Here is a 72,089-nt window from a genome sequence, read left to right on the forward strand (position 1 = left end):
CCAGTCCATTCTAAAAGAGATCAGCCCTGGGATTTCTTTGGAAGGACTGATGCTGAAGGTGAAACTCCAATACTTTGGCCATCTCATGCGAAGAGGTGACTCATTGGAAAAGACTCTGATGCTGAGAGGGATTGGGGGCAGGAAGAAAATGGAACGACAGAGGATGAGATGGCCGGAATGGCATCACTGACTCGATGGACATAAGTTTGGGTCAACTCCAGGGGTTGGTGATGGACAGAGAGGCCTGGCATGCTGCAATTCATGGGGTCACAAAGAGTTGGACATGACTGAGTGACTGAACTGAACTGAACTGAGGAGTATAATATACACCATGGTGAATACATATCACTTTGCTGTATGATAAAAATGAAAGCTGCTAACAGAGTAAATCCTAAGATTTCTTATTACAATTTCTTTCTTTATTTTTTTTAAACTTTTCTTCATGAAATGTACTTTATGAGATGATGAATGCTTATTAAATTTATAGTGGTAATCATTTCACAATATAAGTCAAACCATTATGCAGTATACCCTAAACACAATATAGCAATACATGTCAATTATATCTTAATAAAGTTGAAAAAAATAAAAAGTATAAGCTAAAATATCAGTATCTTTAAAAAACAATAGCAATGCTTTTTTAAACTACTGAGGTGTCCATTAACAATACTTTGAAATATGCATTGTATTATCTTTTCAGCAAAGTCCTAAACTTTTGTAGTCTTCTTAATATTTTCATCCTAATGGAATATTTCTTAATGTCTACCACATATATTCAGTGTTATTAGACCATACATTTAACATTCATTGAAATCAGTAAGCTAAATGAAGACTGCTTATATAGCCACCATTTGCACCAAATTTTTCAGGACAGATGCAATTCCCTGAATATAGAAGCAAATTAGATTTAATCTGTATAACATCTGAGGCTCTGTCAAATAAACACACGACAAATTAGGAAAAATTGTGTGAATGGATTTTAAACCACACATCTTAATTTTGGGTTTAAAATGTATAACCACTGAAAGAACTTCTCATGTTAGTGAGACTTTCAATCTCAATGAAAATTCTTATGTTCTATAGCATATTCTGTCCCTTTGTATATAATACCTGCGTGCATGCTCAGTCACTCCAGTCGTGTCAGACTCTTTGCCACCCTATGGACTGTAGCCTGTCAGGCTTTTTTGTCAAGGCAAGAATACTGGAGTGGGTTGCCATTTTCTCCAGGGGATCCTCCCGACCCAGGGATCAAACCTATGTCTCATATGTCTCTTGTATAAGCAGGCATAGTTCCTTACCACCAGTGCTACCTGGGAAGTCTGTGTATATAATACATTTTATTGTATTTTATATTACAAAAATATTCATTTACATGTAGAAAATCTAGAAAAATACAGATAAGCTCCCAATAAAAGAAAAATAAGAAGCAAGTACAATTTCACCATTCACAGCATGTTTAGGCTTTGCTCGGTTTCTTTAACATTTAAGCACTTAATTTTGACCTGCTTTTCATTTCCTCAGTACCTAGATTTCAAACTGTCTTCATTCTACTGCTTTTATCTAACAATGTGATTTTTGTCATTTAGGTCTATTTTTTAAAATTTCTCCTGCTCTCACCTTCTTGAACTATTCTTTAAAAGGCAATGTAGCTTTCCTTTCTTTCAGAAAGGCTGGAAATCTTTCACTTGTCTAAGCCTCTTTCCCACAAAAAGCAGAGGAAACTTGTGTCAAGGCCAATTGCAGTAGATTTTCCTGGAAGCCATTCTGCTTACACTCCACTTGGGTAGAAATGATCTTCAAAAATCTTGAGGAGACAGTCTCATTTCACTCTCAGTGTGCATCTTAGCTTTGATGGTGGAGACGTGGACTCCACTTGAGGGCAGAGACTTCTCACTGCCACAAACATTAAGTAATTTTCACTCCTTCCTGAGATTAATCTCAGCATTATCTTGGCAAGTGGTCATGCTATTCTTGGGTCTCTGAATAGCACTTTTTCTTAAGGGGCCCTTGCTGGTTCCCTGTGTGAACTTTCTGGCAAAGTACAATGTTATGATTGGCTTGTACTATATGAAGGTTTAAATGGCACCTTTAAATAACCCATGTTGGAAATAAATGACACAAAACCAGAAAAAAAAAAACTTATATACAGTTCAAAAACATTTGTGTGTGTGTGTGCATGTGCTGCTCACCAGCGTATCTTGGAGATAACATAGGTTCAGTTCCAGACCACCGTAAATAAAGTGAATATTGCAAAAAAGTGGGTCACACAGATTTTTTAGTTTCCCAGTGAATGTAAAGTTTATATTTACACTATACAGTAGTCTTCTAAGTGTGTCATAGCATTATGTCTAATAAGATATGTACAAACCTTAATTAAAAATAGTTTATTGCTGCTGCTGCTGCTAAGTCACTTCAGTCGTGTCCGACTCTGTGTGATCCCATAGACGGCAGCCCACCAGGCTTCTCCATCCCTGGGGTTCTCCAGGCAAGAACACTAGAGTGGGTTGCCATTTCCTTCTCCAATGCATGAAAGTGAAAAGTGAAAGTGAAGTCGCTCAGTCGTGTCCGACCCTCAGCGACCCAATGGACTGCAGCCTTCCAGGCTCCTCTGTCCATGGGATTTTCCAGGCAAGAGTACTGGAGTGGGGGCCATTGCCTTCTCCAGTTTATTGCTAAAAAATATTAACCATCATCTGAGCCCTCAGTAAGTCATAATAGCAATGTAGAGAGTGAACTTGTGGACACAAGGGGAAGCAGATGGTGGGACAAATTGTGAGATTAGGACTGACATATATACACTACTATGTGTAAAACAGATAGCTAGTCGGAAGCTGCTGTCTAGCACAGGTTGCTCTGCTCAATGGTCTGTGATAATCTTAGAGGGGCTGGACGGGGGGCTGGGGTAGGAGGGAGGCTTAAGAAGCAGCGGATATATGTATACATATAGCTGATTCACATTGTATAGCGGAAACTAACCAAACATTGTAAAGCAATTATACGCCAATTTTAAAACTAAATAAAATTTTAAAGAAATGTCACTGATCACAGACCACCACAAAAATAATGAAGTTTTAAATGCTGTGAGAATTAGCGACATGTGACACAGAGACATGAAATGAGCAAATGCTGTTGAAAAAACGATGCCAATAAATTTGTTTAACACAGTGTTGTCACAAACCTTCAATCCATAAGAAATGAAGTTTATATGAAATACAATAAAGCAAAGTACAATAAAATAAGGTATTCCCATACTTTAAAACATAAAACATACATTGAGACATTTCTCCCCACTGGAAAGTTCATGGTAGAAAACTCAAGTTAAGAACAGGCACTATAATTTGATTTTTAAAGTGTTGAAATAAGTCTGCTACTTAGGTCTGCAAAAACATTGTATAAGGCATTTTCTTTCTTTTGTAATGTTATATGTCCCTGTTGGTCTCTTCAATGAAGCCAGTTTGAGAAGCCATGGGTACAAAACAGATCAACAGTTAGAGCCAGCCATTCAGAAGTCACTGATATTGCCACTCAAAGCTTGCACTTAGTTCAGTTTAGTTCAGTAGCTCAGTAGTATCCAACTCTTTGTGACCCCATGAACCGCAGCATGCCAGGCCTCCCTGTCCGTCACCAACTCCCAGAGTCCACCCAAACCCATGTCTATTGTGTCGGTGATGCCATCCAACCATCTCATCATCTGTCATTCCCTTCTCCTCCTGCCCTCAATCTTTCCGAGCATCAGGGTCTTTTCAAATGAGTTAGCTCTCCGCATCAGGTGGCCAAAGCATTGGAGTTTCAGCTTCAACATCATTCCTTCCAAAGAAATCCCAGGGCTGATCTCCTTCAGAATGGACTGGTTGGATCTCCTTGCAGTCCAAGGGACCCTCAAGAGTCTTCTCCAACACCACAGTTCAAAAGCATCAATTCTTTGGCGCTCAGCTTTCTTTATAGTCCAACTTTCACAACCATACATGACTACTGTAAAAACCATAGCCTTGACTAGATGGACCTTTGTTGGCAAAGTAATGTCTCTGCTTTTTAATATGCTGTCTAGGTTGCTCATAGGTTCCCTTCCAAGGAGCAAGTGTCTTTTAATTTCATGGCTGCAATTACCATCTGCAATGATTTTGGAGCCCAGAAAAATAAAGTCAGCCACTGTTTCCATGTTTCCCCAAGAAAAAGAATTAAACAGGCAAAAGGATTAGGAACTCTCATGTGATAAATTTCTGCCCTGCTTCTAGTATTAATTAGCTCAAAAACTTTGGTCAAGTTTCAACATGTCTATGCCTTCATTTCTTCAAAAATAAAATGAGGATAGCTGACCAAGTGATCGCTAAATTCCCATCTGTCCTTAGAATCCTAGCGTCTGTGATTGTTTCTATTATCCAAGAAGAAAACATAAATCCATCAATTATAGTGAACTTTAATTTGAAGTATGGATAAAAGAGGTTTTATTGGATATGATGCTCTCGTGTAGCTCTAGGTAGGTTGATTTTAGATAATTTTTTCAAATGCCAACATCTTCTCGGGTGAAATGAGAATAATTTAAAGTTCCAAGTGTTCTTCTGGTGTTCTAGTGAACAAAAATAAGTGTAAAGATTCTACTAATTTTAAATTTCAATGCATATGTGACATCATTTACATGCATGTGCAAACATATATCTATCAAGTATGTACATGATAGTCCTTAGTATTTTTGCCTTAGCTTCCCATATGCTTGTTGGTTAGATAACTGATTAATACATTCCACCACAGGTACCATATGGACAACACCGAAACTTTTCTATGTTATATATAGGTCTGGACAGGAGCTCCGAGACTCCTCTGTCCATGGGATTTCCCAGGTAAGAATACTGGAGTGGATTGCCATGCCCTCCTCCAGGGGATCTTCCCAACCCAGGGACTGAACCCATGTCTCTTTACCACTAGCACCATCTGGGAAGCACCAAAATTTACCTCATCACGGTGTAAATTGATCTGTTATAGGTAGGTGAAATTATATCTCAAACAATATCCTCTCTTAATAGTCCACCAGCTAGAGAGCAGCCTTCTTTGCAGCTAAGTGTGGCCATATGGCTTCCTTCTGTCCAATGGACACTCCACATGGGTGAAGTGATGTGAGCAGTTTTTGAGTTAAGTTTCTAAACAGCCTCTGATTACCTCCCAGCCATTCTTTCCTTTCTCCTCCTTCTCTTTGCAAAATTGTTGCAGATGGATCAGCCCTTAGACTTATGGAGATAAAAGAAAACAGGGCCACTCTCCATCCTTCAAACTCTTACTGTGAACCATTATGTCAGAGAAAGAAACTTCTATGTAACTTAAGCTTCTATATTTTGGGATGTCTTTGTTAAAGGAGCTTAGTAGCATACCAATATAGTGCCTGCTGTCCTGGATTAATTATTCATATCATCCCCTTTCATGCTCAAATGTGTCCTAGGTTGGATGACAAATGACACAGTCACCCTAGCTCTACACCCACAAAAGGTTATTTTTTATATTGTGAGCTCCTTCTCCCACCTTGCGAAATATTTTGTCCCAATAAGCATTATCATTCAACTACGCTGTTTATTATAAAAAGTATTCTCACCTTTGAACAACCTGAAGGGCAGAGACTGATGCTTTTATTATGTTTTGAAAGTGAAACAGGACAAACTCTACAAAGCCTTTGAAGATAAAGGCACAGAACAAAAAAGCAGCTCAGCACAATCTTCATTCTTGAAAAGAATGGCTTTCAAAACTATATTTCAACTTGAAGATTATCTGCCTATCAAAAATAAGAAAAGCCAACAATTCCGTGGGGACAGCCAAGTCATGGCCAAGAGTTAACCAGAAAGTGCAAGGGAAACCAGTCCTGGTCTGGGAGGAGGGGATGGCTTTGATATATTAGATCCCTCCCGAGGATTGAAGTATATAATATGTCACATTGTAAACTTTCTTGAAGGTCTTGACCAGAAGGCAAAAATTCTATGACACAAAGCTTCACACCAGAACTAGGGACCAAGTGTTGGACAAGATTGGGGTACATAGCCCTGCCCTTGTTTTGGTCTTTCTGGGCAATACCATCATCTCCCCCCTCCTCTTCAGCAAGTGCTACCACACCACTCCCTTGTGCATTAGGATTAATTCCATTATACCTTTTATTCTTGTTTTGATCAGTCACTAGGAATCTCACATAATCCCACAGCTTCATTTTGAATCTGTCTCTATGCATCCCCTTTTCTATGGCCTTCTCCTGCCTGTCTCTACGCCCCAAACCTTTATCTACTATGTGTGGGAAGGGAGGGTCAAACAAAACTTCCTACTTCTCAACCTCTCTTACAATCATTCACTTCACCTTCTTTCTCTGTGACCTGATTCTCCTATAAGGACACTGCTTTCCTGCAGTTCCCTACAGTTGGTGTATTTCTGTTTTTCCTTTTGTGTCCTTGTTCATACTTGCAGGTATGGAGGGGGGCCCTCTTTGCTCCTCATTACTGCTTTCAGATGCCTCCCTCCCTTTGACCTAAAAACATCCACAGATTGAAGCTTCATCCATCAAATCACACCACCAATCACCAGCCTTTGCTTTATCATTCTACAGTGTTATCTCCTGGAGTTTTTCCACTTGCCATACTGTCATTCTCTAAAGTTACCCTCTCACTTCTTTGTGAGTTATGTATACTTGTGAATAATTCTTCTAATTCCCTGTATTCTCAACTCCTTCACCTTCTTTACTCCAGAGATCCTGTTCTTCCCTCAGAGTTCCTCTCTCACTGTTTCTTGGCCTTGCTATTACTAATAACAGCATTCCCTCAGTAATATCAATGTAACCACCCCATTCACCAAATGACACCTATCTTTTTTTTATTTTTTCCAGTTTAGTTGAGATGTAATTGACATACATTATTGTGTAAGTTTAAAATGTACAATGTGTTGATTTAATAAACCTATATGTTGCAAAATGATTACCACCATAGGATTAGCCAACACCTCCATCGTGTTATTACAAACACCATTTATTTTATTCTGGAGGACGTTTCCTACCGTTTAAAATTTACTCCCTTTAACATGCCTACTCCAACATTTCTGCAACTACAATCATAGTCCTTTGAGCCTGCCAACATTTTACTCTTTCACCCTGCTCCTACCCTTTCCTCTTCTTTAAAGATCCAGTTAGATTCCATTACTAATTATTATGATTTCTTTGTATACCTCCATCTATTGGTTACTCTTTTCTGGAAAAATCTCAACCTTAGTTAAGCCACATTTTCCATGTACTCAGCACAGAAAAATCGGTTGAAGAAAAACACACAGTGTATTAAACGGCATTACTTTTCTTGACCCACTCATCTAAAATGGTCCCTTAGTGTTGTTTTGTTTTGTTTTTAGTAAGAACACTATGACCCCAATAGCCAAATCCAGACTAACGTCTGATTTTACAAATAATGTTGTAGGGCGGACACAGCTATATTCATTTGTGCTTGTATATTGTCTATGGCTGCTTTCCCTGTAAGTCAGAATTGAGAAATTGTGACAGAGTCCAAATAGCCCAAAGCTAAAATCTTTACTATCTGGTCCTTCATAGAAAAAGTGTGCCAATCTCTTCTCTCCTCCATTTACTCTCTCGTTCTTCTAGAAGAAAATTTAAAACCTTCTCCTTCTTCTCAACTTTTCAACAGTACCTCTCTGATCCTCACTTTTAGCTGAAGCTCTGATTTCTGATTTTATTTAGGAAAGAAAGGAATATGCTTGGAAGATCCACAAAACCATCACTGTTCTTTCTCTCCACTAGTGTCTAGGTCAAAATAGTCAATAATTTCCATTCTAATTGACAGTTTTCATTTTGTTACTAGAGATAAATATTCATGTTCATCTCTACCTTAGATCTTCTTTTTTTTCATCCACTCAAGAGTGTCACTCTAGCAATTATCATGTTCTTTACTAAATTATCCATCCATTTTCCCCTCTCCACTGGATCACTCACATTAGCATACAAACATGCTATGAATTCTTCCAACTTCAGAATTTCTTCCTTTGATGCCCACATTTTCTTTAGGCTTTCAATTCACTTTTTAGTTCTCCTTTGTAGAAGAGTTTCTCAAAACAGTTGTCACCACCTCTACATTCTTTCCTGAACTCACTGCAATTAGACCTTTACTTCCATCACTCAAATGAAATTTCTCATCAGGTTCGCTAAGAACCTCCATCCTGCTAAATTCAACAGTTGATTTTCAGCTTTTTTTTTCATACCTAATCTACTAGCAATACTGAGAGTGAACCCCTTATTCACCTAACTCCTTCCTGAGCAGGCTTCTAGGACATTATACTTTTTGCTGATTTTCTCCCCATGTTATTAAAGGCTCTTCTTCCTCTCCCTGACCTTTAAGCTTTAGTGTCATTGGGCTTACTTCATGGGGCTGTCTACTTTCTCCTGGTCATCTCACCCAGGCCCATGGCTTTCAATACCAACTCTGTCCCATGATTAGCATAGTCTCCTCTGAGTTCCACACTCATAAAATCAACTGTCTTCAAGATTGTCATACAATCTTCTCAAAAAATTGTATGTCCAAAATCCAATTCCTGACATCTGTCTTCCCCAAAAACATGATCCCCCAGACAATATTCCCCATTCCAGGCAATAGCAATTTCTGTCAGGTAAAAATGTTTGATTCACCTGCTCCTCTTCCTTTCATACTTTCTTATCTCAGAAGCTGAGTCTTTACATTGGCCTGTGAATCTCTTTATGATCTGATTTCCAGTGCCTCTGTGAACAACCTCTGACTACTCTTCTCCCTGCTCCGTCTGTTTCAACTGTTCTGCTCTTGGTTTGAGCATCCAGGAATGGTTCAACCTCAGGGCCACTGCATTTATTCTGCAGGCCTATCCTGTGCTGACAATTTACAACCCCATCTCTGCTTTTTCTCCCTAGTATTTAATACCACCTGATATACTTTATTTTTATTATATATTTGTCTCCTTTCACCCACTAGAATGTAGATTCCATAACATAGGATTTTCCATTCCTTTTCTTCTGTGCAGTATCCCCAGCATCTGGAATAGTTTCTGGCTCACAACAGGTTTTCAATACATATTTCTTGAGTTTAAAAATGCATTAACCTTCTTTAAAGATTGCAAAAGTAAGCAGACATATAAAAATTGCTGGAGGAGAAAGAAGAATCAAGAGGTTTTCTCACAGAGACATTCTCTCTTATCTGACCCTGAGATGCAAGTAAATACAATTAGTCACAAGATTGTATGCGTGTGTTTATTAATTTATATTCTGTTTAATAAAGTATAAGCTGTCAGTTCTGAAAGCTTTTGTTAGGGGATCTGAAGTGGAAAATTGGCTGCCTTGCATATTTCCCTTCTTGTGAATTGAGTTTGCGAAAAATCCCTGGTGGTCACACTAAACATGCTCTATTGGACTGACTTAGCTCAGAGACTAGTCTGCAGGCTTTTATCTCCCATTCACCAATTTCAAAGCAACAACTTTATAAAGTATGAAATGCTCCATTTTTCCCTAGGTAAAATGGATTACAACTCACATGCCTTCCTGGTATGGTCAGTGTCTCCTAGAAAAAGATGAAGCCAGTAAAGCCCTCACTACCACAGAGACAAGAATCAAATGATACAAGACAATAACATACCACTCTGTGGATGAAGGTGTCCACTGAAATAACCTAATCATCTTCGAGTACAAATTTGGGATTTGGATAGGGGATAAAGCCTATGAGAGTACCCTTTTAGCCCAATTAATCCAGTCACTCATTGAATTCATTTTGACTCAGTTCTTCAGAAAACATTGTGCACAGTGCACTGCCAAATGCATTGCTGCTGTTCATTGTTCAGTCGCTTAGTCTGAAGTGACTTAGTAAGTCCGACTCTTTGCGAACCTATGAACTGCAGCACCCCAGGCTTCCCTGTCCTTCATTATCTTCCAGAGTTTGCTCAAACTTGTGTCCATTGAGTCAGTTATGCCATCCAAACATTTCAACCTGTCATATACATTGCAAATGTGGTAATAAATAAAATTGTACACAGTCAATCTTATTGTGATATGAAAATTCTATCAGACAAAAATCTAATGTACAAACATAAATATCAGGTAGTGACTATAATTATGAGATACATAATATGTGATGATATGACAGAAATTGGAAAACTCTATAGAGTGACCAGTGATGGCTCATGACAATGATTTCAAATAACAAGATGGGACCTGATTTAATGGGGGTATTGAGAAGCATTTCTGGCAAAGTGAGCAGTTAGTTCTGGTATCAAATCATCTAGACAGAAATAAGTAAAAGCTACAGAATGGTCAGTTCAGAGCTGCTTTTTCCATAAAAATAAAGTTTATTAAATATTTAATAATAAAACTAACAGGCAACTCTTATAGAAATGTGGAAATAGAGGGTAAGAGAAATTAAACGAAACCCATATATACTCCCACTACCAAAAGATTTTATTTTCTATATGCATACAATGTGTTATTATTTTTATTTCTTTAACACATCTCTGAGCATGCTTCATTAGATTTATTCTTGAGGAAAAATCCCATAAATCAGACTTCAAGTCTGGTCTTCATAATTATGGCAGCTTTATAAAGCATATTTGGTATTCTAACAGAAGGTCTATTAACTCTTATTCTATATTCTTACTTAATTTCATTTTCTGTATATTAAATAAATAATTAACAAGAATTAGGGAACTTTGTTTTTAAATAATTAGGCAGAAATACATTTCAAATAGAGCTGGTATCTTAACGCTTATATATGTCAAACTATGTCAAACTACAAAATCTGAATTCCTATTATTGGACCTAAGTCTACAAAGTTACAAAGATTAGGTAAGTGTTAGTTGCTGAGTCGTGTCCAACTCTTTGAGGATCCATGGTCTGTCTCTGGTATTCTCTAGGCAAGAATACTGGAGTGGGTTGCCACTCCCTTCTCAAGGGCATCTTCCCTACCAAGGGATCAAACCAGGGTCTCCTGCATTGCAGGCAGATTTTTTACCATCTGAGTTACCAGGGAAGCCCACTACGTAAAAATGATATTTAAAAATTCCTGCCTTATTCAAATGTTATCAGTTCAGTTCAGTCACTCAGTTGTGTCTGACTCTTTGTGACCCCATGAACTGCAACACGCCAGGCCTCCCTGTCCACCACCAACTCCCAGAGTTCACCCAAACTCATGTCCATTGAGTCGGTGATGCCATCCAACCATCTCATCCTTTGTCGTCCCCTTCTCCTCCTGCCCTCAATCTTTCCCAGCATCAGGGTCTTTTCCAATGAGTCAACTCTTCGCATCAGGTGGCCAAAGTATTGGAGTCTCAGCTTCAACATCAGTCCTTCCAATGAACACCCAGGACTGACTTAGGATGGACTGGTTGGATGTCCTTGCAGTCCAAGGGACTCAAATGTTATACCAAGATTGATTTCAGCTATTGAACTATATAATCAATCACTCTACCTATAAATAAACTTATGATATTAAACATTCTGTAAAAAAAAGAGTCTTCTCTAATTATGTCCCCAAATGGATCAGCATGTTATCCTAATTTACCGCTATGCAGCTGACCATGGGAAGAAGTACCGGTTAAGCTCTGAGGGATCTTGGATAACTAACAGCTTTACCAAACTGGATGGCATTGGGCACATCATTCAATTTTTGTGCCAGAAATCTATGATTTGTAACAAAGCATTCATAGTCCCTGTCTCTTGGCATCCAGGGGTGTTATGAAGATTAAAAGAGATTATCTAAATATATCAATTATTGTTGTTATTGAGTCATTAAGTTGTGTCTGAGTCTTTGTGATCCAACTGTAGCATGCCAGACTATATCAATTATAGTAGATTAATTACTACAGCATGTTGATTGAACTGGCATGTTATATGTGATCATATGTTAAAATTGACATTCTAGGAATCAGTGAACTAAGATGGACTGGAATGGGTGAATTTAATTCAAATGACCATTATATCTACTACTGTGGGCAGGACTCCCTTAGAAGAAATGGAGTAGTCATCATAGTAAACAAAAAAGTCTGAAATGCAGTACATGGATGCAGTCTCAAAAACAAAAGAATGATCTATCTCTGTCCATTTCCAAGGCAAACCATTCAATATCAAGGTAATCAAAGTCTACGCCCCAACCAGTAATGCTGAAGAAGTTGAAGTTGAACGGTTCTATGAAGACCTACAAGACCTTCTAGAACTAACACCCAAAAAAGATGTCCTTTTCTTTATAGGGGACTGGAATGCAAAAGTAGGAAGTCAAGAAACACCTGGAGGAACAGGCAAATTTGGCTGTGGAATACAGAATGAAGCAGGGCGAAGGCTAATAAAGTTCTGCCAAGAGAACGCACTGGTTATAGTGAACACCCTCTTCCAACAACACAAGAGAAGACTCTACACATGGATATCACCAGATGGTCAACACTGAAATCTGATTGATTATATTATTTGCAGCCAAAGATGGAGAAGCTCTATACAGTCAGCAAAAACAAGACCGGGAGCTGACTGTGGCTCAGATCATGAATTCCTTATTGTCAAATTCAGACTTAAATTGAAGAAAGTGAGGAAAACCACTAGACCATTCAGGTATGATCTAAATAAAATCCCTTATGACTATACAGTGGAAGTGAGAAATAGATTTAAGGGACTAGATCTGATAGATAGAGTGCCTGATGAACTACGGATGGACATTTGTGACATTGTACAGGAGACAGGAATCAAGACCATCCCCTAGAAAAAGAATTGCAAAAAAGCAAAATGGCTGTCTGAGGAGGCCTTACAAATAAATCTGAAAAGAAGAGAAGCAAAATGCAAAGGAGAAAAAGAAAGATATATCCATTTGAATGCAGAGTTCCAAAGAATAGCAAGGGGAGATAAGAAAGCCTTCCTCAGTGATCAATGCAAAGAAATAGAGGAAAACAATAAAATGGGAAAGACTAGAGATCTCTTCAAGAAAATTAGAGATACCAAGGGAACTTTTCATGCAAAGATGGGCTCAATAAAGGACAGAAATGGTATGGATCTAACAGAAGCAGAAGATATTAAGAAGAGGTGGAAAGAATACACAGAAGAATCGTACAAAAAAGATCTTCACAACCCAGATAATCACAATGGTGTGATCACTCACACTCACCTAGAGCCAGACATCCTGGAATGCAAAGTCAAGTGGGCCTTAGGAAGTGTCACTATGGACAAAGCTAGTGGAGGTGATGGAATTCCAGTTGAGCTATTTCAAATCCTAAAAGAGGATGCTGTGAAAGTGCTGCACTCAATATGCCAGCAAATTTGGAAAACTCAGTAGGGGCCACAGGTTGGGAAAAGGTCAGTTTTCATTCCAATCCTAAAGAAAGGCAATGCCAAAGAATGCTCAAACTACTGCACAATTGCACTCATGTCACACGCTAGTAAAGTAATGCTCAACATTCTCCACGCCAGGCTTCAGCAATACGTGAACTGTGAACTTCCTGATGTTCAAGCTTGTTTTAGAAAAGGCAGAGGAACCAGAGGTCAAATTGCCAACATCTGCTGGATCATCAAAAAAGCAAGAGAGTTTAAGAAAAACATCTTTTCTGCTTTATTGACTATGCCAAAGACTTGGACTGTGTGGATCGCAATAAACTGTGGAAAATTCTGAAGGAGATAGGAATAGCAGACCACCTGACCTGCCTCTTGAGAAACCTGTGTGCAGGTCAGGAAGCAACAGTTAGAACTGGACATGAACAACAGACTGGTTCCAAATAGGAAAAGGAGTATGTCAAGGCTGTATATTGTCACCCTGCTTATTTAATTTATATGCAGGGTATATCATGAGAAACGCTGCACTGGAGGAAGCACAAGCTGGAATCAAGATTGCCGGGAGAAATATCAATAACCTCAGATATGCAGATGACACCACCCTTATGGCAGAAAGTCAAGAAGAACTAAAGAGCCTCTTGATGAAAGTGAAAGCAGAGAGTGAAAAAGTTGGCTTAAAGCTCAACATTCAGAAAACCAAGATCATGGCATCCAGTCCCATCGCTTCATGGGAAATAGATGGGGAAACAGTGGAAACAGTGGCTGACTTATTTTGGGGGGCTCTAAAATCACTGCAGATGGTGATTGCAGCCATGAAATTAAAAGAAACTCCTTGGAAGGAAAGTTATGACCAACTTAGACAACATATTAAAAAGCAGAGACATTACTTTGCCAATGAAGGTTCATCTAGTCAAGGCTATGGTTTTTCCAGTAGTCATGTATGGATGTGAGGGTTTGACTATAAAGAAAGGTGAGCACTGAAGAACAGATGCTTTTGAACTGTGGTGTTGGAGAAGACTCTTGAGAGTCCCTTGGACTGCAAGGAGATCCAATCAATTTTCCTAAAGCAGATCAGTCATGGGTGTTCATTGGAAGGACTGATGTTGAAGCTGAAACTCCAATACTTTGGCCACTTGATGTGAAGAGGTGACTCATTTGAAAAGAGCCTGATTCTGGGAAAGATTGAAGGCATGAGGAGAAAAGGATAGGATGGTTGGATGGCATCACCAACTCAATGGACATGGGTTTGGATGGGCTCTGGGAGTTGGTGATGGACAGGGAGGCCTGGCATGCTGTGGTTCATGGGGTCGCAAAGAGTCGGACATGACTGAGCGACTGAACTGAACTAACTGATATGTTAAAAAGTAAAACATTTCGTACAAATTTAAAATATAATACCTCTATTTTCATATCTGTGGAGCACAAGGCAATAAAATGCACACAAAGTCATTTTCAACCAAAAAGGACCTACCTATAGCACAGGAACTCTGCTAAATGTTATGTGGCAGTCTGGGATGGGAGAGGAGTTTAAGGGAGAATGGGTACATGTATGTGTACAGCTGAGTCCCTTTGCTGTCCACTTTAAAGTACTACAACATTGTTAGTCAGCTATACTCCAATACAAAATATAAAGCTTAAAATTATATATTAAAAAGAATATATAAATATGCATGTGTGTGTGTGTGTATACATATATATATATATATATATATATATCTGAATCACTTTGCTCTGCCACAGAAATTAATGCAACAGTACAAATCAACTATACTGCAATAAAATAAATTTAAAAATATAAAAGTTTTCAGATTACTGTAGCCTTTTTCCATTTGAAAGTTTCATTTGTAATGAAACTTAAAGTTAGTCTTGGGTTTTGGTCATCCAGAGCCTCACAAGAATTAGGATGAAAGTCCATCTGTGGTTTCCCATCACAAATTCACAATTTCAAGTAGAAGAAAACAAAAGAAACTTGCCTATACAGTTTTGTTGTTGTTTATTTGTTTGTTTAATTGAAATTCTTTAGCAAAAGGTTTAATCAGTTGTTTGTACTGATTGGCTAATGAGAATACATTTAACCAAGTGCAAAACATCTGGTCAATTTGATTGAGTCCATTATTCAAGCTGCCAATTTTATTTTAAAGAATGCTAATAACCACATTTGTATCATTATAGTTAGCCCCAAATTTCTAAATGATTTGAATCACTCCCTTTCTTCTTTTGGTGAGGATGTTTGGTAAAACTAGCACCAGCAAATTATCTAGGTAGTATCCCAAATCTGCATACTTCAAATGAATACAAAGCTGTCAGGACAAGCAATGATGTTGCCAAAAATCACTGACTCCTAATTGCCCTTGTGGATAGACTGGACCAGGGAAAGGGCAGGGAGAACAAGCTAAACCAAGCAACAAGATTTCACGATTGCCAACTCACACAGGACACCAGAAAAAGGAGCCTCTTCCCCAGTCAATCTATGATGATTCTGACTAGTGAACAGTACATAATGTGGACAGTTGAAGTATTTACCACACTAGGGCTTCCCTGCTGGCTCAGATTGTAAAGAATCTGCTTGCAATGTAGGAGACCCAGGTGTGATCCCTGGGTCAGGAAGATCCCCTGGAGGAGGCCTTGGCAACCCACTCCAGTACTCTTACCTGGAGAATTCCATGGATAGAGGAGCCTGACAGGTTACAGTCCATGGGGCGGCAAAGAGTCAGACATGACTGAAATATATAACACTTTTACTTTTCACTCATATATGATCAGTGTCAGTGGGAGAAGTGCCCCAATTATTCTCGAATACAAGCTTTAATTTAAATATCAGAATGTTTTTCCTTCCTCTGCTACTGTCTATTAAAATAAACTTTGAACTTGAATGCGCAATTTGCTGTTAACCTCATACCTCATCATAATACTCTCAACACTAACAATAATAGTAAAAGCTGCAAAGTTTACTAACTTTGTCTACAAGGCTTATTTATTATCCCGTTTTTAGAGATGATGTTACAAAGGCTCAGAGGGGGCTAAGTAACTTGTCCAAGGCTAGGAGGTATTAATGGTGGAAGTTCATTCAAACCCATGCTATACAAATCAAAGCAGACATGATTACTACATTACTGTGTTCATGAGAATAGAGATCTGAACCAATGATAAAATCAGAAGTATGACTGTGCTCAAGAATGAACTTCTTATAATTAGATCCATTATATATCACAGCCAGTTATCAAATAACACTGTGTGAAGTCCACTCTATCATATTTTGAAATATTTTGATATATCTGTCTTCCTTTAGGGGCTTCCCTCGTAGCTTAGATGGTAAAGAGTCTGCCTGTAATGCAGGAGACCCAGGTTTAATTCCTGGATGTTGAGAGGCTCCTCACACATGCTTCCAATAAGAAGGTAATAATAATCTGTTATAATCTGTTTACCTACCTGATCCTCTTTCTAGATCTTGAGCTTTCTAAAGATAGGCATATTTCTTTATTTTTATGTCTCCAGCACAGTCTTAGAAGCATAGTCTTATACATGAGTAAATGATTTTTGAGTAAAATTTTCCACTAAAGCTCGGTATGGCAAGAAGACCTTTGGAGTATCTCTCAACATCACAATTCCTCAGCACAAGTCTTCACAGGGACCTTCCTGTTCCTGGTAGTGATAGCTATTTAAAAACAGTGAAACACCTCACTGTAGTAACGGAGTTTAAGATTTTAGGAAATATTATTCAGTTTTAGTACAAATGAAAGACGAACCATTTCTTGGCATGATGCATCATAGTTTCTATATTTTGGTATAGGAATGCACCACCAAAATTAAATACATGTAATTGTTGTCTAGTGATAGGACTACTATTCCTAGGCAATTAGAAAGGCCTGTCAATGTTCAAATGCTCCAAGGTACTCGAAAACAAGCCAGTGAAATGCCAAATGAGTCCTTCACATGATAAGGATCTGAGAAAACAAGAACATAGCTACTAAAAAATATTATCTGAGTTTGGAAGCAAGTACTATGAATTTCAAGATGTGGAACCTTGGGCAAAGTACATAAACCATTTGTCTTAGATTTCTCATCTTTAATATTGGAGATAAATAGGGATTTTTGTGAACATCAAATACCTTAAGCCACACAAAGCACAAAGCACTTAAAATAATATCCAGCATACAGTACTCAATACATTTAACTTCCTATGGTCTATTTATTTACTTAGAACATCGACAATTATAAGAGGTATCTCTTTCTGCATTTGCTATGGAACTATAAAAACTAAAGACAGTTGGGATCGTAATCAAATTTTTTGTTTCAACATGTTTCTTCACTACAGTTTTATTTTTTTTCTGCTTTCAATGAAAGAGAAGGTTAAGAGATCTATCATTTTTTAGGCAGTGTGCCTCTATTACTTAATCTGATCCTGAAATCATCCTAATAAATGAGGTTTAAATAAATAACTTATTCAGATTCACACCACTTATCAGTGGTTGAGATCAGAGTAAAACCCAGTTTCCTCTGATTCAGAAAACCATATTCTACACCAATGTTTTTCTTTCCATGTGTTGGAAGATGAGAGCAATTTGGGGATGCTAGAGTTAAGATAAAATTTTAGTATGATGCTAAGAATAAACACATCTTTAATAGTTTAATAAATTCACAATGTACTATTATAATACACTTTTTCAACCAACAGATCACAAAAATACAAATACAATTTGGTCATTTAATGGGGTCATATAGTTCTACTACAGATCTCTCTCATATGGGGGAGGCAACAGAACCAGAGGAAAAAATGTCTTGGTATAAACTGTATGGAGGATTTAGAATGGGCCTAGAAGAAAAGTGAAGTCCTATAAAGTGAGTGTCTATCTTTCAAATTTTTACTGAATGAATGAATGAATAAATGAATGAATCTGTGCATGATATTGATATATACATAGTAACAGAAAGGGACTGTTAGTTTACAGTTTGGGAAGATAACCAAAGAACATTTAAGAGTGCTTCATTAGGAAGAGAATGAAAATTCCCCTTCTCCCCTGCACAGAAGAATATCTACAATGGCTTTTTCCATCAATGTAAATTCCAGAAATGTGTGAATTGGTATTTTTTTATGAAAAGGTATATGGTCAATTAAATTTGGCAAATAATATATAACCACTCTTGAGGTGCCCTGGTAAAACAATCTTCCTGCAATGCAGGAGACCCGGCTTCAGCCCCTGAGTTGGGAAGCTCCTCTGGAGAAGTGAATGGCAACCCACTCCAGTATTCTTGCCTGAAGAATTCCATGGACAGAGGAACTGGTGGCTTGCAGTCCATGGGGTCGCAAAGAGTCAGACATGACTAAGCGACTAACACTTTCACACTTTCATAACCACCTCTTAGAGATCCATCAGCCACAGAGGCAAATTACAGGCTCTGAAAAATCTTATGGTATGATAACCCAGAAAATCCCTAATCTGTGTAATCACAGAAGTGCTACATCCCATAACAGCCATTAGCCTCTGACAGAACTATTAATAGTTATCCAAGGCACGTAATTTGGGAAACAATCTTCTACAGGATTCTTATCCATAAGAATGTTATTTAGCCAGTTCCCTTTTGATACTTTATGTGATTAAGTTGTTAAGTGTTCTATTCAAAATATAAGTGTTGGGGGCGGGGTAGATAAGGTCTTTCACAAAAGAAAACCACAATTTCTGAAATGAGTCTTTCATCCCCAGAGGCCACAAAAACAAGACCCTTGCCCTCTGCAATGTCAGCTCATGGCCATCCAGGCAGCAACGCTTCATCTCCCTAACTGCCCTTTCCCTGACTGTTCACGTGTGTGGTAGAAAGTGGTCCCTCAGGGAAAAATGGCTCTGGGGATTGTTAGCAGGTTATACAGCTGAGTTAACTACAAGGCTGCTGGCAGGCAAGCATTGCTTTTGTGTGCCAGAGAGAAAACAGAGCAAAGCAACTGCTCCTGGGAAACTCTCTGATTCAGTTCAGTTTCTAGCAGGCATGCAGCACGCTTCCCACCGTGGGACCTCTCTCCACACTGACTGGGCTCTGAAACCCCTACAGCTGATGCCACTGAACAGGAGGAACAGGGAGCCTTTGAGGCTCTGCCAGGACATACTGGGATAGGGAGAACCAGGGTCTCTCTCTCTTGAGGGTGGTCAGTCTGATACCTTCCAAATCTCTTTGAAGAAGATATGCTGTCAAGGCATATGGGCTGATTCTGAACTTCCCCTGGAACATACAAAGCTGAAGCAAAGAAAGTCACAGGCTGATATTCTCTGCTGTTACCCACAGACTGTCACACTTTTGCTCACTGGACACTACATTCTGGGGATTACACCAGGATTTTTATTGTCATGACTGTATAGATGCTAAGTTGTGTCCAACTCTTTCGCGACCCCATGGACCATAGTCCGCCAGGCTCTTCAGTCTATGGGATTGCCCAAGACAAGAATACTGGGTTGCCATTTTCTCCTTCAGGGGATCTGCCCAACCCAGGGATCAAACCCGTGTCTCCTGCATTGGCAGGTAGATTCTTTACCACTGAATCACTGAGAAGCACCAGGTTCTTTAGTAGATGAAAAATGAGCAACATAATACTCTCCTTTGTCCCTCAATGAGCTAAATACTAATTTGATGAGATAAGATGGATGCATTTTAAAAAAGATAAATAGCCATGCAAAGCAGTAGATCAATTGATCAAAGCTAATTTATCAGGTGAATTGAATGGATTAAAATTGCTAGAGGATGACAGTCTAAGCCAAGAGAAATGACTTTGGGGAAGAACTGCTAAGTTGCTTCAGTCGTGTCCGACTCTGTGTGACCCCATAGATGGCAGCCCATCAGGCTCCACCATCCCTGGGATTCTCCAGGCAAGAACACTGGAGTGGGTTGCCATTTCCTTCTCCAATGCATGAAAGTGAAAAGTGAAAGTGAAGTCGCTCAGTTGTGTCTGACTCTTAGCGACCCCATGGACTGCAGCCTACCAGGCTCCTCCGTCCATGGGATTTTCCAGGCAAGAGTACTGGAGTGGGGTGCCATTGCCTTCTCCGAGGAAAAACTAGGAGAAAGTAAAACAGTAGCTCACTGCAGGAGACAGAAGAACTTGGCTGAAGAACAGTTTAAAAGAGAAATTTAGAATGGTGAGGAATCCTGGGTACCAGGCTAAAGAATAAAATTTAGGCACTGTTTGTTGAAGAGGAAAGTGAGCTGGTTTCCCATCTCTTTGATGCTACATCCTCTTCCCCTAAAAGCATAATCCCATGCTCATTCTCACCAAGTTGTTTGCTGTCATCCACATGCACCTTGTTCTTGCCTGCTTTTCTCTGTCAATGCTATTCTTACTCTTTGGAACGTCTTTTCCATCTTTGTAGCCTGCCGACCTCTTCCTATTATTTATGTAGTTCAACTATTCCGGCTGACCTGTCACTGAGTACAAACGTTAACATCAGTGTAACATTCAAGATCAATTCCCAAATGACCAGAGTCCTTAGTCTCACCTACCTGAGCAATAGATATTGGCTCCCTTACAACATCTTTTAAGTTATTTCTGAGGGGTTCACGTGAGAAATATTTATATTCAATTGCTATGATCCTGAATTCTTGTCTACAGGACAACTGCTTCTGGAGAAATCATCTCTTCCACTGCTGCACTGAACCATTATTTGTAATCCTTCAGTAGTGACCATGCTAAGCTCTCAAGGGCCAGAGCCCTGTAGTGGGAATAATGGGGTTGGTGAAGGGGTGATGTGCGCCAATGGGTTTTACTGTTCATTCTGTATTGAACAGCTGCCATCACTGGCTGCATAAGCCCTTTCTTAACTGCAATCACTCCAAAAATGTACTGAAATGGCCTTTGTTTTACCTGTTTTGTGCCATGTTCAACCCTGTACCAAGGGTAGTAGAGACAGAATACTGTTGGAATAGGCCTTTATCATAGTCTACCCATGGATCTAAGAATAAATGAGTCTCCCATGAAGCATTTGGCCTAACAGTAGAAGGAAGTTGCTTTCTAATAATAAAAAGAAAATTGGGAATATTTTACAGAAGATTAGCAGATGGATGTCATAGAAGCAGAAATAATAGCTGTTCACCACTGCTTCAAAGCTATACCATTTGCACCCAGGATCTCTCAGTCTTTTATCTTACAAGCTCTCCTTCTTCAATAAACCCTGAATCCCTTTTCCAAAGAAATTAATCAAAAGCAACCCAACAATCTAAGAGAGAAAAGGGAAGATACATGTTATGTCATACTATTCATCATCCTTTTCTCTCTTTTCTCAACCCATCAAGAATAAAGCCTTTCAAACACCATCCTCAGTCCCCTTCCCTATTTCAGAACATTTACTTCTACTTCTGACAATAAACAAAAATGCCAGGGAGAACTACCATGGAACTATAAGCTCACCAGGTTCAGTGACCAAAAGTTAACCTGGTTTGGCCTCAACTAAAATACTCAGCTTTATTTAATTCCACCTCAATCATTTTATCTTCTGGGAGTCTTCTAAGGGACACAGGGCCATAGTCAAGGCCCTGCTTGTCCATTTCTTAAAATCCCTGTTTATTACTTTATTCTTTATTACTCTAAATTTCTTGCTTTGCTCTAAGAATGAGAGTCTCAATATCAGGGATCATATCTTTTTTCATTGAACAATACTTAATTCAGTACCTTTCATCACCAAGCTTCCTAAACCTAGAATAATGCAAAACAGAGAAAAAGCCCCCATAAATAATTGTTAAAATAATAATTTAATAAATAATGAAACAATGAATAATGAAAGATTTAATTTAGAAACTTTAGCTTATGGGCAGGATACAGGTGGTTCAAAGCAGAGAGAGCTAATAGGAAAAAGTTAATTTTAAGTCAACTCTATCTTTTTACATCCCAGAGCCATTACAAAAAATTTCAAGAAGTTCACTGTATAACGCAATTACAAGGTAATCCACACAGCAAGTTGCTTAACAAGTTCTCTGGTCTCTGTGAACTTTAAATCTGTTAAAAACAAAACTGGTAAGAAGCGTAGGTAAACAAACATCAAAGTCAATGACATAAATTTGGATTGTTCACAGTTCAGGGTAAATATATAACACAGGCTAACAGGTAGCAAAGGAGTTAAGGGGTGGCACTGGAGGGAAGAAAGAGTAAACCAGAAATTTTACTTCTAAACAAGGGAAATTTCAACAACACTCAAATGCCTAATTCACCTCAAACTGTTGTTTCATTTAAGGAAAGTGAAATGATACAAAGACTTTCCATTGAATAAAACCTGGGCCAAAGTGATGGACAAATTATTCTTTAAACATTTGCCACTGACATTGAATAAAGCAATCAAAAGAGAGCAAAGGATTTCTAAATCTACTCCATTCTCCCTTGAGAGCACAATTCAAGTAAGAACTATTGCTGTGTCTGTCTCCCTGGTTCATTTGAAAATTGAAATGTCTCTTCAATTCAAACAGAGCAAAATGGAAGAGAGGGATGGTCTGCAAGCTTACAAAACTAGCTGATCAGTCTGAATGGGAGAAATTGTCTAAAATGGAACTATTAGGAGTTCCACAGACATAAAGAGTATGAAGTAGTCTATACTGGTATCGCTAGGCTGATAAGGAGTTGCAAGGGGACCTGGTATTGAGGGGAACTTAATGCCTTTCATGCCATCCTTTCCCCCACAGGAGATCATTCTATGCACATACATATTCATCTGATCAATATACATCTATTGATAATTTATTTATCATGCAAGACATTCCTAGTTCTGGAAATTCAAAGATAAATAAAACATAGACTGTGAGAAAACCATAATTCAAACAGACACATGCACCCCAATGTGCACTGCAGCACTATTTACAACAGCCAGGATATGGAAGCAACCTAGATGCCCACCAATAGTTGAATGGGTAAAGATGTGGTATATATATACAATGGAATATTACTCAGCCATAAAAAGAAACAAACTGGGTCATTTGCAGAGATGTGGATGGACCTAGAGTCTGTCATACAGTGTGAAGTCAGGAAGAGAAAGAAGCATCATATACTAAGGCATATGTGTAAAATCTAGAAAAATGGTACAGATGAACCTATTTTCAGGGCAAGAAAAGAGACATAGAAGTAGAGAAAGTAGAGGACATGTAGGGAGGAGGGTGGTAGGATGAATTGGGAGACTAGGATTGAGGTATACGCGTTGCCATTCATAAAATAGATAGCTGGTACGCAACTGCTGTATAGAGCAGGAAACTCAGCGTGGTGCTCCATGATGACCTAGGGGCATAGGGTGGGAGGAGGTGGGATAGAGGTCCAAGGGAGAGAGGATCTATGGATACATATAGATGATGCACTTTGTTGTACAGCAGAAACCAACACAACATCACAAAGCAACTACATTGTTGCTGTTGTTTAGTCACTAGGTCATGTCCAACTCTTTGTGACCCCATAGACTGCAATCCATCAGAGTCCTCTGTTTATGGGCTCTCCCAGGCAAGAATACTGGAGTGGGTTGCTATTTCCTTCTCCAAAGGATCTCCCTGACCCAGGGATCAAATCTTTGTCTCCTGCATTACATGCAAATTCTTTGTTTCTCAGTTGAAAAAAGAATAAAAAGTGAAAGTGAAAGTCACTCAGTTGTGTCCGACTTATTGTGACCCCATGGACTATAGAGTCCACGGAATTCTCTAGGCCAGAACACTGGAGGGGGTAGCCTTTCCCTTCTCCAGAAAGAATAAAAACTTAGCCCCTATTTCTGGTTCTGCTAATGGCAGTGTATCTTATGTTAAAATAACCATACTGCAGATAAAAATTATAAACTCTAGACAAAATATAAAATATAACACTTTGGAATAACTGAAGAGGGAAGAAAAGGGGTCAGAAATTCCAGGATATTTAACGCTTGAAAGAAGTGAAAAGCCCTGGAAGAGATCTGTTTCTACAGGGTTTTTCCCTCTGTAAGAACCCCCAGTGCACGCAGTGAAGAACAGCTTTATTCTTTTTGGTTTTTTTTTTTGGATTTTACCTCCGCTGGAGCAGCTAATTACTTTTTTTATTTTATTTTATTTTTAAACTTTACAATATTGTATTAGTTTTGCCAAATATTGAAATGAATCTGCCACAGGTATACCTGTGTTCCCCATCCTGAACCCTCCTCCCTCCTCCCTCCTCATACCCTCCCTCTGGGTCGTCCCAGTGCACCAGCCCCAAGCATCCAGTATCGTGCATCGAACCTGGACTGGCAACTCGTTTCATACATGATATTCTACATGTTTCAATGCCATTCTCCCAAATCTCCCCACCCTCTCCCTCTCCCACAGAGTCCACAAGACTGATCTATACATCAGTGTCTCTTTTGCTGTCTCGTACACAGGGTTATTGTTACCATCTTTCTAAATTCCATATATATGCATTGGTATACTGTATTGGTGTTTTTCTTTCTGGCTTACTTCACTCTGTATAATAGGTTCCAGTTTCATCCATCTCATAAGAACTGATTCAAATGTATTCTTTTTAATGGCTGAGTAATACTCCATTGTGTATATGTACCACAGCTTTCTTATCCATTCATCTGCTGATGGGCATCTAGGTTGCTTCCATGTCCTGGGGAATATATCTACCTAAAGAAACTAAAGACTTATATATAGAAAACTATAAAACACTGGTGAAAGAAATCAAAGAGGACACTAATAGATGAAGAACAGCTTTATTATAAGCAAAAATATGGTCTCAATTTGTTTTGGATTTCAGAGAATGAACTTTGTGCTGCCAAAGTGGCTGAACATTGATAAGAAAAAAGCTGGAAAGAAAGGACATGCAGTTGATGGGAGCCCCATATCCAACTTTAATCTTCCCTAAATTCTTGACTGACACGTGAACTGTTCACCTATGGGAGATATTCTAAATGTTCCAGTGGGAAATAACTATTAATAGTTGAATGTCCAAAACAGAGATGTTAGCTGCTACCAATCACTGTGGAAAGAAAGTATTTGAACCTTGTCAAATCATATCATTTTGGTAAACACTTCTTGAATTTTCTTCCTGGCAAATAATAAAACTAAACTTAATTCAAGGTGATTATCAAGTAAATTAAACACTTGAAATAAAAAAAGAACACTACCTTTCATAAAAAGATGATATGATCTAGAGTCTTCTCAATGTTATGAACATTTATAAAATAATAAAGAAATTACCACACATATAAAGAAGCAGAAAATGTGACTCACTGAGGCAAAAATGTCAATAAAAATGGACCCCAACATGATCCAAGTTTTACACTTAGTAGAAAAGATTTTCAAAATAACTATTAGAATTATGCTTAGGGTTTTAAAAGGATCATAGACAGGGAACCAATTTCAGCAAAGAAATGAAAATTATAAAAAGAATGAAATAGAAAACCTACAATAGAAAAGAATACTATTTAAAATGCTTAAAAAGATAAATTTATTAGCATCTTGGATATTAAGAGGACAGAACAGTGAATGTCAAGATAAATGAAGATTAAGTAATGAGTAACAAAGATAATTTTTTAAATGAACAATGAATCAGTGACCTTAAAGAAAATATTAAATCGTCTAATATATGTGTGTTGGATTCATCAAGAGACAAATAAAAATGGTAGAGAAAAAGTACTGAAGAAATAATGGCAAAAAATTACAATTTCAATGAAAATCATTGACTTCAAAATTCAAGAAGCTCAGCAAACTTCAAGCAGAATTAATACAAAGAAAGGTATAACAACATGATCTTAGACTATCACAATCGAACTGCTGAAAACCAAATACAAAGAATTCTTGAAAGTTTCCAGAGAAAGAAGATTCATTATACACAGAAAAAAATTTTGAATGTAAGTTGACTTCTCATTAGAAAGAGTGAAATTAGAAGACAAAGAAATGATATTTTAAATCTAAAATAAACTCAACAGTTTATGTGCAGAAGAAAAATAAGTCAAAAATGAGAGTAAAATAACAATTTTTAGATAAAATAAACTTGACAGACTCTATCACCAGCAGACCTGCAGTGTAAGAAACCCTAAAGAAAATTCTTTCTGATGAAGGAAAAAGACTCAAAATGAAACATATATACAGACAAAAAGAAAAAAAGAAAAGAATCAGAAATGATAAATAGGCACTAATAAATACTTTTTACATAATAACACAATACTTTTTCATCTCAGTTTCTTTAGAGACCAAATGACTGTTGAAATTTTAAAAATTATACCATTATATTATGAGGTCAGTAATGTGCATAAATATAAATATTTATATGACACGATAGTGCACAAGATAGTGGAAATAAGGAATTAACTATTATAAGGTTCTATTGTTGGAGAAGGAAATGGCAACCCACTCCAGTACTCTTGCCTGGAGAATCCCATGGACGGAGGAGCCTGGTGGGCTACAGTCCACGGGGTCGCAAAGAGTCAGACACGACTGAGTGACTTCACTCACTTCACTATTGTTTTATAATACCCAGTATGTTGTTAAATCTAAATGGACTGTGATATGTTACAGATCCATACTGGAATCACAAGAAAAACCACTAAAAATATACAAATAGAGGTAAAAAGCTAATATAGGAATTAACCAGTTTAAAAGGAAAGAAAGAGAAACAGATAAACTAAGACCAGGTGGAACAAAAAGAAAAATGTTTAAAGGTTAGACAAACGTCAGTCTTATCAATAATTATATTAAATATAGGGGCGTGGAGAGAGCAGCGCGGTGCACCACGGGCGTGCCACGTGGCTGGGCATGGAGGAACGCAGAGAGTCCCAGCCGACCGCAGGTGCGACGGGGCGGCGATTGCGGTGGCGGCAGCGCCCACCCACGGGCCCCCCGAGGACACCTGGATGGGCACGCACCCTAAGTATTTAGAAATGATGGAGTTAATTATAAGAGATGCCACCCAAGCTTATACAGCGTTCTTGGCTTGCCTGGACCTCATAGTGAGTAAAAGCTGGCATGAAGTAAACTGTGTGGGATTACTAGATCTCCAGCTCATCCACCTTCTCAGCACTGAGACAGAAGCAGAAGGGTTTACAGTCTGTGGTACCTACGCCCATCAGTGCTTCCCTCAGCCATAACAGGATAAGGGGGATCTTGAAGGCATCCTGAAAATAGCAAGGTGATCCCGATTGCCTATGTCTTTTACTTTGGCCATAGTGGAGTCTGACTCCACAACAGTCTACTACAAACTCACTGATGGATTTATGCTGCCAGATCCTAAGAATATTTCCCTTAGAAGATGACACCTATACTTCTTGATGCTTATTTTATTCACACAGAACTGGATTGTGAACCATCAGCTTGGTTCATCTTTGATTTGAGATAGTAAGAGATGACTTAGCTGGTCCAATTCCAGAAGTTTTCTGTTTTGAAGAATAAAACTTTCCCATATAGAAGAATGTATTTTGTTACAAAAAAAATAGTAAGATAGTAGCTCTAGAAATTTCTTATCTGGAGACAGTTTAATTACAGTTATATGCAAGTTTATGCCTATGCTGTATTCAGAAGGATAGAGCATTCTTGAGATCACCATCCCTTTTCCTTACTCAACTTTCTCAGTGCCTCTTGGTCAGGACAGCTAGTCTGAAGAAATGGAAAATTTACTGGAGTCTGCTTTTTCATCCTCAATAGAAAGTGTTCTTTTGATTGGTTTTCACAGTGCAATTAATTTTACTTCCTTCTTTGGTTAACTTTAAATCAGAATTAAAAACATGCTCATCCAGAGTATAAAACTGCATATGTAGATTAATAGGGACCAAAGAAGTGCTACCTACCAGAGTACTGGGCCTTTTTTTCCCCATTCTTACTACTACCACCCTACTGTATCATAGCTAGAATATTACAGGAGACGTATTAATAGTAGGGGACACTGTGAACCTTAAAAACATTTCTTAAGTAGACCCAGTTTTTCTACTTTTGTTAATACCTCTTAATTACTTGTTGTCTAGAAAGGTGTTTTAAAAGTTGAAGGCAAGAGTCAGCAAAATTTTCTGGAAAGTGCCAAAAAGGAACTACTTTAGGTTTTTCAGGCCATATAGATTTTCTCACAACTTCTCAACTATGCTGTTTGTGGGACAAAAATAACTGTGGACAGTATGCAAATGAATGGATATGGCTGTATTCCAATAAAACCTTATTTACAAATGCAGGGCCATAGTTTGCCAACTCCTGCTCTGGGGAAATAGTCAATAAACATATATAGCTAATGAATGGTGTGTTATGTTAGCATTAAAAATTAGTAATGAAAGCACTATAAAACATGAGAAAATACTTAGTAAAAGGAAACAAGCAAGATACAAAAGTGTATGAATGTGTATGATTATGGCTATAAATAACATACCAAAAGAGGACAAAAATAAATTCCTAACTGTGGTTATAATAGGAGGGCAGGACAGTAAATGGATGACTTTGTCTTTCTTTAAGATTTTAGTTTTTCTTTATTTGTATTACTTTTATAATAAAAATGTTTTAAAGTAAAAAAGAATTATTACATTAAATATAAATGAAATATACACATATTCAAAAGAGATGAAGACTGGATAAAAAGTTAACACCCATCTATGTACTTGACTAAAATAGTTACATTTTACTTTTCTACTTTGCTTTTTCATTTTTTTTGTTGTAGTAAGAGTTACATAATATAAAACATACTATTTTAAGCATATTTAACTGTTCAGTTCAGTGGCACTGGGTACATTCACACTATTGTGCAACTTTCACCATCACCCATCATCCATCTCCACCTTCCTAAACTGAAACTCTGTCCACATTAAATACTAACTCACAGACATTTCTCCAAAGAAGACATGCGAATAGCCAAAAGGCACATGAAAAGATGCTCAACATCACTCATTATTAGAGAAATACAAATCAAAACTACAATGAGGTACCATCTCACACCTGTCAGAATGGTCATCACCAAAAATCTACAAATAATAAATGCTGGAGAGGGTGTGGATAAAAGGGAACCCTCTAAAACTCTTGGTGGCAATGTAAATTGATACAACCACTATGGAGAAGAGTATGGAGGTTCCTTAAAAACCTAAAAATAGAACTATGATAGGACTGAGCAATCCTACTCCTGGGCATACACCTGAAGAAGACCATCATTCCAAAAGATACATGTACTCCAATGTTCACTGCTGCACTATTTACAATAATCAGGACATGGAAGCAACCTAAACATCAACAGGAGAATGGATAAAGATATGGCATATGCATACAATGGAATTATTACTTAATCATAAAATAGTTTGCAATTTAAATGTAAAGAACTAGAGTGCTGAAAGTCAAAGGATAGAAAAAACTAAACCATTTCAACAGTTAAGTAAGAAAGCTGGGGTGGTTCTATTAATTTCAAATGAAATAGATTTCAGCAAAGCTGATTTTGAAAGAAAAATTGTGTATTTTCTTATCATAGATTAGAGTACCCTGCAAATGTTAATTGGGCACAGTTAATAGTTCTGTTCCAAGTGTTCAATAATCTAGCTAAGTTTTTGTTGACATATACTATCAATTTCTGAAAGAACAGTCTTATCTCTAGGTATAATTATGTATGTCTACTTATTAGATACTTACATCTTATTAGTTTTGCTTCATGTATTTAGAGGCTCCACTCTTCTGTGTGTGTTATGTCTTTTTTAAGAATCAATGCTTTTTCATTATTCTTATTTATTTCTGATAATATATCTACTTTTAAAGTCTAGTAGGTCTGGTGGTATGATTTCTATATAGTCACTTCAGTTGTTGCATATTTCCAATATTTTTTACTTTTAATATATCAGCATTTTTTATAGAATATAGATATCATTTTTAATCCACTCTCACAATTTCTGCCTTTTAATTATAATATTCAGACTGGCCATACTTAATTGTTGATGTGGTTGAATTGAAATCTACCACACTGCTCTTTTCTTGTTTTTCCTTACTCTTCAATTTTTTTGCTGTTTTCTTTTTAATTACACTGTTTGTGATTGCATTTTATCTCCATGGCTGGATTAATAATTATATTTATTTGGGATGTCTTTTGTATATTTTAGGGTTTACAGTACTCATAAATTTATCAAACTCCATATTCATTTATTATCATGTTCAGTTCAGTTCACTCTCTTAGTCGTATCTGACTCATTGTGACCCCATGGACTGCAGCACACCAGGCTTTCATATCCATCACCAGCTCCCAGAGTTGCTCAAACTCATGTCCATCAGGTCAGTGATGCCATCCAACCATCTAATCCTCTGTCATCCCCTTCTCCTGTCTTAAGTCTTTCCCAGCAGCAGGGTTTTTTCCGTGAATCAGTTTTTCTCATCACGTGGCCAAAGTATTAGAGTTTCAGCTTCATCATCAGTCCTTCCATCAGTCCACTGGAATATTCCTGAATATTACAATGAATATTCAGGACTGATTTCCTTTAGGATGGACTCGTTGGATCATGCAGTCCAAAGAACTCTCAAGAGTCTTCTCCAATACCATAGTTCAAAAGCATCAATTTTTCGGCATTCAGCTTTCTTTATAGTCCAACTCTCACATCCATACATGACTACTGGAAAAACTATAGCTTTGACTAGACAGACCTTCATTGGCAAAGTAATGTCTCTGCTTTTTAATATGCTGTCTGGGTTGGTCATAACTTTTCGTCCAAGGAGAAAGCATCTTCTAATTTCATGGCTGCAGTCACCATCTGCAGTGATTTAGGAGTCCAAAAAAATAAAGTCTCTCACTGTTTCCATTCTTTCTCCATCTATTTGCCATAAAGTGATGGGACTAGACGACATGACCTTAGTTTTCTGAGTGTTGAGTTTTAAGCCAACTTTTTCACTCTCCTCTTTTACTTTCATCAAGAGGCTTTTTAGTTTTCCTTCGCTTTCTGCCATAAGGATGGTGTCATCTGCATATCTGAGGTTATTGATATTTCTCCCAGCAATCTTGATTCCAGCTTGTGCTTCATCCAGCCAGGCATTTCACATGATGTACTCTGCATATTGTCAGAGTATATCATGTGAAATGTACTCTGTACATTTGTCACTCTGTATATTGTCACCATATATTGTGACAATATTGTCACCATATTGTCACATATTGTCACAATACACAGCCTTGATTTGGTACTTTCCTGATTTGGAACCAGTCTGTTGTTCCGTGTCCAGTTTCTTGACCTGCATACAGATTTCTCAGGAAGCAGGTCAGGTGGTCTGCTATTTCCATCTCTTGAAGAATTTTCCACAGTTTGTTGTGATCCACACAGTCAAAAGCTTTGAGATAGTCAATAAAGCAGAAGTAAATGTTTTTCTGGAACTCTCATGCTTTTTCAATGATCCAATGGATGTTGGCAATTTGATCACTGGTTCATCTGCCTACAATGCTGGAGACCCGGGTTCCATCCCTGGGTTGGAAAGATGCCCTGGAGAAGGAAATGGCAACCCACTCCAGTACTCTTGCCATGGAAAATCCCATGACGGAGGCTACAGTCCATGGGGTTGCAAAGAGTCAGACACGACTGAGCAACTTCACTTTCTTTCTTTCTTTCCTGTGCCCTTTCTAAATCCAGCCTGAACATCTGGAAGTTCACAGTTCACGTACAGTTGAAACTTGGCTTGGAGAATTTGGGCATTACTTTGCTAGCATGTGAGATGAGTGCAACTGTGCAGTAGTTTAAACATTCTTTGTCATTGCCTTTCTCTGGGATTGGAATGAAAACTGACCTTTTCCAGTCCTGTGGCCACTGCTGAGTTTTCCATTTCACTGGCATATCATAGCATCTCCTTTGGATTTGACATAGCTCAACTGGAATTCTATCACCTCAACTAGCTTTGCTCATAGTTATGCTTCCTAAGGTACACTTGACTTCACATTCCAGGATGTCTGACTCTAGATGGGTGATCACATCATCGTGGTTATCTGGGTCATGCAAATCTTTTTTGTATAGTTCTTCTGTGTATTCTTGCCACCTCTTCTTAATACCTTCTATTTCTGTTAGGCCCATAACGTTTCTGTCCCTTATTGTGCCCATCTTTGCATAAAACGGTCCCTTTGTATCTCCAATTTTCTTGAAAATAGCTCTCATCTTTCCCATTCTATTGTTTTCCTCTATTTCTTTGCATTGATCACTGAGGAAAGCTTTCTTCTCTCTCCTTGCTATTCTTTGGAACTTTGCATTCAAATGGGTATATCTTTGCTTTTCTCCTTTGCCTTTCACTTCTCTTCTTTTCATAGCTATTTGTAAGGCCTCCTCAGACAACCATTTTGCCTTTTTGTATTTCTTTATCTTGGGGATGGTCCTGATCACTGCCTCCTTTACAATGTCATGAACCTCCGTCCATAGTTCTCAGGGGCTCTGTCTATCAGATCTAATCCCTTGAATCTATTTGTTACTTCCACTGTATAATCGTAAAGGATTTGATTTAGGTCATACCTGAATGGTCTAGTGCTTTTGCCTACTTTCTTCAATTTAACTTTGAAATGTGCAATAAGGAGTTAATGATCTGAGCCATAGTCAGATCTTGGTCTTGTTTTTGCTGGCTGTATGGAACTTCTCCATCTTTGGCTACAAAGAATATAATCAATCTGATTTCAGTATTGACCATCTGGTGATTTCCACGTGTAGAGTCGTCTCTTGTGTTGTTGGAAGAGGGTGTTTTTTATGACCGATGCGTTCTCTTGGCAAACTCTGTTAGTCATTGCCCTGTTTCATTCTGTACTCCAAGGCCAAATTTGCCTGTTACTTCAGGTATCTCTCAACTTCCTACTTTTCCATTCCAGTCTCCTATAATGAAAAGGACATATTTTTTGAGTGTTAGTTCTAAAAGGTCTTGTAGGTCTTCATAGAACCGTTCAACTTCGGCTTCTTCAGCATTACTGTTTGGGGCACAGACTTGGATTACTTTGACACTGAATAGTTTCCCTTGGAAATAAACAGAGATCATTCTGTCCTTTTTGATACTGCACCCAAGAACTGCATTTCAGATTTTTGTTGTTGTTGTTGACTCTAAGGGCTATTTCATTTCTTCTAAGGGATTCTTGCCCATAGTAGTAGATATAATGATCATCTGAGTTAAATTCACTCATTCCAGTCCATTTTCATTCACTGATTCCTAAAATGTCAATGCTCACTCTTGCTCTCTCCTGTTTGACCATTTCCAATTTACCTTGATTCATGGACCTAACATTCCAGATTCCTATGCAGTATTGTTCTTTCAACATCGGACTTTATTTCCATCACATCCACTTCTGTGTGTTGTTTTTGCTTTGGGTCTGTCTCTTCATTCTTTCTGAAGTTATTTCTCCACTCTTCTCTAGTAGCATATTGGGGAGTTCATCTTTCAGTATCCTATCATTTTGCCTTTTCATACTGTTCATGGGGTTCTCAAGGCAAGAATACTGAAGTGGTTTGCCATTCCCTTCTCCAGTGGATCATGTTGTGTCAGAACTCTCCATCATGAGCCGTCCATCTTGGGTGGCCATGGCATGGCTCATAGTTTCATTGACTAGACAAGGCTGTGGTCCATATGATCAGTTTGATTTATTTTCTGTGATTATGGTTTTCATTCTGTCTGCCCTCTGAGGGATAAGGATAAGAAGCTTATGGAAGGTTCCTCCTGGGAGAGACTGACTGAGGGAAACTGGGTCTTGTTCTGATGGGTGGGGCCATGGTCAGTAAATCTTTAATCCAATTTTCTGTTGTTGGGTGGGGCTGTGTTCACTCCCTGTTGTTTGACCTGAGACCAAACTATGGGGGAGTAATGAAGATAACGGCGACCTCCTTTAAAAGGTCCCATGCATGCACTGCCACGCTCAGTGCCCCCAACCCTGCAGCAGGCCACCGCTGAGCCACGTCTCCACCGGAGACTCTTGGACACTCACAGGCAAGTCTGGGTCAGTCTCTTGTGAGTTCATTGCTCCTTTCTCCTGGGTCCTGGTACACACAAGGTTTAGTTTGTGCTGTCGAAGAGTCCTGTGTGAGTTCTGGTGAGGTTCCCCAGTCCTGTGTGAGTTCTGGTGGCTCTGTGTTGGCGACCTCCTCCAAGAGGGCTTATGCCACATCCAGCTCTGCTGAACCCAGAGCCCCTGCCCCTGCAGCAGGCCACTGCTGACCTGTACCTCCGCAAGAGACACTCAAATACTCAAAGACAGGTCTGGCTCAGTCTCTGTGGGGTCTCCTGGTGTGCACAAGATTTTGTTTGAGCCCTCTGAGCATCTCTGGCTGGTATGGGATTTGATTCTAAATGCAATTTCGCCCCTCCTACCATCTTTCTGGGGCTTCTCCTTTGCCCTTGGATGTGAGGTATCTTTTTTTGATGGGATCCAACATTACTTTACCAACAAAGGTCCATCTAGTCAAAGCTATGGTTTTTTCCAGTAGTCATGTATGGATGTGAGGGTTGGACTATAAAGAAAGCTGAGTGCTGAAGAATTAATGCTTTTGAACTGCAGTGTTGGAGAAGACTCTTGAGAGCTCCTTGGACTGTAAGGAGATCCAATGAGTCCATCCTAAAGGAAATCAGTCCTGAATATTCATTAGAAGAACTGATGTTGAAGCTGAAACTCCAATCCTTTGGCCACCTGATGCAAAGAACCAACTCATTGGAAAAGACCCTGATGTTGGGAAAGATTGAAGGTGGGAGGAGAAGGGGACGACAGAGGATGAGGTGGTTGGATGGCATCAATGACTCTATGGACATGAGTTTGAGTAGGCTCTGGGAGCTGGTGATGGACAGGGAAGCCTGGCATGCTGCAGTCCATGGGGTCACATAGAGTTGGACATGACTGAGAGACTTAAATGAACCGAACTGAACATTCTTCTGTTGCTGGTTGTTCAGCAGTAAGTAGTAATTTTGGACTCCTTGCAGGAGAAGATGAGCACATGTCCTTCTACTCTGCCATTTTGTAGGCAATATTATCATGTATCTTCATAGTTATTATTAAAACCTTACAACAGTATACTTCCATTCTTCCCTCCCAACTTTGTGCTATTGTTGTTATGTATTTTAATTTATATAATCTAATGTTATAAACACCATAATAAATTATTAAAAACATTTCTCAATATGTTTTTAAGATTTAAAAGGGTAAAAATGAGAAGAAATGTATTTATACTTCCATTTCTTCCCTCCCATCCTTATGCTATTGCTGTCATCTATTTTAATGTATATAATTTAATGTTATAAACACCATAATAAATTATTTAAGAACATTTCTCTAAAAATGTTATTATGATTTAAATAAGTTAAAGGTAAGAACAAATGTATTTTGTATTTACCCACATATTTCTTATTTTGGAAACTTTTCATTTCTTTGTGTGGGCCCAAATTTTCATCTTGCTTATTTTCCTGCTGCTTAAATAATTTTCTTTAGTATTGTTTATATTGCAAATCTTATGACAATGAATTTATCCAGCATCTACATGTTTTAAAAAGTCTTCATTTTGGGTTAAAGGATTTTGAAATGACTTTTTTTTTCACTCAACACTTAAAAAATGCCATTCTAATTTCCTCTTGGCTTCACAGATTTAGATTAGAAATCCATAATTAGTCTTATATTTCTTCTTCTATACATAATGAGTCCTTTTTCTTGGACGTCTTACGTTATTCTGTTTATCACTGGTTTTCAGCATTTTGAATGTTTTAATATTTCTTTGTTTACAACTTGAGGTTCAGTGTGCATCCTTAACATGTGAATATTCAGTTTTCATCAAATTTGTGAAAATGTTAGCTGTTATTTCTTTCAAAGTATTTTTTCCTCTACTCCTCAAACTGTCTTTTTAGAACTCTAATTTAATTTATGATAGATCATGTGATAGTGGCCCACAGCTCATAGTGCACTGCTGCTATTCTTTTTTCCACTCTTAAAACATTTTGTACCTCAGTTTGGATAGTTAATATTGATATATCTACAGAATAGCTAATACTGATATATACAACTGCATTGAATGTTTCATCTATATAGTCTAATACACTGTTAATTTCATCTAGTATATTTCTTATCACAGATACTTATTTTTCACTTCTAAAATTTAAATTTGTGTGTTTTTTTCTTCCTCATTATGCTCACATTTGCCTTTATCTGTGGACATATTTATAATAAATTCTCTAAGAACTCTGTCTTCTAATTATATGATATCAATATGCTTCTAATGATTGCTTTTATTTTCCTAGATATGGGTAGTATCTTCCTGCCTGTTTGCACAGCATGTAAGAGTTGATTAGATGCTGGATATTGTAAATTTCATGTGTTTGGCTACTGATTTTATTCTGTTTCTTTAAGAGTATTGGACTTTTTTGGCTCTCAACTAAGTAATTTGTAAATCACTTTATTATTTGAGATTTGTGTTTGTACTTTGCTGTGGGTGGCATAAATAATCCTTTATTCTTGGACTCATTTCTAAGGAATGATGATTCTCAGAAAGCTAGTTGTTATGGATTGAATTGTGTCCCCCCAAAAGAAGATGCTGAGGTCCTAATCCCCAACACCTCTGAATGTGATTTCATTTGAAAATGGAGCTATTGCATATATAGTTAGTTAAGATGAGGTCATACTGGTGTCAGCCCTTAATCCATTATGTCTGGTGACTTATAAAAAGAGGAGAAGAAAAACTCAGCAAGACTGCCATGTGACAACACAGGCTGACCCTGGTGTGACTCATCCATAAGACAGGAGTGCCAAAGGTTCTCATCAAATCCCAGAAGGTAGAAGAGATACGTAAATATTCTCTTCTAGAGGTTTCAGAGAGCACTGTGCCCTGCTGACACCTTGATTTTTTAATTCTATGCTCCAGAACTCTGGGACAGTAAATTTCTGTTGTTCTAACCACCTAGTTTGTGGTATATGTTATAGCAGCCTAAGGAAATGAATATACTAATCAATACCTCATGTATGACAAAGTTTCTCTGATCTTGCTATTGGGAATGGCTCAAAAAGGCTCTTGAATTGATCTCTAGAATTTTCTCTTAGGAATATTCTGGCTTTCAAATTCTAGCCCCCTCAGTTGCCTCACACTCTTGTCTGTCTCCTTAATTAAATGAGACTACTGACCATGAGTCCCCTCCCTGTTCCACAGCCTGCAAACTGCTGGCGGCTTGGTGAGGTGTAGGGTTCACCTCCTGTTTCCCTTCTCTCAGGACTCACAGTGTTGTACCTCCTGTAGTCCATTGCTTCATGCAGTTTTTCTTGTGTTCTAGCTGTTTATGGTAGATAGACAATTCTCATAGAACTACTTCTCCATGAGTGAAATGGAAATTTAATGTATATCATTCTCAAGGGAACATGAGTAACACCAGCTAGACCAAATGCCAAGTCATAAAGTCAGTGTAAATTAACTCAAAAAATAGAAATATTACATAGTACTTTTTTCTAGATGCAATATATTAAATTAGAAATAAGAATGATAAGAATTGTTAAAAGCCCCAAACACTTGGAATTTAAATAAAACATCTCTAAATAGCCAAAGAGTCAATAAAAAATAAGTAAGGGAAGTTGGAATATTTTTTGGGTAATGATAATAAAAATTCAGCATGCCAAAATTTTGAGAATATAGATAAAGCAGCACTTAGTTGGACAATTACACTTTTATATGTATGAATTTGAAAAGTAATTTAGCATCAGTTACCTGTTTTCAATTTAATTAGCTAGAAAATAAGAACAAATTAAAATGAAGGTAGGTGTATGGACACTACATTAAACTCATTAAAATATAAAACATACAGACATTTGAGAAATTGCTACATCAAAGCTTGTTTTTTTTTAATTAATTAATTTATTTTAATTGGAGGCTAATTACTTTATAATATTGTAGTGGTTTTTGCCATACACTGACATGAATCACCCATGGGTATACATGTGTCCCCCATCCTGAACTCCCCTCCCACCTCCCTCCCCACAAAGCTTAGGTTTTTGAAAATAAGTAAGTTTTAGAAATACTGATGAAGAACAACAATAACAAGAAAAAACAAGTTGTCTAATATTAGAAATTAAAAAGGTCATGTAACTAAAGATTATACATAGCAAAAAGTTAATAAAAATTAATTTTGAAATGACTTTATGGTGATGAATTCACAACTATTAAAAAAATTAAATTGAGAAAAAGAGGACTTAATAAAATTGACACAATATAAGATACAAATTTGAATAACCTTACTTTAAAAAAAAATTGAATTAATTACCCATCACATCATAGAGAATGGCCAATGTCAGTAGTTGAGTTGTTTTCTCAGTTTGTTTCCTCCCCATACAAAGATGCAGGCTACTCATACACCTATGGTCAATTAATCTTCAACAAAGGAGGCAAGAACATACAATGCAGAAAGGACAGTTTCTTCAATAAGCAATGCTGGGAAAATTGGGCAGCTGCATATAAAAGAATGAGATGAGAATATTTCCTCATACCGTATACAAAAATAAATTCAAAATAGATTAGAGTCCTAAATGTAAGACCTGAAACTGTAAAACTCCAAGAACAGAACATAAGCAGAACATTCTGACATAAATCACAGAAATATTTTTTGGATCTGTCTCCTAATGCAAAAGAAATAAAATCAAAAACAAATGAGACTTAATTAAACTTAAAAGGTTTTGTGCAGTAGTAAAGGAAACCATCAACGAAACAAAAAGATAACCTACTGAATGGAAGGAAATATTTACAAATAATATGAGAAAGGGTTAATACACAGCATGCAAAAATAGCTCATACAACTCAATATCAAAAGAACAATCTGATTGAAAAATGGGCAGAAGACCTGAATAGAAATTTTTCCAAAACAGACATACAGATGGCTATCAGGTGCATGAAGAGATGCTCAACATCACTAATCCTTAGAGAAATGAAAATCAAAACCATAATGCGATTATATATTCTATAATAAACTATATGGGAAAAGAATGTGAAAAAATGGATATATGTATTGATATATGTATAACTGAATCACTTTGCTGTACACCTGAAACTAACACAACATTGTAAATCAACTGCACTCCAATGTAAATTTATATTTTAAAAAACCCACAATGCAAGCTCACCTCACACAAGTCAGAATGGCTATCATCAAAATCTACAAATAACAAAAGTTGACAAGGATGTGGAGAAAAGGGAACCCTCTTACACTGTTAGTTGGAATGTAAACCAGTGTAGCCTCTATGGAAAGTAATACAGAAGCTCCTCAAAAAGCTAAAAATAGAACTGCTATATGATCTAGCACTCCTTGGTATATATCCAAAAATAAAGAAATACATAAAAACAATAATTCAAAAGTTACATGCACATCAATGTTCATAGCAGCACTATATATAATAGCCAAGATATGGAACTGACCCAACTGTCCATCAACAGATGAAGTGGATAAAGAAGATGCAAAAATATAATGAAGTATTACTCAATATATAAAAGAACAACATTTCACCATTTGCAACATGGATGGACCTAGAGAGTATTATGCTTAGTGAAACAAGTCAGACAAGTACAGTATGTAATCACTTATGTGTGGAATCTAAAATATAAAACTAATGTATATATCAAAACAGAAGCAGACTCGCAGATATAGAAAGCAAACTAGAGGATAACAGTGGGGAGAGGAAGAGGGAGGGACAGGATAGGGGTGTGGGATTGAGAGATACAAACAAGTATAAAATAGATAAGTAACAATGATCTATTGTACAGCATAGAGAATGTAGCCATTATTCTGTAATAAATTTAAAGGGAGCACAATCTATAAAAATGTTGAATAACTATCAAACTAATACAATACTGCAAATCAACTATATCTCAAAAAAGTTGCAGGCTAACAAACTCTTTTAATTTGAACTGTTTCTGTTTATTTGGGTTTTTTAAAGTCCAAACTCATGTAATTTATTAAAAAAATTTTTATATGTATTAAATTACAATACACTCCACTAGAGAAAAGCTTCACCTACAGTCTCTTGATGCTTACCCTTGTTTCCACTTTGGGCACTGAGTCAGGGTGCTGTGAGAACATGTTCTTAAGACTATCAGAAGTGCTATTTTCAGTGTCTAAAAAGTACACCTTTGAGATTCTCAAACGCTGTTTTGCCCAGCTAGGAGAAGCTTTCAAACTTTCTAAGCTTTCAACCAAGAGATTTATAACTGTAACACTGATGTAATCTTTACCCCAAGGATGCATTTTTATTGGCAATGCTTTGTATTTGATATATGCATAATCCATTTTAATTTTAGAGTCTTTTGCTGGACACAATTGAGGATGAGAAAGTTTTATTTTAAAACACCAAGTTTTAGTTCTCCATTTCCTCCAGATAATGCTTGAAATCTAGCTCATTTCTCTCCTGTTATATTTTACTCAGGTATTATTATAGACAGCTAATAGAAAGTTACTGACACTTTGAGCTGATTCTGATTTACTAATTGTGCTTCCAGTACATGACCTCAATCCTAGTCCTCTTTCTTCTAATTCTTATGGCAATAACCATGCTGCCTATTGGTTTCCACTAGCAGCCCCCAGGGGCCTTTCAGTCTTCTATGTGCTGCCCAGTCATAAACCAGCACCACGTGTTTTAGGCTGTTACTGCAGGACCCTTGTAGGAGGTTCTGATTTCTATGGCAGTTATATGTTGTTGTATAACCTACTATTCTCAAAACATGCTGGCTTAGGTTTATTCACTCACAATTTTGTGGGTCAGAAACCAGATAGAGCACAGTGGGCACAACTTGTCTCAGATCTTTATGATGTAGACATTTGGGGAAAAAAAATTTCATGAATATCATGCCACTGATGAGTGACTAGAAAAATGGAATCCATCGATTCTAGTGGAGCTAGCTTGTTTATAAATTTTGACATTCTTTCCTATTGTTCCCCAGAACCCACCTCAACAAAATTGTACATCTAGATCCTATTAATCCATTAGAGCTGCTCAGGTGAAACAGTTATTTAAAAAGTATTACTGTAGAATGGAATGTTAGAAAGATTGAGATAGAAGTTGATGTTAAATTTTCATACTTCTATGCTTGTTTCAGAAGGAGCCCACATGATCACCATCCTGCCTGGTTGTATTTTTAACAGATACACAATAACCCAGAATATATAAGACTCCAGAAAAAGGTGTTCAAGATCTTGTACCATCTCTCACAGTAACCTTCAAATTACAAAATAGCAACTTATATACTTCTCCTTGTATATGTGCTTTTATCACATAATTCTGTGTGATTTATCCCAATTACCTAATGCAATTCTAACCATCCTTCCAGATTCAACTTGCATGCTCTTTCTTACATCAAAAATTTCTTGATCATCTCTGCAGAATTAATCCTTCCTCTAATGTCTTAGAGGACATAAACTAATAACTTCCTCTTGTCATCTCTTTAGGTACATTAATCTCAGTGCATTTTAAGTTTCTTCAGTGTTAAGAATCAGATTGAATTTACCACTAAACGTGAAAAAAAAAGCAGTGGTTCTGTTGTATATGAACTAAGCCTTTAGTTTACAGTTGATTTTGGATAGTATAAGAAAATAAACTCTTAAGGATTTTAGTGCCGTAAAAATATAATATTATCCCTTAGTAATTGAGCATGTATTCCACATCAGGCTTTGTCATCATATTGACCTGTATCTTCTGAATGAATCCTAAAGAAACTCATGAAGTAATATCAATATTTACATAAAGAAATAACAAAAATACTGAGAATTTCAGGTTAAATTACATGCCCAAGTTCTTTTAATGCCAAATCATTCATGTGTAGAAGCAAGACATGACAGAGAACTCTGATTAAAATATTCTTGTTATAGTACTTAACTCTAAAATCTACCAGGGAAACATTACTATTTTCTTTATCATAGACAAAGTACAAAAGCAGCTAAACAGATACCAATCATGTTTGCTGGGCATCTGTAGTAAAAGCCAGAATAGACTGCCATGGACAGATACTGTAAAAAATTGATGCATAGCTGAAAATTCACACAATAAAAAATGCATTCCCTTTATATATAATTAAGAAGATACAGAAACACTCATTGGGGAAATAAATAAGTGCAGAGATTTGAAAGATTGGATATTTAGTTAGATAAACTGTACTTTCCTTTTCCTAGGGTGATCACTAATCATTATGTATGTCAGATCATTTTATGTCACATACACAGCTCAGTTGTGTAAATAACTATATAATTCCTATTGTAAATTAATGATTCTGCAAATAATGATACTGAAAATAGATAGTATTATAAATAATGTTACATAAACAACAGTTGTTACATTCTAATTAAACTCAACAATTAGATTCTACTTAGGCAGTGGAAATTGTATCATTAGTCAAAAATTATCTGATAGGTATTACTTATTGCTAATAATAAAATCATGCCACTTTGATTGTTTTGGGATTAATTTACTCTCCAGTATATCCACTATATCACTGAATATTAATACTGCCTTTGCAGACACATAAATTAAAGAGATGCATTCAGAAATTCAAACCCTTCCCCTTGTATAAATTTCACACTTGACCTTGCAACTTCTTACTCTCTGCCTCTCCAGAAATCCTTCTTCTGACCCACCTATTAGTGTCCACTTCCAGGACCACTCCTATTATCAATTTCTGTCTTAAAGTCCAATTAAGGTACAGAATCACCCCAATTATATTAAAAGAGATTGTTTAAGATAAAGAATTATAAACAAAGATATTGTTGTTTAGTAAGTAACTGAAAAGACAAACAGAAAACACCAAAGTATCATAGAGATAACACCTAGAGGAAAAAACTCTCACACCTACAACTGAAGAAACAGAAGAAGGAGGTCAAAAGCAATAAAAAACAGAGGCTTGGAGCAGAGGACTCTCGAGGTGGAACTCAAAGGAAGAGGCTCAACTCAGTTTGCTCTGATTTCTCTGAGCTCAGAGCTTTAACCCCAGGTGACAGGTGATGGGAACTCAACTCTCTGAGGATGGAACATGTGCTAATGCTGATGCTTCTCAGGAACGCACAATGAGGCAGAATCTGCATGTGTTAAAAACAAGCATGAACTGGATTTAAGTGCTGCTGTGGGAATGGACATACCCATTGCTGAGCTGAAGAAGGCTGGGGTGATGCTGACAAGAAGCACGTTTCAGGAACAGGGAGCAGACATGGAGCCCACTGGAAGCCACCAAGGGGGAAAAAAAAAAAAAAGAGGGAATAAGTCCCTTCTTGTCCTCTAGCACCCTCAACAGTCAGAATCTAACAGGGAATCAGGAGAAAGGCAGAAGTGTAGTTCGCAATCTTTCAGCCCCAGTATCACAAAGCTGAGGGCAGAAGCATCAACTTGGGTAACAGAAGCTTGAGTCTGGTGCCTTAGACCAGTCGGCCACCCTGACACATCAGAAGCATGAATTTGGAGTGAAAAGACTATAGCTTAATAAACTGGACACTTTCTTCACATTTGCATTTCCACTCGGCCAAGACTTACAGGCAGTGACATGCCTTAATCATCTACTTCCTCAGTATCTAGTCCTGTCCCAAATTCCAAGGGGCAGTCATTTTATTCTTAGAAAACCAACCAAACAAAAAAAAAATTGTGTGTTTGTGTGCAGAAAGAGAAACAGACAGACATGAAGAGACAGAGACAGTTTCTACCATGTGCCGGACATTTTATTTTAGTGATTAAACAGGGAAGAAAACAAATACCCTGCTTTCATGGAGTTTGTGTGCTCAATAAGTTTTGAATAAACAAACACTCAATACTACTATCTCCTTGTCTCTAAATTGCTTCCCTTATAGGCTATCTTATCCTCCTTGCTTCTACCTCTCAGTAATGTCTATTAGTTCCTTTGCTGGCTTCTATTTCTACCTCTACCCTTAGACATAAATATTCCCCAAGTTTCACCTGCCATATCTCTGCTCTTTCCTTGCTCTGCTTTCACCCACTGAGATCTCATCACTTCTTACAACTTGGACTGTAACCCAAATCATCCCAACTCAAATCCTTCATCACTTGTCTGCTAGACACTTCTGTTTGGATATGCCTCCGCAGGGCTTCCACAGTAGCTCAGTGGTAAAGAATCTGCCTGTGGGGTTCAACCCATGGGTCAAGAAGAGTCCCTGGAGGAGGGCATGGAAATCCACTGCAGTATTCTTGCCTGGGAAATTCCATGGACAGAGGAGCCTGGCAGGCCACAGTCCATAGGGTCACAAAGAGTCACACAGGACTGAAGCAACTTAGCATGCATGCATCCCTCCCTCCATAACTTCAAACTCATAAAAGCTCATCAACTCTTCCCTTGCAACCCTGCCGGGAGCCAGCATATTGCATACTGAGTGCATATTGCATATTGAATGCAGCACTTTCCACAGCATCATCTTTCAGGATCTGGAATAGCTCAACTGGAATTCTATCACTGCCGGGAGCCAGCGTGAGGAGCTCCACCCATGACAAAGGTCAGGAGGAAGGAGGCTCCACATACACAAAGGCAGGATCGAGCCTCAGGAATCCCCCTGGAAATTCTCGAGCATCTACCCCCAAAACCAGAGTCTGCCTACTTTCTGCTTTGTGCTTTCACCTACACCTCTGACTTTACGGGGGGCTGTCCCCCACTACCTCTCTCTGAAAAAAGAGTTAGCTTACAGCTCCAGTTAATAATTCCTGGATGTGACAGTGTTTCAACCTACAAACTCCTTTGGAAGTCCTCTAGCCTGCCTGAATAGGTTTTTCCGGCCACATGTGATTGCTCAGAGCCTCCCAACTGTGAGAGGCATGAGATGTTCTAAACTGTCTAAATACAGATTCCTTTGAGCAGTTAAAAGATTGATTAGAAATTGTATTGGTGAAGGGATTTTCACTTCTTGGGCCAATGTTTGCTGCTAAGTTTCCATATCCCTTATCTGCTGTGTCCTTGGCAGTGTATTGATTAATATAATTGGTGTAAGTAGTAGCTTTAATGTTTGTAACCTGGGACCCTTGAGTTAATTCTTTTTCTTGTTATAGCCCACCACACCTTTGCTCTGTAGGAATGCAACTTTATCTAATGCTTTTGGAGGGTGGCTCCTGACCAATCTCCTTTAGAGAAAAATAAGTTTTCTGAAGAAAGGGTCTTAAAATGTTAACAGGCCTCCGGGCCAGAAGATGATGCAAATCACCTAAGCTTTTGCATATGATAAGTTTGCAGGAAGAAAGCCTGGCTTGCTGCATGACTCTACCCCTTCCCAGAACCATTATCCTTTATGCATAACTTAAGGTATAAAAACTACTTTGGAAAATAAAGTGCGGGCCTTGTTCACCAAAACTTGGTCTCCCCATGTCGTTCTTTCTTTCACCTTCTAGCTGAGTTTTTCCTCTGAGGCGGGGAAGCTCGTCAAGCCTACTAATTTTGCCTGGGCTTCTAAGATCTGACCAGGGAGGCCTTAGTGTCTCCTCTCCTTCGGGAGAACGGGAGGACACCTGCGGCCTTTGTAGGTGACGTAAATTCCCTGCTTTGGAAGTTTATTCAGCCTCTTTTCTTCACTGAATTTTCCTACTGAGCTATCCTTATTCTATTACTCTTTATATTCTTAATTAACGTTTAATTAAGCAGTTGTTTCCTGATCCTCACCGACGCCGTCCCCGCTTTGAATTCCCTGGATCCACCGGGGCTGGACCCCGGCACAACCCCTTTATACCTAATAAGGGCAAATTTGGGGGTAAAACCATTTCTGCTTATATGCATATACCTGTATGTGTGCATGTTTATATAAAATATATGTTTGCTGCTAAGTCGCATCAGTCGTGTCCGACTCTGTGTGACCCCACAGATGGCAGCCCCCCAGGCTCCCCAATCCCTGGGATTCTCCAGGCAAGAATACGGGAGTGGGTTGCCATTTCCTATTCCAGGGGTTCTTCCTGACCTAGGGATGGAACCCTCATCTCTTACATCTCCTGCATTGGCAGGTGGGTTCTTTACCACTAATGCCACCTGAAAAGCTATATATGTATGTATGTATGTGTGTGTGTGTGTATATATATATATATATATATATATGGGCTTCCCTGGTAGTTCAGATGGTAAAGCATCTGCCTATAGTGCAGGAGACCCGGGTTCAATCCCTGGGTTGGGAAGATCCCCCGGAGAAAGAAATGGCAACCCACTCCAGTATTCTTGCCTGGAGAATTCCACGGACCAAGGAGCCTAGTAGGCCACAGTCCATGGGATCGCAAAGAGTCGGACACAACTGAGTGACTTCACTTCACTTTATATATATATGTATACACACACACACACACACACACACAAATGTAATGGGCCATGGTAGAAAATACACTTTCTACCAGGAGTTGTGGTCAGAAATATTCCATTTAAAGTCAATGGAATACATGGAGACAAAAACTGCAGCTTATAGGAAAAATAAAAATCAGATCAGATCACTCAAAACCTATATAATGTTGTAACTAGAGCAGTAACCAAAAGAATAATTTATACCTTGGTTGATAATTTAGATAGCCTAGACAAGCTACTGTGGAAAATTTTAAAGGTTCTCAGAAAGACAAATCTTGGGATGCTGACTTGGAGGTGTTGAACAAAAGCAGACAGAAATGGAGTTTGCATTAGCAGGGCTGCTGTTAATGTGAGCATGGGAGGAAGTGGACCGTACCTTTAGCAGAGAACCATCCAGGGTTATAGCTGCACCTCTGTAGGGACAGGGACTGGGTGCAGGAATCTATTTTTAAATATCTTATCTTCCCTAAAGCCCTTCAGCCTGAAAGTCTTCAGCCTTAAAATAGAGCTGGAACATTTCTGTGCAGCACTTAGGCTTAGAGCTTTTTTCTTTCCTGGCAAAATATTAAAGCCTGCTGCAGTTCTTCTGCCTCTCCTTGCCTAGGATAAAATCACATATGAACAAACACTGCTTCTGTACTAGAGCATCTTTACTATATACAATCCTGGCCATACGTCCCAGTTTGTTCTGATTTGAGCCTGCTGCCTTGGCATAATTACTGACATCACCCCTTTCATCCTCAAAAACCTGTGATGGAACAGTAAATTATGTGTCATTCTAATTATTTCATTATTTACCATATATTGTGGTAGAACAGACTTAAAACTGTATACAATAAGTTATAATGAATGCAGTGATAAACGGCAGCATGCATTGACAGAAATAACAGGGAAGACATAGTTAATAAGATGCTCTAGTGCTAGCCTCCACGAAGAACTGCCATTTAAGATGAAATGTAAGCAGGAACCAGCAGAGAAAGTGTGAACTACAGACAAGGAGGCAGAGGAACTAGCTTATGCAAAGGCCCTGTGGTGAGAAACCGTCCAGAAGGCTTGAGGAAATAAGGGACAGGAGCTTAGGTGGAGAGGAGACTGGGATGGTGGGTTGAACTTGTGGTGTTGGTGTAGAGAGCTGGAGCCACAGGTAAATATAGACATCCATGTGGCAGGACTTACTGATGGATTAAATAGTCCTGAGGGAGACAAAGGAGATAAAGGTGACTCTCAATTTCTAAAAGAAACTGGAAAGCTGAGGATTCATTTTATAACTCTCTCTCTAAACTCTTAAGTATCTTTAGTGAAGTGAAAAGTGTTAGTCACCCAGACATGTCCGACTCTTTGCAACTCCATGGACTGTAGCCTGCCAGGCTCCTCTGCCCATGGAATTCTCCAGGTAAGGATACTGGAGTGGGTTGCCATTTCCTTCTTCAGGGGATCTTCCTGACCCAGAGATCAAACCCGTGTCTCCCACACTGCAGGCAGACTCTTTACCATCTGAGCCACCTCTGAGTCAGGTACGGAAAAGTAAAACCCGTGTGTTTACAAAAGAGGTTGGATTAAAATTGCAGTTTTCACAGATGAAGCAAATCAGGCTTGCTTGGCTAGAAGGCCAAACACTATATTTGCAGAAAAAGCAATTTCTAATTACCATGGATAAGCCAATTTCTAAATTATTTTACCCTCTCTAAAATTTGCATTTCATAAAGACAGCAGAGATAAGGATACAAGGAACACCAGAGAGGATATCTGCATCTCAAAAATATAGGCAAGTTCTTTCTAGGATGAGTTTGTTTCCCCTTTGTTTAGTATTTACAAGCTTCATAAGATGAACAGGGAAGGTTTTGGGAGTGGTGAAAAGACTTTTGGAACCACCCTTCTGGTCCTGGAAGGACTATATCTGTAAACCAAGGATAGTTTTGCTTTTCCCTCCTTTCCCAAAAGAATTGGGTTCCCCCCCCGCCCCCCAACTGGGTGGCCACTTTTGATACGTGTATTGGAAAAGGGAATGGCCAACCACTTCAGTATTCTTGCCTTGAGAACCCCATGAACAGTATGAAAAGGAAAAAAGATAGGACACTGAAAGATGAACTCCCCAATATGCTACTAGAGATCAGTGGAGAAATAACTCCAGAAAGAATGAAGCGACAGACCCAAAGCAAAAACAACACTCACTTGTGGATGTGACTCGTGATAGAAGCAAGGTCCAGTGCTGTAAAGAGCAATATTGCATAGGAACCTGGAATGTTAGGTCCAGGAATCAAGGCAAATTAGAAGTGGTCAAACAGGAGATGTCAAAAGTGAATGTTGACATTTTCAGTTCACTTCAGTCTATCAGTCGTGTCCAACTCTGTGACACCATGAATTGCAGCACGCCAGGCCTGCCTGTCCAACACCAACTCCTGGAGTTCACCCAAACTCATGTGCATCGAGTCAGTCATGCCATCCAGCCATCTCATCCTCTGTCGTTCCCTTCTCCGCCTGCCCCCAATCCCTCCCAGCATCAGAGTCTTTTCCATTGAGTCAACTCTTCGCATGAGGTGGCCAAAGTACTGGAGTTTCAGCTTTAGCATCAGTCCTTCCAATAAACACCCAGGGCTGATCTCCTTCAGAATGGACTGGTTGGATCTCCTTGCAGTCCAAGGGACTCTCAAGAGTCTTCTCCAACACCACAGTTCAAAAGCATCAATTCTTTGGCACTCAGCTTTCTTCACAGTCCAACTCTCACATCCATACATGACCGCTGGAAAAACCATAGCCTTGACTAGATGGAGCTTTGTTGGCAAGGTAATATCTCTGCTTTTGAATATGCTATCTAGGTTGGTCATAACTTTCCTTCCAAGGAGTAAGCATCGTTTAATTTCATGGCTTCAGTCGCCATCTGCAGTGATTTTGGAGTCCCAAAAAATAAAGTCTGACACTGTTTCCACTGTTTCCCCATCTATTTCCCATGAAGTGATGGGGCCAGGTGCCATGATCTTAGTTTTCTGAATGTTGAGCTTTAAGCCAACTTTTTCACTCTCCTCTTTCACTTTCATCAAGAGGCTTTTGAGTTCCTTTTCACTTTCTGCCATAAGGTGGTGTCATCTGTATATCTGAGGTTATTGATATTTCTCCCAGCAATCTTGATTCCAGCTTCTGCTTCTTCAGGCCAGCACTTCTCATGATGTACTCTGCATATAAGTTAAATAAGCGGGTGACAATATACAGCCTTGATGTACTCCTTTCCCTATTTGGAACCAGTCTGTTGTTCCATGTCCACTTCTAACTGTTGCTTCCTGACCTGTATATACGTTTCTCAAGAGGCAGGTCAGGTGGTCTGATATTCCCATCTCTTTCAGAATTTTCCAGTTTATTGTGATCCACACAGTCAAAGGCTTTGGCAGAGTCAACAAAGCAGAAATAGATGTTTTTCTGGAACTCTCTTGCTTTTTCCATGATCCAGCAGATGTTGGTAATTTGAGGTCTGTGATTCCTCTGCCTTTTCTAAAACCAGCTTGAACATCTGGAAGTTCACGATTCACACATTGCTGAAATCTGGCTTGGAGAATTTTGAGCGTTACTTTACTAGCATGTGCTGCTGCTGCTGCTAAGTCGCTTTAGTCGTGTCCGACTCTGTGCGACCCCAGAGACGGCAGCCCACCTGGCTCCCCTGTCCCTGGGATTCTCCAGGCAAGAACACTGGAGTGGGTTTCCATTTCCTTCTCCAATGCATGAAAGTGAAAAGTGAAAGTGAAGTCGCTCAGTCGTGTTCGACTCTTAGCGACCCCATGGACTGCAGCCTACCAGGCTCCTCCGTCCATGGATTTTCCAGGCAAGAGTACTGGAGTGGTGTGCCATTGCCTTCTCCGACTAGCATGTGAGATGAGTGCAATAATTGTGTGGTAGTTTGAGCATTCTTTGGCATTACCTTTCTTTGGGATTGGAATGAAAACTGACCTTTTCCAGTCCTGTGGCCACTGCTGAGTTTTCCAAATTTTCTGGGAATCTGCAAACTAAAATGGACTGGAATGGATGAACTTAACTCAGATGACCATTATATGTACTATGGTGGGCAAAAATATCTTAGAAGAAATGGAGTAGCCATCATAGTCAACAAAAGAGTCCAAAATGCAGTACTTGGATGCAGACTCCAAAATGAGAGAATAATCTCTGTTCATTTCCAAGGGAAACCATTCAATATCACAGTAATCCAAGTCTATACCCCAACCAGTAATGCTGAAGAAGCTGAAGTTTAACAGTTCTAGGAAGACCTACAAGACCTTCTAGAACTAACACCCAAAAACAATGTCCTTTTAATTATAGGGGACTGAAATGCAAAATTTGGAATTCAAGAAACACCTGGAGTAAAAGGCAAATTTGGCCTTGGAATACAGAATGAGACAGGGCAAAGGCTAACAGAGTTTTGCCATGGGAATGCACTGGTCATAGCAAACATCCTCTTCCAACAACACAAGGGAAGACTACACATGGACATCACCAGATGGTCAACACCAAAATCAGATTGATTATATTCTTTGCAGCCAAAGATGGAGAAGTTCTATATAGCCAGTAAAAACAAGGCTGGGAGCTGACTGTGGCTCAGATCATGAACTCCTTATTGCCAAATACAGACTTAAATTGAAGAAAGTAGGGAAAACCACTAGACCATTCAGGTATGACCTAAATCAAATCCCTTATGATTATACAGTGGAAGTGAGAAATAGATTTAATGGAATACATCTGATAGATTGAGTGCCTGATTAACTATGGATGGAGGTTAATGACATTGTACAGGAGATAGGGATCAAGACCATCCCCAAGAGAAAGAAATGCAAAAAAGCAAAATGGATGTCTGAGGAGGCCTTACAAATAGCTATGAAAAGAAGAGAAGCCACAGGCAAAGGAGAAAGGGAAAGATATAAGCATATGAATGCAGAGTTCCAAAGAATAGCAAGGAGAGATAAGAAAGCCTTCCTCAGTGATCAATGCAAAGAAAGAGAGGAAAACAATAGAATGGGAAAGACTAGAGATCTCTTCAAGAAAATTAGAGATACCAAGGGAACTTTTCCTGCAAAGACGGGTTCAATAAGGGACAGAAATGGGATGGACCTAACAGAAGAAGAGATATTAAGAAGAGGTGGCAAGAATACACAGAAGAACTATACAAAAAAGATCTTCACAACCCAGATAATAATGATGGTGTGATCACTCACCTAGAGCCAGACATCCTGGAATGTGAAGTCAGTGGACCTTAGGAAGCATCACTATGAACAAAGCTAGTGGAGGCAATGAAATTCCAGTTGAGCTATTTCAAATCCTAAAAGATGATGCTGTGAAAGTGTTGCACTCAATATGCCAGCAAATTTGGAAAACTCAGCAGTGGCCACAGGACTGGAAAAGGTCAGTTTTCATTCCAATCCCAAAGAAAGGCAATGCCAAAGAATGCTCAAACTGTTGCAAAATTGCACTCGTCTCACATGCTAGCAAAGTAATATCCAAGTTCTCCAAGCTAGGCTTCAATTGTATATGAACTGTGGACTTCCAGATGTTCAAGCTCGTTTTAGAAAAGGCAGAGGAACCAGAGATCAAATTTCCAACATCCACTAGATCATCGAAATAGCAAGAAAGTTTCAGAAAAATGTCTATTTCTGCTTTATTAGACTATGCCAAAACCTTTGACTGTGTGGATCACCACAAACTGTGGAAAATTCTGAAAGAGATGGGAATATCAGACCACCTGTCCTGCCTCTTAAGAAACCTATATGCAGGTGAGGAGCAACAGTTAGAACTGGACATGGAACAACAGACTGGTTTCAAATTGGGAAAAGAGTATGTCAAGGCTGTATATTGTCACCCTGCTTATTTAACTTCTATGCAGAGTACATCATGAGAAACTCTGGGCTGGAGGAAGCACAGCTGGAATCAAGATAGCCGGGAGAAATATCAATAACCTCAGATATGCAGATGACACCACCCTTATGGCAGAAAGTGAAGAGGAACTAAAGAGCCTCTTGATGAAAGTGAAAGAGGAGATTGAAAAAGTTGGCTTAAAGCTCAACATTCAGAAAACAAAGATCATGGCATCCGGTCCCATCACTTCATGGCAAGTAGATGGGGAAACAGTGGAAACAGTTGCAGACTTTATTTTTTTTGGCTCTAGCATCACTGTAGATTTCGAGTGTAGCCATGAAATTAAAAGACACTCCTGGAAGAAAATTTGTGACCAACCTAGACAGCATATTAAATAGCAGAGCCATTACTTTGCCAACAAAGGCCCATCTAGTCAAGGCTATGGTTTTACCAGTAGTCATGTATGGAAGTGAGAATTCGAGTATAAGGAAAACTGAGCATTGAAGAATGGATGCTTTTGAACTGTGGTGTTGAAGAAGACTCTTGAGAGTCCCTTGTGGTGCAAGGAAATCCAACCAGTCCATCCTAAAGGAAATCAATCCTGAATATTTATTGGAAGGACTGATGCTGAAGCTGAAACACCAATACTTTGGCCACCTGATGGGAAGAACTGACTCATTGGAAAAGACCCTGTTGGTGGGAAAGATTGAAGGCAGGAGAAGGGGATGACAGAGGATGAGATGGTTGGATAGCATCACTGATTCAATGGACATGAGTTTGAGTAAACTCTGGGAGTTGTGGATGGACAGGGAGGCCTGCCATGCTGTAGTCCAGGGTGTGGTATAGAGTCAACACGACTAAGTGAGTGAACTGATAGTGATAATGCGTGTAAGCATCCTGCCACCTTTGTCATTCTCTACCTCTAAACTACATTTCTGTTGTTTCATGTTGAGGTATATCACGAACAGGGCAGGCCAGAGATATGCAGAATTTGTCAGGGTCTATAAGCACAAGTAAGTCTGTTCCCAGGCGGCATTAGTGTAAAGAAACCAACTGCCAATATAGGAGACACAGGTCTGATCCCTGGGTCAGGAAGATCCCCTGGAGGAGGGTATGGCAATCCACTCCAGTATTCTTGTCTCGAGAATCTCATAGAAAGAGGAGCCTGGGGGACTACAGTCCATGAGGTTGCAAAGAGCTGGACATGACCGAAGGGACTTAGAACACACATATTATCTTACACACATTTGTCCTTTCATACATTAAAGAACACATTTCTTTCAACAAGTAAATTTGCCCTTCTGCACATTTTCTCAGAGTAATTCCTCTAGGTTTTTCTCTGTAGTAATGCATTTCTTCTCCTTCCCCTTTAATTCTGATTCTGTTCTTTTTTTCCTTTTCAGACTTGGCAGGGCTCTTTATAGTTGGGAATCAAGATTGGCGTAGATATTCCAAAATCAATTGTTTTTTTACTACTCCTCTTAAAAAAACACTACACACACAAAAAAATAAGCATTTGCAAGCAAACTGGAACCCTGACATAAGGTGACCTCCCACTGCATTCTAGTTGATGATTCTCCCTGGAGTAATTTGATTAAACACTTTCAATTTACTTTGCAGAGAAAAAGCTCTACTTCTACAGGCATTTGTAGACTCCAAGGGAGCTTCCAGCATTTAAAGAAATGTGTCCATGTATTAACAGAGCTTTATTTTATCCAAAATAAAATGTTTCTGTTCCTTTTGTGTATTCTTTCCAGGTACCTAGAGAATTTACAAAATAAAACCAAAGTGAACATATGTGCATATATGCACATAAACAAGTATATATATCACTGCTACATTCAAAGCCATATATTAAGGTACATTTATTATACATAATTCATGCTTCCCATTGGATTAGCAGTAAGGAATCCACCTGTCAATGCAGGAGATGCAGGAGACGAGGGTTTGATCGCTGGGTTGGGAAGATCCCCTGGAAAAGGGAATGGCAACCCACTCCAGTTCTTGCCTGGGAAATCCCATGGACAGAGGAGCCTGGTGGGCTACAGTCCATGGGGTTGCAATGAGTTGAACATGACTTAGAGACTAAACCACAACAACAGTACTTGACACACACAGTAGCGCCATTGGACTGATCAGTAAATATAGATGCCTTAAGTTTTCAGTCTTCCAAATTTTTCCAGAAGAAATGACCATTACAAAGGTGAACAAGTGCACTGAGAACAGATTGCTTCACAGTGTGATATGAAGTAACCTGTATTGTAAGAAAAAATGTTTCCTAAGATCTAAGCTAGAATCACAAATCAAAATCGTATGTATGTGTGTGTGCGCCAGACCTCCAAGGTATCTCCATATACATATCTACAACAGAGCTTCGCAACATTTTAGGTACACAGGACTCTTTTGAGGATTTTGTTAAAAAGGCAGCTTCTAAACCAGGAGATCTGGCATGGGCCATGAGATGATACCTTTTTCAGAGCTCCCAGGTGATGGCCTTGTTGCTGGTCCACAGACCACACTTCGAGTAACAGAGTATTAAAGTCTGTGCACCGCTGCCTGGTCTAGTACTGATGTGCTGCCACTGGCAGCTTTCTCCTGCCTGTTCCATTTTCAGAAGTAACTGGCTCATTCTGAAGGCCTGAGAAACAAAATGCAGTGGGGAATGCTTCTGCTGATAGGGCTCATTAGAAAGAGTTCAGAAAACATGATCATTTTTACAATTTGAAATGCCTATTCGATTCACTTTCCTAATATAATACATTGAGCACAGAGAGGCTCAGCAAGGCATCATCCACCCGTGGGCAGTTGGATGCCCAATTTATTTCCTGAGCAATATTCATTGGGCAATGCTTGTATCACCTCGCTTGCTATCACTGCAGAATGGAATCAGCTTTTTAGACCCTGATCCGGGAACATATAGCTCCTCAACACCAATTCTCAGCTTCTCTGTGCTGAAAAGCCATTCAACAAATAAGCTAACTCTTTAAACAGACAGCCTCCTATTTAATACCACTGGGGATGGCAAGAGTGCCTGCAACTTTCACATTTTTTTCTTAATCTAACTCATATTTAGTTCAGCTGCTGAACCATTTATTCAATTGGCCAAAAAGTTAGCTCAGGTCTTTCTGTAACACTTTATGGAAATAATATCTGAAATTCCTGACTTCCACTGTTGCTCTGTTTTTAAGGGAAATTTTTCCGCCTGAAAGGTTCACCACACCCTTCATGCACTTCATGGTCTTTTGCATCACACTAACTGCAGTTGTCAAGAAATAAAGGTGGTGGTGGTTTAGCCACTAAGTTGTGTCCAGCTCTTGCAACCCCATGGACTGTAGCCCACCAGGCTCCTCTGTCCATGGGATTTCCCAGGCAAGAATACTGGAGTGGGTTGCCATTTCCTTCTCCAGGGAATCTTCCCTACCCAGGGATCAAACCTGGGTCTCCTGTACTGCAGGCAGATTGTTTACCAACTGAGCTATCAGAGGAGCAGACTAATTACATGCATTTGCATCCTTTTCTCATATAATCTTCACAGTTAATATTCCAAGTATGTTTACTTATCTCCTTTTTTAAATACCAAGAAACTAGGTTAAGAGACTCAAGGGAACCATTAATAGAACTATTAATGAATCTGCCCATCAGAACTCAGGAATGATCACAGTACTAAATGAAGGCTATTTCCTATAATCAAATAAAAGGAACACAGAAAGGCTTTGTGCCCAGGAGCCCCAAGGAACCCTGCTGGGCACCAAAGTTTCCTTTGTCTTGCCCTTATACTACACATTTACTATCATTATTTGAAGCAGGAAGTATAAACATCAGCAGTTTAAAAAAAAATAGATAAACATGGAAATTTTTGATTACTTAACAAATATCCTAATAGGTGGCTAGAAGGTTTCGAAGGATACAAAAAATGAGGAGAGAAGAAATGTAAGCAAGTACTGAGGAAAAGTAAAAGATAATAAAATAGAAGATTGAAATAGAAGAGGACACAGTTAATTCTGGATGGATTATATACTGAAATGTTTTAAAACCTTCTCTAAAACCCTTAGGACAAAATATAGGAAAATACACTTAAGGTATAAGAAAAGATTTTTCTAAAGCATCCATGAACAGCATAAATATAAAGGAAACAAATATAAGTTTAACTACATGTATAAAATAATTGTCTGTATAACGAAGAATAGCATTTCCTAAGCACCCAACAAACTGAATCCTAACTGAAGATATTTGAACAAACAATTAATGAATGTTGTGCTTGCAGAACTCACACAAATTAAAAGGATCTAATGCTCTTGTAGAAATGATCTAATAGAAAAATGGGCAAACAATGAATGAGCAATTCTTAGTTGAAGAATCCTGTTTTGATAATAAATATATGAAGAATATTAATCTCAGTAATAATCAGAGAAATGCAAATTTTAAAAAGGTAACTTTTCTCATCCATTAGATTGCCAAAAACATAAGGAAACTGACAACACCAAGGACTGGATAAAATGAGGAAATAGCGGTCATGTAAGTTATAGTCCTAATTATTTAGGGAATATCTTGCAAATACCTAGCTTTACTCTTTACTATCTGTGCCAGAAAAACTCTTCTAAAAGTCATGTGAAGACATGCGTAAAGATATTATCTGTAACATCTAGCATTGTGAAATTTTTAAAATACACATTATTTTAATTTAAGAGGGATAGCTAACCAAATAACCTAATTGTGTCATTTCCATATAATGGAATACTAGTTAGCAGAAACAATAAAGGAACTCAATCTACATGTTATCATGTATGATTCACAAACTATTACATTTTAAAAATGAAATTTTCTTAATGATATATATATACATATTATATCATAGTGATATTTTATATATATATATATATATATATATATATATATATATATATATATGCCATGCCATAGATCTTAAATCATTTTCAGTCATGGGTGTTTTTTCTTGGCTGCTCGTGATACTTTCTGTATTTGAAATGCTTCATATACAAATAAAAAAAGGAAAGGGAAAGAAACTGAGGGAGAAAAAAGAGATGGATAATAATATAGAAGATAGCAGATGGCAAGAGAAAAAGAATTACAACTAGTAAATAAGGAATAGAAGCAGAAACAGAAAGGGGGAAAAATTACAAGAACATCAACAAAAGTTAGCTGAGAGGGAAGAAAGACTCATACCCTATCCCCTGGTTGGTCCTATTTCTTTTCCTCTTCCTTGCATCTTTTTTTCACTTGCCATAGCTCCTCTTTAACAGGACTTAGAAATAAGCAATATACATAAAGTCAAGCTACACAGCCTATCTTTTATGCACAAACATGTTCACCTGCCATTCTCTGAAACAAAATCCCCTGAGAAGGTGCTACATGAAGTTTTTTTTCAAAAGGGTAAGGACAGAATGAGCACAGTTAGAAACTTGTATAGCAACTGAATAAATTCATTTTCCTTGAATTCAACAATAAAAAGTGTAGGCTTCTTTTTTGGGTATGCTATTTTGATTTTATTGTTCTGTTATTTTACATTTATATTTTCAAAAGTATCAGTCTACAACAGGTTGACTATTTAAAAAGATAATAATAAGTGTTTTCCAGCTGAGTTTGAGAAACACTGCTCTGAGGATCAGAAGAAAAGAAGGAACTCCTCCTTTGCTCCCTTTGTGAGGGGGGTGTGTGTGTGTGTGTGTGTGTGTGTGTGTGTATGCCTACACACCTTTGAGTTTTGGTGGGGGCTGTTGCTCCTCAGTTCTCTCCAGAGTATTTCTCATGCTTAGATCTAGGTTAGTTATGATATTTGGCAAAACTAATACAATTATGTAAAGTTTAAAAATAAAATAAAATTAAAAAAAAAAAAGAACAAATCCCGAGCAACTCAATGAATAAAAACGAACAAACAACAACAAAAAACTTTACTATCTCAACAGAAACGACTTGAAATTTATTTTGAAAGCTACCTTTATTAAGGATTCAGAGAGAGCAAAACCATCCTCAAAGAGAAATAACCAAGGAACATGGAGAGCCACCCTGATGTCTGCTTGTGGGAGGAAGTCTATCCCATTCAGGGGGCTAGTGCTGCCCAGGTGTGGGATTTCTCTCCAAATGCATCCTGAGCCTGAGACTGCTATAAGAGAGGTCTTACTTTAGATCTTGACATGATGCCCTTCTGGTTCTGGCTTTGGTGCCTACTTCCTAGAGAAGTTGACTTTACAGGACAAGACAACAGCATGGTGAACACCACAAGCTTTAGCACTGGATAGGACTGGCTTCATCACCAGCTTTGGCTAATTTAGGCATTATTTTGTTAGGTTTTTATAAACATTCTCTGTTTCAGTTTTTAAACCAAAAAAAAAAGAAAAAGAGGAAAGTGAACACATATAAGATTGCGGTTGAGAAAGATCTTCGTACATGAAAAGCGTTCTTCTTAGTTACAAATAATCAATTATTATTCCTTGTACTGCTGTTAATAATATTGTTAATAAAAATAGGAACCATGTCCATATGGACCCCTCAGAGTTATTCTCAGAAAGATAAAAATTTAAGTATACATTTACCAGGAACTCATTTGAAAAGACTCTGATGCTGGGAAAGATTGAGGGCAGCAGGAGAAGGGGATGACAGAGGATGAGATGGTTGGATGGCATCACCAACTCGATGGACATGGGTTTAGGTGAACTCTGAGAGTTGGTGATGGACAGGGAGGCCTGGTGTGCTGCGGTTCATGGGGTTGCAAAGAGTCAGACACGACTGAGCAACTGAACTGAACTGAAATAAAATATTAATTTTTGGCATTTGAAAGTTTTGCTATATAGGAAATAAAAGCAACAATTAAGTCAACACAGAATGACTGTCTTCTAGAATTCTACCAGCTATCTTTTTGAAGAGTAAATAGACATTCTAAGAAGCTCCAGAAGTCAGAATAAGAATCAGTGAATAAACCTTATAATATGGCAGATTTTAACTGCATTTAAAAAAGGACATTCTTAAATACTAGGACTCCAAAACAAAAAATGGATTTATTTGTAAGAGAGCATATATATGCACTCCATTGTATATGTATTGGGTTAGCCAGAACATTCACTGTAAGGTGTTTTTCTGTAAGATTTATACACATGTGCACACACACACACATTCACACACATACATATATGCATACATACCTACATAAAAAAGAAAACATGCTATATGGAATCATCTTATGTATCATAGCACATTGTCTCATTTGGCTTATCAAAATCATGTGCTGAAAATGTATCATATAACACTCTGCTGCTGCTGCTAAGTCACTTCAGTCATGTCTGACTCTGTGTGACCCCATAGACGGAGCCCACCAGGCTCCCCCGGCCCTGGGATTCTCCAGGCAAGAACACTGGGTTGCCATTTCCTTCTCCAATGCATGAAAGTGAAAAGTGAAAGTGAAGTCGCTCAGTCATACCCGACTCTTAGCAACGCCATGGACTGCAGCCCACCAGGCTCCTCCGTCCGTGGGAGTTTCCAGGCAAGAGTACTGGAGTGGGTTGCCATTGCCTTCTCTGATATAACACTCTAGGATGTGTTAATACAAGGACACTGCATCTCAGACCTTGTAAGTAACTTAAGATTCTGAGCTTGAATAGAGGCCAAGCCAGATTTTGAATGTAAGTAAATCACAAGTTATTTATTACTGTGCTGCTTGCTTTGGTAGTGGACCTTCTTTTACCATTTTTTAGATGTCTTTATCATTAAGAGGATGATTTTGCTCTCCCCCTATGGGGATGTGACAATATCTACAGACATTTTAGTTGACATAATGTAAGGTTAAGGTTTTTATAAGCACCTGGGAGGTAGGTCCCAGAAATGCATTGAACATCCTACAACAGAGGGAGTTAGCTGATGCAAAATGTCAGTAGTGCTGAGCTTTGAAAACCTTGCTAATTCACAAAAGTTTTTCGAATCTTTAAGACTGGCTTTTCCACCAGGCTTATTTACATGCTACTGTCAGATTTAAGAAGGTGTCCATTGTGTTTCTATCTACACTATTTCTAACTTTATTTTTTCTCCTAGTTCTCCATTTAGTTAGTTTTTTTTTTTTTTTTTTTTCAAGGTTTCTTTTAAACATTTCTTTCTTACAACTGCTCATCAGGACTTATGTTTAACCTGTTAAAACACTGGCTAGCTTTCCTGTCATTAAAATGCAGTAGTTACCAATTCTGAGGGAATTTTCTACTCAAGATAAACTTGGAGTCCAATTCCTTTTGGGATTATTTGCTCCCACTTGCACAATTTCTCTGAGAAAAGCAATTCCCTATGTAAATGCATGTTATACAAGTCTCTGGGACACTCCAGGCAGCCTGCTCTTCTGCAGCACCACATCTTGGATATTGCCTATCACTGTGGTTCTGTTATCTAGGGAGCAAGAGAAGAAGGAAACCTGCATTTCCCTTCCTTTAGGCTTTATCAGGGCGAGACACTTCTCTACTGATTACCACCTCCTCCACTGAGACTCAAGCTCCAAGCAGCACTCAAGGGCTATGACAGCAAATGAGAATGATGTGAAGGCACCATTAGAGCTTCCTAGTAGGCAGAAGCATGCCCTGAAGGCAAAAACAGTCGCTCGACTGGTAGGCACAATCTGATTTTGGCACCTGTATTGTGGCTGTATTATCATAACTGAATCATTAGAATATAGGGAAATGGCAGATTACCTTCAACTGATACTTCTATTGACCACTAAAAATACAATCTTCCTTATTTTGGGGGAAAACTGAACTATTTTAAAATCTTGAGCTTTGCATAACCCAATAGAAATGCAAAGATAGAGATTTATATGAAAATAAACATCATAGAATAAAGCAAAGAAACTTGAACAAACAAAAGTGAAAACTATTTTTAAAGGATTTAGTCTTTTATGTGTGTAGAGTATCTAAATACAGTAAATGTTAAATAAGTGTTTATTAAATCTACCCATCAATGAACTGCAAAATTCTACCAATTACAACTAGTCATTATAATACCTGTCCAGGCCTTCACAAAGATCCATCTTATTAAAATATTAAAAGCTAAAATGAGATGAAAATAATCATAATTTATACAAGGCACAGTGTTAAATGGTTTATATGAGATTCACATTTAATTCACACAAAAATCCTATAAGGTAGGCTATAATATTAATATAACCATTTTGCAGTTGAGAAAACATGTTTGTTCAGAAATGTCAAATACATTGTGAGCCACAACTGGAATATGAACCCAGGTCTACCAGTACCTGAAGTTCATCCTTCTAGTCACTATTAATTGTTTAAATGTGTAAATTTTACTATTTTAATCTGAATTTGTACTTTCTGTAATTAACTGGTATAGAGGTACCTGTCAGGATTTATCCAGGAGTTCATTTAGTTAAGTTTCAACTCTGTAAGGCTAAATAGGATCTAGGAGTGTGTCTATTTGTCCCCAGAACCATGCACAGCAGCAAGGATTCCATCTGAGGCATCCAATCTTCCCACCCACTTAGATGTCTTCTTGCTGTTTTGCTTTATTCATATATTCAAGAGGCCCACAGCATTTTCCAGGGAATTTTGAACTGTTTATTTTACTAAGACTGGGCTGGATGATCCCTCTCCTCTTGAGACATACTTACTTGTGAACTTTAGACTCTGCCTTGGACACTGAGCTCTGTAAAGACTAAACTTAATCCCAACTACTAGGTCAAGGTAGATCCATACCAGCTTGGACCTCACACTCATGAAGGGCTCCAAATTGACAGTGGTGATATTATCTCCAAAACTGGAGATATACTTATAGGACTGATACACTTCCAGGAATGAAGAATAATACATTCATTATACATCTTTAAACATGTATTATATTATCCGACCCCTCCATTATACAAGCAAATCTTTTTAAGAACTATGTTAATTACCCTGTGAATTGCATATTCATCATCATGTATTATTTTTGTGTTAAAATTGTTTATATGTTAATATAAGCATTTAAATTATATGAGCTTTGATAGCAATATTGTGGCATTTTTATTTTTTAAACATTATCTCAGTCTCAATAAAATCAAGTGACATGAGCTTTTTATTGAATTGTGAAGGGACTTGTGGACCTATCCTTGAGTTCCACTAGCACATAATGCTAGGAATAAGTGGAAAACTAGTTTCAGCTCATTCTTCCCTCTCTTACTAAATTAGAAATTCTTTAAAAGTGGGCACTCTAATTTTTAAATAGCCATAATATTTGACATAAAGTAAATTTATTAAATAACATTCACTATATGGTCCAGCAAACTGACTCCTGGGCATATACTCAGATGAGACAAAAACTCTAATTCTAAAAGAAGACATACACCCCATTGTTGATAGCAGCACAATTTAAAATATCTAAGACATGGAAGCAACATAAATGTCCATTGACAGATGAATAGATAAATAAAATGTGACATCTATCTATGCATCTATCTATAAAATAGAATATTACTCAACTATAAAAAGAATAAAATAATGCCATTTGCAGCAACATGGATGGATCTAGAGATTATCATACTAAATGAAGTAAGTCAGAAAAAGACAAGTATCACATCACTTATATGTGGAATCTAAGAAAGTGATACAAATGAACTTATTTACAAAACAGAAACAGACTCACAGACGTAGAAAACAAATTTATGGCTACCAAAGGGTAAAAGCTGGGGGAAGGGATAAATTATGAATCTGGGATTAACAGATGTGTGTATGTATGTTAGTCACTCAGACATGTCCAACTCTTTGCGACCCTCAACTGCAGCCCACCAGGCTTCTCTGTCTGGAATTATCCAGGCAAGAATACTACAGTGGGTAGCTATTCCCTTCTCCAGGGCATCTTAATTCAACTATACTTTAATTTTTAAAATTCATCAAAAAAAACCCATGAGTTTCTTAGTTTCTTCTTTTTTTCTTTCATTTAGAGACTCCAAAGGATGACAGAAAGATCTTTTTTTAAATCTCATGATCTTTATAGAAGAAACTCTAATTTGCTTCAGTTGTAATCATTCTAATCTCTATTCCCTGCAAAAAAATAGAAGCAACATATTAGAGTGCCAGGGAAAAGACAGCAACAAGGTGTTATTGAAAGTGGGGATGGCAAAACTACTGAAATTAATTCAAAGAACTCAAAAGTTGCAGCATTTTTGGAGAAATTAGTGGGGAGATGAACACCTTGTGTACACTTCAATGGCTATACAGGGGATCACTGTCACAATAGTTGATGCACATAAGAATGATTCCTGGTTCTCAGCAGAAGGTAGATTTCATGCAACATCTTCTGTTGAAGAAGAAAGATCAGAGTTGCATTCTTTAGGAAGATTTTGATGTCAATGTTTAAAGTGAGGGAAAGTTGTGGTACTTAAAGCCTTGGGTAGCTGGAAACTCATGTAAAAACTCACTTTCCTGGGATAAATAAAATACTTGATAATAAGACCATGACCTTCACAGCATCTGTCATTAAATTGTTGATCTGGGATATCTTTTGAAGGGATATAGCTGAATTGGGGAGGAGTAATAATTAATAGTGTTTACTCAGAAAGTGTCATGTTGTCAATGTTTTTACCAAAAGGCTATGCATCTTATCAAGAAATTTTAAGTGCCTAGACTTCACTGCAACATATTTAAGGAATCAGAAAGCAAGATGTCAGAACACTCAGATAAGAAAAGGGAGAGGGCATTCTGGATAAACAGATGAAGCAAACAAACCCCATTTTTCAGAGCTTGATGTGAAACTGTAATCAAAAATCTTACAGCAAACAAAAGCCCAGGTCCAGACGGCTTCACAGCTGAATTCTACCAAAAATTTAGAGAAGAGCTAACACCTATACTGCTCAAACTCTTCCAGAAAGTTGCAGAGGAAGGTAAACTTCCAAACTCATTCTATGAGGCCACCATCACCCTAATACCAAAACCTGACAAAGATCCCACAAAAAAAGAAAACTACAGGCTAATATCACTGATGAACATAGATGCAAAAATCCTTAACAAAATTCTAGCAATCAGAATCCAACAACACATTAAAAAGATCATACATCATGACCAAGTGGGCTTTATCCCAGGGATTCAAGGATTCTTCAATATCCGCAAATCAATCAATGTAATACACCACATTAACAAATTGAAAAATAAAAACCATATGATTATCTCAATAGATGCAGAGAAAGCCTTTGACAAAATTCAACATCCATTTATGATAAAAACTCTCCAGAAAGCAGGAATAAAAGGAACATACCTCAACATAATAAAAGCTATATATGACAAACCCACAGCAAACTTATCCTCAATGGTGAAAAATTGAAAGCATTTCCTCTAAAGTCAGGAACAAGACAAGGGTGCCCACTTTCACCATTACTATTCAACATAGTTTTGGAAGTTTTGGCCACAGCAATCAGAGCAGAAAAAGAAATAAAAGGAATCCAAATTGGAAAAGAAGAAGTAAAACTCTATTTGCAGATGACATGATCCTCTACATAGAAAACCCTAAAGACTCCACCAAAAAATTACTAGAACTGATCAATGATTATAGTGAAGTTGCAGGATATAAAATCAACACACAGAAATCCCTTGCATTCCTATACACTATACACTAATAATGAGAAAACAGAAAGGGAAATTAAGGAAAGAATTTCATTCACCATTGCAACGGAAAGAATAAAATACTTAGGAATATATCTACCTAAAGAAACTAAAGACCTATATATACAAAACTATAAAACACTGGTGAAAGAAATCAAAGAGCACACTAATAGATGGAGAAATATACCATGTTCATGGATTGGAAGAATCAATACAGTGAAAATGAGTATACTACCCAAAGCAATTTATAGATTCAATGCAATCCCTATTAAGCTACCAACGGTATTCTTCACAGAGCTAGAACAAATAATTTCACAATTTGTATGGAAACACAAAAAACCTCGAACAGCCAAAGCTATCTTGAGAAAGAAGAATGGAACTGGAGGAATCAACCTGCCTGACTTCAGGCTCTACTACAAAGCCACAGTCATCAAGACAGTATGGTACTGGCACAAAGACAGAAATATTGATCAATGGAACAAAATAGAAAGCCCAGAGATAAATCCACGCACCTATGGACACCTTATCTTTGACAAAGGAGGCAAGAATATACAATGGATTAAAGACAATCTCTTTAACAAGTGGTGCTGGGAAAACTGGTCAACCACTTGTAAAAGAATGAAACTAGAACACTTTCTAACACCATACACAAAAATAAACTCAAAATGGATTAAAGATCTCAACATAAGACCAGAAACTATAAAACTCCTAGAGGAGAACATAGGCAAAACACTCTCCGACATACATCACAGCAGGATCCTTTATGACCCACCTCCCAGAATATTGGAAATAAAAGCAAAAATAAACAAATGGGACCTAATTAAACTTAAAAGCTTCTGCACAACAAAGGAAACTATTAGCAATGTGAAAAGGCAGCCTTCAGAATGGGAGAAAATAATAGCAAATGAAGCAACTGACAAACAACTAATCTCAAAAATATACAAGCAACTCCTACAGCTCAACTCCAGAAAAATAAATGACCCAATCAAAAAATTGGCCAAAGAACTAGACAGACATTTCTCCAAAGAAGACATACAGATGGCTAACAAAGACATGAAAAGATGCTCAACATCACTCATTATCAGAGAAATGCAAATCAAAACCACTATGAGGTACCATTTCACGCCAGTCAGAATGGCTGTGATCCAAAAGTCTACAAGCAATAAATGCTGGAGAGGGTGTGGAGAAAAGGGAACTCTCTTACACTGTTGGTGGGAATGCAAACTAGTACAGCCACTATGGAGAACAGTGTGGAGATTCCTTAAAAAACTGGAAATAGAACTGCCTTATGATCCAGCAATCCCACTGCTGGGCATACACACTGAGGAAACCAGAAGGGAAAGAGACACACGTACCCCAATGTTCATCACAGCACTGTTTATAATAGCCAGGACATGGAAGCAACCTAGATGCCCATCAGCAGATGAATGGATAAGAAAGCAGTGGTACATATACACAATGGAGTATTACTCAGCCATTAAAAAGAATGCATTTGAATCAGTTCTAATGAGGTGGATGAAACTGGAACCTATTATACAGAGTGAAGTAAGCCGGAAAGAAAAACACCAATACAGTACTAATGCATATATATGGAATTTAGAAAGATGGTAACAATAACCCTGTGTACGAGACAGCAAAAGAGACACTAATGTATAGATCAGTCTTGTGGACTCTGTGGGAGAGGGAGAGGGTGGGGAGATTTGGGAGAATGGCATTGAAACATGTGTAATATCATGTATGAGACGAGTCGCCAGTCCAGGTTCGATGCACGATGCTGGATGCTTGGGGCTGGTGCACTGGGACGGCCCAGAGGGAGGGTATGGGGAGGGAGGAGGGAAGAGGGTTCAGGATGGGGAGCACGGGTATACCTGTGGCGGATTCATTTCGATGTTGGGCAAAACTAATACAATATTGTAAAGTTCAAAAAAAAAAAAATTTGGTCATAATGACCCAGAGGTTACAGTAAACACAAATGAGTATATAATTTTTAAACCGCTTGTAAGTCTCGCAAACAATCCTGATACAATAGAAACAGATTCCTGTACAATATAAAGGAAAACACTGTGGAGTCTTCAGAATTGGTTCAACACAGCCAGAACAATGTTGGTGGAGAGATGTGGAATGGAATTGATTAGGCACTATTCTACCAGTTTTAATGTCTCTTTTGCTCATTTATTAGTGAGAGTCATTGTTATGAAAATTTTATAATGCATCTTTTAAAAATTTGTTTCATATATTTATGCTTAAATCAATTTATAGTAAGATGGATTGGGTTCTCTTTCCACAGTGTACTTTCTAATACATGTTTTGTAATTTTCTAGATCAATAATCAGCAAATATTTTCTGTAGAATGTCAGATAGTCATCATCAACAAATAGTTCTGAGCAATCAGACATAGAAGACAAAAAAGAAAAAGAAAAAACAGCTTAATGTTAATATAAAAATATAACCTTTCAGAAAAAAAGTAAAAGAATTTGAGAATCGAGGCCTAGACAAAGAGTTCTTAGACTTGACAACAAAAGCATGATTCATTAAGGAAATAAGGATAAAATGAATCTCATCAAAATTACCAACTTTGGTTCTGTTAAACACCCTGTTAAGATGATAAAAAACATATAGAGTGAGAAAAAATATTTTCAAACAATATATCTAACAATGAACTGATATCTAGAATATAAAAGAATATTAAATTTTCAACAATTAAAAAAGTCAATCTAACTGGAAAATATGCAAAAGACATGAATAACTATTTCACATAAGAGAACATACTGATAGCAAAAATAAAAAATACATGAAAGGAAATAAAACTATTACAGAAATACAAATTAAAACTACAATGAGATATCACTGTTACATATCATAAAAGGTAAAATAAAAAATCGTGAGAACATCAAATACTGGCATAGGTGCAGAGAAACTGGATCATTCAAACTTTGCTTATGGAATTACAAAATAAGCAACTTTCATATTATAGCAACTCTGGAATACAGTTTGACAGTTTAAAAAAAAAATAATCAAATTTTCAGCTGCAAAAGACCCAGCAGCTGTACTCCTGAGCATTCATCCCAGATAAATGAAAACTTTAGGCTATCTTTTTAAAAAATCTCTACACAAGCATCCAAAGCAGCTTCATTTGTAATAGCCAAAAGCAGAAAACAACCAAGATGTACTTCAATGTGTAAATGGTGAAATAAATTACAGTGTATACATATACACAATGGAACACTATTCAACAACAGAAGGAATAAAATAAAAAGGAAATCAACAAATTAGAGGAATCTCCAGAAATATAGTAGGTGAAAAAAGCCCATTCCAAAGGTAACATACTGTATGATTCCATACATATAACATTCTTAAAAATGACAAAACTATAAAAATGAAATTAATGGTTTCTAGGGCTGAAGGAGAGGGTTGGAGCTGGGAGAAAAACACATGTAGCTATAAATGAGCAACGTGAGGAGTCCTTTTCATGATTAAACTTTTATTTACATTACTTCATCAATTTTATCCTTATGATATTGTAGTATGTGTTGAAAGATGATACCATGATAAAACGGGATACAGGCCACCTGAGATACCTCTATACTTTTTGTTACAACTGCATATGAATTTAAAATTAGCTCAAATTAAAGAGTTTAATTTTCATGAAAAGAGTTTAATTTTTAAAAGGACATAACTATATCTGGCTTTGCAGGCCATAATATCTATGTTGTAACTACTCATCTCTGTCCACGTGATGTTTAAGTAGCCATGGACAGCAAGTAAGTAGATGTACATGTCTGTATTTTACTAAAATGTTTTCAGGTAAACAGACAGCAGGTTGGATCTGTCCCACAGCCTATAATTTGCACACCTTGGTCCTCAATTAAATAATCCCTATAAAAATGATCAACTGTTATACTTAAAAAGCATCACATAACCATGTCTTAACCTACAGCCATGCTGTAATTAATGAGATAGTTCAGAAACCTGAAAATCATACTTAACTCAAATTTTCTTACTATAAAGATTTAAAATCATACTTAACTTGCATTTTTAATACTGTAAAGGGAAGATTTCTATCACACAGACTCACGATATCTTTCCCCTTTATGTAATAGGTTGGCCAAAATGTTCTTTTGGGGTTTTCTCTACCATCTTACAGAAACACTTGAACATATGTTGTGGTAAACCCAATGTTTACACTGCAGTTGCTTTATCACTGCTCTAGTTTCAAATTCTTGAAAAATCCCTTCTCTGTCCTCCACCATCATGTGTTTAACGCCCCCTTCTTTCTTTCCCCCAATTTCAATGATCTCTCTTTCCTCACACTCTTAATAAATACATTGAAACTTATTTTGTTAAGTTCTTCCCTGCCTCTATTACCTACCTAATACTATTTCCCATCCATAATCCTCACTTTTCCATCAATGCAAAGTACAACTCTCTCTAGGATAGGCCATCTGTGAAGAATGGGTGAGAGGAAAGAAATGCACTCCCAAAGTAAGAATTCTCATTAATGGTTGAGAGGGTGGTAGACTGGACAAACATTGATACACTAGTCATTTTTCCCATGCTCCCCATGATCATGTCTGAATTAGCTTTGACATACTCCTCTATTTAAGACAGGAGTCCCCAATCTCCAGGATCTAATGTCTGATGAACTAAGGTGGAGCTGATGCAATAATAATAGAAATAAAGTATTACAAAACATGTAATGCTCTTCAATCATCCCAAATCCATTCTCCTCTTCCCCAGTCCATGGAAAAACTGTCTTCCACAAAACTGACCCCTGGTACCTAAAATGGTTGGGGACCACTGATTTAAGGTATCGCTAGCCAGGGTAAGCAGTTCATGGAGAGCTCTTTTAAAAGCTCTTTGCTGCAAAATGTCACATGTAAGATATATCAGAACAAATTCATCTGAAACACTTGGACTGAGAAGGTAACAGATTACACATTCAGAAGAGGGCAAGGAGGTTTAGTTTTGTGTTTTGTTTTGTTTTTGTATAAAAGCTTTCCCTCTGTGAATCCCACAAATCTAGCCATGAAGGACACTGGGTGATTATTTTGAATGATGACCCCTGAAATTCCTTCCTACATATTAGAAGCCTGACTCTCACCCTGGACCCTTTGGCAGTACACATTTTCATCCATCTTGAAACAAATGCCCTAAACCAATGAAAGAGAAATGAGGCAATCAAATAATGCCTGTCAGAAGGCGAAATAGGCACAGCATATTTCTCCTCATTACTGTGTATTATGAGAGCTAATGGCAGAGATGAATATCTCTAGTCAGAGCCACTTATATAGGAATTTACATTTAAAAGTAATTGCTGTAGATCATAATTGGTTGATTAGGTGTTCTCAACTCCTCAGGCCCTTTTCAGACTTAAGCTACATGATACATACCAGGTTTTCAGAGGGCTAATTTGTGTAAAAGGAAATGTAATTTGTCCCTTATAAAATATCAAGTTGGAAAATGTTATCACCTTCTTTATATCTTCCCAGACCAGTTATTGTCTCCCACTGTAGGAGTCATCAACTACTATGGAGAGAGTAATTGACATGAAAATATAAATTATGAAGTTGAATCCAAATCTATCTAACTTGTATGAGTCATTTCACAAATTGATTTTAGAAAAAGACACCCATGTTATTTTATTAATCTTAGTAACCACAATTCTCCATGCCATATTAGTGGTGAGATCATTATAGCCCCCTTGGAATTTTTCTCTTCTTAAATTATATGATCTCCAATAGGCTTTATGGAAAGTGAGGGATCAATTAGGCTTTTCTTTTTTCTTTCTCTTATCAGAAAAAAAAAAAAAGTATCTCTTCAGTCCTTGAGGGGTTTCTCCATGGCTCAGCAGGTAAAGAATCCACTTGCAATGCAAGAGCACAGGAGACAAGTTTGATCCCTGGGTCAGGAAGATTCCCTGGCAGAGGAAAGGGCAACTCATTCCAGTATTCTTGCCTGGAGAATCCCATTGACAGAGGAGCCTGGGGGCTACAGTCCCAAGGGTTGCAAAGAGTCAGACATGACTGAGCACAGCACAGAGTTCAGCTTAGTCCTCTACTGCTTTGTTTTTGGCTGCCAAAAAGCTCCTCCATAAATTATGGGATCTATCCAGCCCCAGATAGGAAGACAGTTTACTGCTAAGACAACACTTCAGTGATCTGAGACCCACATTGATAATCACTGAATCTCCATGGGAAGACAATATCAACTCCTTAATACCAAAGTCAGATCAAGGTGCCTGCACAGAACTCTTGGAGTTTCAACTCATATTGCTTAGTTCTTCCAATTCACATTCAATCAGCAGACTTGCAGAGCATATAGGACATGAATGAGGTGGGTGTCTGTGTTCTGTACCTTACGGGTCCAGAATTCCTAACTCCCTGTGGTCCCCAGAGAGTCATATGTAGAAGCCAATCAGATTTTTCTTCTCACAACTGAAACTCAATAGGGCTGGTCATACCCATTTTCTAGATAATGGGTCCACTTTTCTAATGGAGGATATCTTGAGTAATTCACAGATGATCTATCTTTCTAAGAAAAATTTCTTCCAAGCAATTTCAGGTTATTTTTTCTGCTTTCTTTGCTTAGAAAAATTGGGGAGGGGAATATACCAATGTAGTTTCTGTGAGGGCAATTTGCTACAGTACTCATAACATTATTTCAAGGAAATACAGTTCCCCTTCACCAACAACATGTCCCAGAAGTCTCCTGTGCCTTATTTGGTGCTTTATTAATTCAAGCTACTTGCATATTTATTTATATTCCATTCATTTGAAAATTTGAATTCATTTATTATTTTTTATCTCTGCTTCATTATCTTTATAAACGAAAGTCAACAAAGGGCTTCTCCAACCTAACACTTACTGATATTATGGTTGTCACCATGAGACTTCCAGGCAGGAGTTGTGTCAATTCATTCTTCTATCCATAATGTTTGGCATATTGCCTGATACATTTAGGATGTTTACTCATCGTTAGAAAAAATCATTTATGAATGGATGAGAGGAAAGCATGGAGAGAGGAAACAAGAGAGGAAGGGATGGAGGGAAGATGGCAGGAATGGAAGAAGCAAAGTAGGAAGGGTGGATGGAAGACAAGGAAGGAGGAAGGGATGGAAGAAGGGAGGGAGAGAGGAAAGAAGCCATAATGATTTATGCCTTTGGGTCAAGTCATTATAGTATCTAGGCATCTTCTGATCAAAACTAATAGAAATTCTGAGAAGTAAGAGTGATTATATCATTAGTCACAAAGACTTTGTGGGAAAATTCTTTA

The 72,089-nt window shown here is 37.9% G+C and overlaps 1 pseudogene; it reads left to right on the forward strand.

Moving 5' to 3' along the window:
• Positions 1-26,989: 26,989 nt before the first annotated feature.
• Positions 26,990-27,486, forward strand: LOC100138752 (tRNA-splicing endonuclease subunit Sen15-like; annotated as a pseudogene).
• Positions 27,487-72,089: the final 44,603 nt, after the last annotated feature.

The sequence above is a fragment of the Bos taurus genome, chromosome 22 (genome assembly GCF_002263795.3).
Source record: "Bos taurus isolate L1 Dominette 01449 registration number 42190680 breed Hereford chromosome 22, ARS-UCD2.0, whole genome shotgun sequence".
Taxonomy (NCBI): Eukaryota; Metazoa; Chordata; class Mammalia; order Artiodactyla; family Bovidae; genus Bos; species Bos taurus.